Raw genomic sequence first — 72,089 nt, 5'->3', positions numbered from 1 at the left:
GCTCTCTCTCTCTCTCTCTCTCTCTCTCTCATTCTCTCTCTCTCTCTCTCTCTCGCTCACTCACTCCCTCGCTCGCTCCCTCTCAGTTGAAACCGTTGTGGAATCAGTACTGTCTGATTTCAGAGACTTGTGATAAACTGTTCATAGAAAGGAACCCTATGAGAAATGACAAAGGTTAAAGTCATGGTCAAGGACATCAATTAAGAAGCAATAGCTCCAAGCCTGCATAGAACAGGAGGGTGGTCACCATGCAAGAGGTTGAAGCTTGTGTCACTCAAGAAGGTTTTCATGGAAAAATAAATACACTCAAAATATATTCTGCACCTGTATATTGAACATGGGCATTGAAGAGGGTTTGATCAATTTGATTGATGATATTTTTAGGACCTAGGAAGAGACTTGGAGATCATCTACTTCAGTGGACCCCACCTACTGCAGCACATCATGAAGATTTGAGGAGATTTCTAAAAGCATTAACATCTAAGCTGAGAATGATGGCAGGCCCTCGTAATCCCGAGCTGAGGCGGTTTGGGGCTTGTTGGCCAGCCAGCCTAGCCAGCTTGGTGAGTTCTAAGTGAGTGAGAGATCCTGACTCAAGCAAGGTGGACAGTGCCTGAGGAACGACACCAAAATTGTCTTCATACACACACACACACACACACACACACACACTTTGTTCTATCATCTTACCCAGCCCTAATGATGTGCACCTCTTTCTATTTTTCTGGGCTCTCTGTATTTAGCCCCACCTGGAAATCTAACCGACATTTAACAGAGACTTAGGACCTATGCATGAGAGGACTGACGTCATGTGTCCTTCTGAGCCTGGATTACATCATTTAAAATATTTTCCCAGTTCTGCTTACTTTCCTGAAGTTCTCATTTTTCTTCATGGCTGAATAAGATGCCATTGTTTGATTGTTCTTTTTTAAGTTATCTGAAGATTTTGATTCACAGGACAGAGAACTTGGAGTTCAGTCAAGCCTGGCCTCATTTTACAAATGAAGAGATTGAATCAAAAGGCAGAATGACTTATCCCAAGAGGGCGACCTCTCTTCGCCAGTGAAGGCAGATGACCATCTGAGTTGCTGCACGTGAACTTAACCTCTACTCCTTTGTGGGTTATAGGTCAATAAAAAGCTGATTCCCTGGTACGGAGGCACAGGGAGGGTGAGCCCAAAGAGTGTGCCCAGTTTAAGTCATCCTCGGGAAGAAACAGAAATTTTAACAGTCATTTTAACCTCTTTTTGTTTTATTTTATTTTATTTTATTTTATTTTATTTTATTTTATTTTATTGGGGGGACAACAGTGTGTCATACATCTTGAGCTAACTTCAGCCTCTCTCTGTAGCCAATGACAATTTTGAACCTCTGATCCTCTTACCTCCACCTCCCAGTGCTGAGAGTGCAGCTGTGATAAGTGAACCCAGAGCTCTGTGCACCTAGGGCCGTCACTGTGCCAATTGGGCTGCATCCCCACCCTTCTGACAGACTTCAAGAGTCATGAAACACATGGGCCTTGGCAAATAGTAAGCACAGGCTTCCTGTGCTATTGTTACTGACGAGTGTTGGCTTGGAGGGATCGGGGGTCTGACGTGCTGTAGACTTTGTTCCGCTTGCTCTATATTCCAAAGAGACTTCCAGAGGCTGGGGACACAGTAAGGCTTGTCAATGTAACCTCCCACCCTGCTTTCCCATGAACACCCTTTCTGTTCCCACTTAAGCCTTTGGTCAGGCAAGTGAGAGAGCTCACTCACTCTGCGGCACCCAAGGTTTTCGCTGTCAGCGCTCTCCTGCACTGATTAGCCTACATGACTTTCTTCCTTCTCTCCTAGCTTCCTACTCCTCACACTCTGAGACAGCACATGGGATATAGCCCAAGGAAAGACAGGATGGCTCCCTCCCAAAACTGTCTTGGTCTATCCTTTTGCATACCAGCCTTCCAACTGAAATAAAAAATGCAGCCAGGACATTTCTCTGAACTGCACTGAAGTCTAGGGCTGGGGAAGCTGCAATAAGATGGGGGGGGGGCATAGAAGGGGTCCCCTCTGGCTGTTGCAGATTGGAACTCTGAGCTCCCAGCTCCATCAACTTCTCATTCTGCTCCCAGAACCTGCTTTTGGCTCTCAGGCCAGCTTCCAATGTCAGTGTGAGGAGCCAGACTCCCAGGAGCTCTTTGTCCCTTGTGCCACCAAAGTTACTAGGCATAGACAGATAGGATCTCAAGACGGCTCCTTTAAACTTCTTTCTGGAAAGTTTTAAGCATTCATTGCTGGCCAAGCTCAAAGGCTAACGTGTTCTTTCTGTTCCTGCGTCCATAAGAAGACAAACAGAAGACTCAAGGCTTCTGTGGATTTCGATGCTATTCTCCAAACCTTCATTTCCCCTCCAGATGGAACAACAAGGAAGGACCACCGTCTTGCTTGATGGGCAGCCATTTTTGCTACCCCCAGGGTCTTGGCTGAGGAAGAGGAACTCAATGATTAATGGAGGAAGCCATGTGTGGAAGGCTAAGTGAGCCTAGTAATGTAGTAGCCATGGATGCCTGCGCTACAGCATCTGCTTCCACTCCCTCTGAAGACCGTGGAGGATTCATTTTCTGCCTCTCTTGGTCCAAGTAAAAGAGAGCAGGGGCTTCACCTTCCCAAAAGCTAGCTCTACTTCCACATAAAGCAATATAGTCCAGACCTGGACTCTAGTGCCAGGTTCAACTTGCTTGACTCTGACCAGTTACCTTGTAACATTGGGCAAAGCACCTTTCTGAGACGTAATTTAGAAACCAGAAGCACACAAACCAATAAAGTAAAAGCTCCACGTTTAGAACATGGGCTTCACCCTAGGAACATCTATGTAATCCGTGGTTGGGGAGGTGGTTTTGGTTCAGTTTGGTTGATTATTTGGTTGATTGTTGCATTGATCATGAGAAGAGCACATCTGGTATCATTCCAGAAATCCAAACTCCTCCCCACATCCCAGAGCATCCCAAAGCATCCCAAAGCATCCCAAATTCTCCAAGATGTTGAGACACAACGCTTTCTTTATTTGGAAGGATAAGAAGAGTATTGTCAATGGCACAAAAGTCTAAGAAAAGTCTTTGTTACTTCAGCCATTCACCTCTGCTGATATGTTCCACCCCACCCCCCACCTATTTTGTCTGCTGTACCAGTTCCTGTTAGACTGCAACCAGCCTTCATTTCATTTCTTCCCTAAATCCAGCTGTGCTGGTTAGTATTTTTTTGTCAACTTGACACAGGCTCTGATCATCTGGGAAGAGGAGACTTCAACTGAGAGAATGCCTTCATCAGATAGGCAAGTGATGGGGGTGTGAGAAAGCCCAGTACACTGCCTTCCCTAAGCAGGTGGTCCTGGGTTGTATAAGAAAGCAAACTGAATGGGCCATGATTAGCAAGCTAGGGTCCCTCTGTGGTCTCTGCTTCAGTTCCTGCCTCTAGGTTCCTGCCTTGTGCTCCTACCCTGACTTGAGAGATTGCAGTCTGCAAAGTGAACTTCCTCCCCAAGTCTCGTCTGATCATGGTCTTTATCACAGCAGCAGAAAGTAAACTAGAACACAAGCAATAAGGCAGGTGTTGTTATCTCATTTCCAGATGAGAAACCAGATTCAAAGAGAATCAAAGGCCCAAGTCAATAAATTACATGACCAAGATGCCAACATAAACCTATAGGAGTTCATAGTCTAGCCTTTCCTTCCCTGAGAAAGGTCACTTCTCTGGAATGGAATTCTCCTGCAACAGGCATACAAACAACTGGTCCATTCTTTCTCCTGCTCAGGACTGCAGCAGAATAAGGATCATTCAGTCTGACCACCAAATGCTGAAGTGGAAATTTCTGTAGTAAAATGTAGTGTAAATACAAAGAGCCTAATAAATCTGGTAGGATATTATCATGGTCTCTGTGAGGGACCTGTAGAGTCCTGATTTCAAATGAAACCTTTGATTGTGTTTGTGTGTGTGTGTGTGTGTGTGTGTGTGTGTGTGTGTGTGTGTGTGTGTATTATGTGTATAGTCTGTGTGTGTATGTATACATGTGTGTGTGTATTATGTGTATAGTCTGCGTGTATATGTATACGTATGTGTGTTTGTGTGTGTGTGGTATGTATGTATGTATATGTGTGTGTGTGGTGTGTGTGTATATGTGTGCATGTAGTATATGTATAGTCTTGTGTATGTGTGCTCATTATATGTGTGTGGTGTGGTATGTATGTATATGTGGGGTGTGTGTGTGTGTGTTTGTGAGCCAGAGCACAACTTCAGGTACCATTCCTCATGTTTTGTCCTCCTTTGTGCTTATTTGGTTTTTAAGACAAGGTCTCTCATTGGCCTGGAACTAGCTAAGTATCCTAAGCGAGTAAGCCATGTCTCTGCCTCCTTATTATTGAGAATACAAGAATGTTCTATATACCTAGTTTTTGTTATTTGTTTTGTCTGTTTGTTTTTAACACGGTTTCTGAGATTGAACTCAGGTTCTTGTGCTACCAAAGCAAATCTTCGGCAAATGAGTCATCTCGCCAGCCCCTGAACTATCAGCCTGAGAATCCTGAAGAAAAATTGAAAGGGGCATTCCTGGAAAGGGCTTGAAGTTTCCAGGCTATAGTCTATATTCACAGGACATTCATTGTGTTGCTACCACATAGGAAATTCTCTGATGGCCTCTCTATAGGTGGAAAGCTAGTCAGGACTCGTTTCATCTCAAAGGAGGTTCATGCTCATATTCCTGTATGAAATTCTTTCTACCAAGTCAGAAAAGATAAAAAAATGAAATATGGAAAAATTAGAACATAAGCAGAGAACTATCAAGTCTAAGTATTTAATAAGAAGTCATTATCTTGCTTTCCTCTCTAGTGTGCAAACAGATATCTACATAGTTAATTGCACTGTGGCCTAGCCCTTATCTTGTGGAGTAATTTGGAAAGTTGATAAGTATTGGCTTGGAACTGGGTGGTGTCCCACAGGTGCTGTACTTAAGAGTGCCTAAAGATTTGGTTTCAGAGAAACTTTACTGTTCAAAAGAATGGGCTTTTTTCCCTTGTACTGTCAACCTTGAAGAATTTATTTACTGTCTATGCCATTCTCTCCTTTGTGAGAGATGAGGATAAAGAGTAGTATTTACCTCCTGGGTTTGCTGTGAACCTCAAATGAGACAAAAAATATTTGTGGAGTTGGTGATCATCGTCAGTCAAGTTATGAGTGGATAATTTGTTTTAATAATGACAAGTTACACTCCTGTAGAGAAGAAGTATTTAACTGTGAATAAATCCTCTTACCTTTCAGTTATTTCTTCTTTGAAAAAAAAAATCCCAAATGTGTAGGTTCCATCCTCAGCCATGGAGTCCTCTCATGTGTCCGTGCGCACAGGGATCCACTGGGGATCCTGTTCAGGTAGAGATTCTAACTTAGTAGCCCTCGATCCCATGAGCTCCTGATTGGTCCTGATGCTGTCTCTCATTCACGGGGCCCAGAAGAAAGTGGTTTGCTTCTGTAGGCCGAATCTAATCTATCACAGCCCTCATGGGGAAAGTGAAGCAAAAACTGCTGTTCTTCATCTTGGAGCTCCCTGCGGGTTGGATTGCCTCCATCCAGTCTCTGATTCCTGAAAGTATTCTAAAACTTCGGAACTACGGTTTCCTTTTGGAGGTAGCAAAAAAAAAATTAAGTTACTCTCAGGTTTGAATCCCCCAAAAGATAGATGTTTGAGTAAACTAGCCTTTCCTAAGCCTCAGTTTGCTTACATGTAAATGAGCATGACAATGTTACTCCTTTGTCTCCTATGGGCTCCAGAGAATGGTCACTAGGCTCTCAGCCCTATACCTGGCCTGAAGCTACACAGCCAAGGCGAAGCTATGCAACCTTAAGGTTTCCATTTGAAGTTTCCATGGAGAATTTTTTCCTACTCTCTTACAACTCTGCATTATGACCATAATGTATAGTAATGAAAAATCAAGATGTTAGCCTTAGCGTCTCAGTGATGCTGTTAGAGAATTAACTCTCTGCTTGTTTTGTTGTGTGGTTTTGATTTGCTTGATTGGCTTTGTAACAGGGTCTTACTATGAAGTCCAGGCCAGCCTGGACCTCCTGATCCTTCTGTTTTCACCTTCTGGTCCCAGGGTTGCAGGAATGTGCCTCCGTGTCAATCGCCTGTGGCTCTTCAGATGGGCTCAGTCAGCGGCTCGAAGTTCTGTGATGAGTTTAGTTTTTCCAGCTACTACAGACTCTTGTTGTCACTGACAGAATAAAGAAATACCAAGAACGGGAAACCTGAGACCCGTCTATATGGTACCCAAACCACTTCTTCTCTCTGAGAAAAAAAACCTGTGCGGCCAAAACAAGCAGCTGTGGTTGGCATCATGGGGCTGAGGACAGAAACCAGCTGATCCTGAGAAACAAGGCAGCCGCCAGCTCCCTGAACTGCCCAAGCAATAGCCAGCTCAGAGCGGATCTCAGGATGGTTCACGGGCAGGAGAGTGAGCTTGCCTCATCTTTTCAATAGTGCCCAGGAAGATCAAACCTGGCCGGCCGACGAGTGTTTCTGGAAAGTCACCACAGGTGTCAGGCTGATGTGAGCTCAGACATGGTTCCAGAGGCTCAAAGCACTGTTAAGGACACAAGACTGTTATAGATAAGGACCCAAATCAATAGATGAAGAGAAAATGGAAACACTGGAGCATGACAAAGAAAGAAACCAGGAAGCCAGAGGGTAAGGATCATGAATACATCAATGAAAATAACTAAAAAGGGAAAACCCAAGTCGATGCTAATGAACGCATGCCCACTGCCTAGGAAAAAGAAAAAGACTCCAGAGAAACCGGGTGGGCATTAGCAGTGTGTCAGGGGAAATGGCAGAACTGGGTATGCTGTAGCTTAACTGTATCTCTTTCAACATCTAGTTGTTGCCAGTGTGACATAAAGATGGTAAGGGCTTTAAGAAGCGGTGAGGCCATGAAGTGATGGGATTGGGTTCTCTGAAAATAGCCTTGGGAGAAATCCTTCTGCTTGTCCTTTTGTTTTCTGCCATGTCCAGGAACACAAGGTCACAGAGGCACTCTGGGACACAGCAGCCTACCACAGCTTTGGTCTTAAATTTCTCAACCTTGAGAACTGAATACATTTCTATTCTGTACGAATTGCCCAGCTTTGGGTGATCTGTTAGAGAATAAGCACACCAAGATAGAACTTTTGTCTTTTCTTCCATGGATAGACTGGATAAATAGCAGAATCCTACAAGGCAACTGAAGTGAGGAATGCACCAGCTCTTACGCCTGAATTTGAGACCCCACCCCCAAGCTGCCAATCAAAGCATCCCTAGGTCTAAGCCATGCATCCATGTCTTGCCTCTTCCAAGTTTAAAGCTGAGCAAGGTCACAAGCAATTGGATGGGAAAGGTTTGATCTTCCTGGCCTAGTGCACATAACTATGAAGTCCCCAGCCCTCTTTTTTCTTACTCCTTGGGGCAAATAGCAGGCAGTAGCCATCTATTCTTGCTACTAAAGTCAAGCCCAAGAGAAGAAATGCTGCTAGAGCTATATACACCAAAGTGTATAGTGGTTCTGTTATCTGTGAATTTCTCTCTCATTTTCCAATAGAAAATAGTTCCTATTGGACCCACAAGCCTGCCACCTCTCAGTGATCACCCATATTTCAGCATCTCAGAAAACAGCCTGGACTAACCAATACTTCCTGCCACCATCCCCCACCCCACAACTCTGCGTTATAACTAGGGGTGGACTTCAGAACTGGTGGCCAGTCAGCCACTGTTTGAGAATAAAATCTATTCAAAGTGGAAATTATTAAAATTAAAGCCTTATCCTTCTCTAGTGACTCTCAATAGAGTCAGACCCTCCCCTCCTAAAAGGTCTCCATGGAAACACGTGACAGTCCATCTTAAAGCTTTTTTGACAATAGCTGCCTAGAAAATTTTTATATCTTAAAATAGCCTGTCTGCCCAATCTGATCCTTGGCAATCAGCCAGCAGTGCCTCATGCAATCAGCCAACTTCTCATAAAATGTGAAGTTTGGACCTGAGATTGTTCTCAGAGATACACTATGCAAATATCCAGCTGGATATCAGCAGAGCCCACAAATTTGAGTTGTGGAAAACACAGTCACTGATGACCCAAAAGAAAAGTTCAGTGTCTCAAGCTAAATATCTGGTCCAGGCACCTTCCAAAGGACCTGCCAGTGGGACCTGTCTTGATCCTGGGAAGACACTTCATTCTTAGATGAGTGGTCTTGACCAAGTCACTCTTGGTAATGTATACAACACCACCAACCTTTTAAAGATACTACAAATGCCCAGAGAAAGAGAAGGTAAGGAGAGTCAGTCCTTCTAGCCTAGAAGACCAACCTCCTGAGCTGTAACAGAGAATGAAAATCTGAAGGAACTCAGCTCTCCTCATATAAGAAGCATGAGGAGTGAAGTTCATACAGACAACAAACTACTGCAATGGATAGCTGCAGTTTGGCCATCCTGTGAGCCCGTAAACCCAATATGTGAGAAACATGCCCATGATGACTACCACCATGAGACATGGTTCCCAAGCAGGTGACAGATTTGAACCAAATTCTTCCCCTAACAAGGCTGTCCCTCCTAAATTGCCCCAACAGCACCATTAACCAGTCTCCACACACTTTAGTCTATGGGGGCCATTCTTATTCAAACTACTATAAACAGTTAATGCCACTAAGTATAGAAATGCTTGTGGTTGCAGTTCCTACTGTTTATATATATATATATATATATATATATATATATATATATATATATAATCTATCTTGAACCTAGGGTCTTGTACATGCTAAACAATTAATTGCCCTACCACTGAGCTATTTCAAAAGGATATAAGGATTTATATTAAGTTCTCACCAACACAGCTCAGGCTTTTTCTAACAGCTAATATTCAGTATGAAACAAAGAATATTTCTTTTAACCGTTTTCATAAGAAAAATGGCAACCTATAAAAGTAAGTTGACCTGACCAAACTTATGGGCTTAAACAATGTCAGAACAGGATTCAAAACTAATTATTCTTCTACAAAACTAGTACTTGGCCCAGGATGTCCTCAGTCCTCAGTAGCACATCATCACTTTGAACCAGGCAAGGCTCTCAAACATGCAAAATTTCCTGGGTAGACAGCAATGCAAATGCTCATCTTCCCTGATGGAGAACCCCGGGTGGCCACTTCACTATGGAATGTGCCCAGCCTGATAAGAAGGCAAATTCCTGGTGTCCTGATGACTAAGGATGTTGAACATTTCTTTAAGTGTTTCTTGGCCATTAGAGATCCCTGCTGAGAATTCTCTGTTTACCTCTGCACCCCATTTTTAAATTGGGTTATTTGGTTTCTTGGTGCTGAAATACAAATCAAAACAACTTTGAGATTCCACCTTATACCCACCAGAGGGGCTAAGATAAAAACTCAAGCAACAGCACATGCTGGAGCAGAGGTGGAACAAGGGAAACCCTCCCTCATTGCTGGTGGGAGTGACAACTTGTACAACCACTTTGGAAATTAATTTGGTGTTTTCTCAGAAAATTAGTTCTACCTTAATAATAATAATAATAATAATAATAATAATAATAATAATAATAAATAGTTCTACCTCAAAACTTAGATATATCAGTCCTGGGCATATACCACCCCTCAAAAAAGTGTTCTACCTTACCACAAGGACACTTGGTCAACTATGCTCATTACAGCTTTGTTCCTAATAGAATGAAACTGGAAAAACAAAACAAAACAAAACCAAGATAGCCCTCAACCAAAGACTAAAGAAAATGTGGTTTGTTTACACAATGGAATACTACTTAGCTATAAGAAAACAAAGACAGGGGCCTGGTGTGGTGGCGCACGCCTTTAATCCTAGCACTCAGGAGGCAGAGGCAGGCAGATTTCTGAGTTCGAGGCCAGCCTGGTCTACAGAGTGAGTTCCAGGACAGCCAGGGCTACACAGAAAAACCCTGTCTCGAAAATAAAAAGGAAGAAAGAAAGAAAGAAAGACAGACAGACAGACAGACAGACAGACAGACAGAAAGAAAGAAAGAAAGAAAGAAAGACAGAAAGCAAGCAAGCAAGCAAAGGCATTATTAAATTTGCAGGCAAATGGATAGAACTAGAAAATATCATTCTGAGTGAGGTAACCTAAACCCAAAAGAACGTGTACTCACTTATAAGTGGATATTAGCTATAAAGTACAGGATACCCGTGCTACAATCCACAAACCCAAAGAAGCTAGGTAACAAGAAGAGCCAAGAAAGGCTCTTGAGTCATCTGAGGTTGATGGAGGGAGGGAACTGAGTAGGAGAGGGGATGGGGAAGAGGAGTGGGAAAGAGGATCAGATGTGGTGAGAGCTGGGGAAAAGGGCAGGAGAGTGAATGAAAATCGGAGGCTGGCATGAGGGGGGCATCTCTAGGATGTGCCAGAGACCTGGGACAGGGGAGGCTCCAGCAAGCCTATAAGGGTGATCCTAGCTGAGACTCTTAGTTGTGGTGTATACGGCGCTTGAAGTGGCCACCTCCTGTACCAGGCAGGAGTCAAAATAGAGGGATAAGGACACTAATCCACCCAGGAAACCACTAACCCAAACTTTCTCCTGCCTACAAGAAGTGCAGGGACAAAGATAGAGCAGAGCCGGAGGGAATAGCCAACCAATGACTGGCCCAACTTGATACTTATCCATGGGCAAAAACCAGTCCCCGACACTAATTTTTTTTTTGTTTGTTTGGTTTTTTTTTTTGTTTTTTGTTTTTTGTTTTTTTGAGACACGGTTTCTCTGTAGCCCTGGCAGTCCTGGAACTCACTTTGTAGACCAGGCTGGCCTTGAACTCAGAAATCTGCCTGCCTCTGCCTCCCAAGTGCTGGGATTAAAGGCGTGTGCCACCACGCCCAGCCTGACACTATTAATACGACTCTGTTATGCTGCAGACAGGAGCCTAGCATAACTGTCCTCTGAGAGGCTTCACCCAGCAGCTGACCAAACAGATGCAGAGACCCAAAGCCAAACATTAGGGATCTCAGGGTGGGTTGTGAAACAGTTAGGGGAAGGATTGAGGGTCCCAGGGGGGATAGGTACTCTACAGGAAGACCCTTGAGTGCTTCCAGAAACTGAACCACCAACCAAAGAGCATACATAGGTTGGACAGAAGGCCACACACACACACACACACACACATAGCAGATGTGCAGCTTGGTCTTCATGCAGGTTCCCCAACAACTTGAGCATGGACTGTCCCTGGCTCTGTTGCCTGCCTGTGTATCCTACTCCCTAACTGGGCTGCCTTGTCCGGCCTCAGTGGGAGAGGATGTGCCTAGTCCTGCAGTAACTTAATGTGCCCTGGTGGGTTTGTATAGTGGGGAGAGCTCCCCCTTCTCAGAGGACAAGTGGAGGAAGTATGGGGGAGGGGCTGTATGAGGGAGGGACTGGGAAGAGAGGGAGGCTGCAATCAGGATGTAAAGTGAATAAATAAATTAACTAATGGAGGAAAAGGAAACAGCCAACTCATTAGCATATCCCTGTTACCTCTCAAAGCCCACCCTTCTTTCAAGGTTGGCTCAGACCTGCCCTCAGTGGTAGAGTTTCAAATGCAAAGTCTAGCCCATCTCAACCTGTGTGACCTTAAATGACTTGCTTTGGACTTCTGAGCCTTGGCACCCTTCTCTGAATAAAATGGAAAAAGAAAAAAGAAAAATTGTCCAGCTCTTAGGAATGTGAAGAATTGAGGGTCCCGTCCTGAATAAACTGGAAGAAAGTACTCTTTCTTCCCAGAGTTTCAATCTTTCTGATCACCTGCCTCACCCAATTAGCATTTTATTGAAGACTCAGTTTGGTTCTATTTAAACTATTACTTTCCAATCAAAGGTAGTTCTCTTTACTTCTAGAGTTCCTCAGAGCTAAGAACCATGATTGTGCTTTCTCTTAGCTCCATATAACTTCTCCCCTCTGCAGACCCAGCATGTGGACTCTAATGTGACACACACACACACACACACACTCATCATTGGTGGATTGGAACTCCCCAGTATAGCAGCAATACTGTTCACCATTCTGTAGTAGACTCTTAAACGGTAGTGTGCTGCATCATTGTGTTTGACACCCTGCCAAAATGGAACCGATTCTGCTCATGTTCACTCTGCAGGTAATTGAGTCTATGTAGTTAAATAAAGCATTCAAAGGTACAGCATACGAGGGAAGAAAACCAGGCTCTAAATCTACATCTGCCCAACTCAGAAACTCTTGCTTTTAAGTGTTCAATATCTTCATGCCAGTTACGTGGTCAGGGTCCATTTCCCTGGCAGAACAGAGTGTCCCTCCAAACAGAAGAAAGATAAACAGACAAGGAAATACCAAAATAAGCTCTGGGGAGCCAGGGTTGGGGTTGTCTTCCTCTATTGCCTAGGACTGACTCAACTCCCCTCTGAGCCACAGCCTTGTTCATTCCTAATAGACACACATAGGAACTGGTGTGAGATTCAAAAGCAAAACAAACAAAAGTTTCTTCTTAAGTTTTTCTCCTTGACTACTTCCTTCTCCAACTGCCAACAATGACCACCAGATGCAAAAGGTTCCATTTCTATATGAAAAAAAAAAAACCACTTTATTTTGAGCTCTTAGTTGTAAAGGAAGAAGAAAGTGCTCACATTAGAGTATTAATTCCACCTGTCTGTTACACCTCAAATTAAAACCATTTGCATATTTGCTAGAGGGTTTTCTTATTTCTGAAATTCATCTATTATAACTTGAAAGCCAAAAAGGAGGAAGAAAATAACATGGAAGCCAGTCCAGACTTGTTCCTGGGAGATGCAGCCGAAATGTGCAGGACTCCACCTCTGTGATTGTGGGTGCTTTCCCTGCAGACTCTACCTGTGGTCTGGTTCTTGGCTCGGGCTGGCTTCTGCTACCCAGGCTGCTAGAAAGGAGCCTGGCTTGGCTCTGTCAGTGCTGCTGAGCCCTAGCCCCAAGCTCAGGACTGACTGCTGGCTGGCTACTCTGTCTCCTTTCTGAAGCTTGTAGATCCCACCAAGTCTTGAGAGAAGGTGGTCTCAGGACCCATATCACACTCAAGAAGTGACTCCACGAAGCAGAAAACAGAAAGCAGAAAGCAGGAGCACCTGCTATTGCTCACTTAATTGCCTCTCCATGAGTTAGGCACCAGCTCAGATTTCAGTATGGCCACCTCTAGGACAGGAAGCTCACCTCAGAGACCCTGATTTTCCCCAGACATGGGGTAATAATCCTTTCAGTGTTATCAGCTTTTAAAACCAGTTTGAAGAAGCATTTGTCATTGTCTATTAATTTTTTTTTCATTTGGGTGCTCTATCACACAGCAATTCTGCTTCCCTTCAAAAATGTCCATCAAAGTACGCGAGGAATTCTGTCTAAGGATCTTCACTGAAGCATAAAGATCATGGATTACAACTTAAATATTCACCAACCAGAAAAGACCAGAAAAAGGGAACCAGAGCACAATCATGGTGTGAAGTGTGGGGCTGTGGAATAAAGCAATGAAAGAAACTGCTTAGAGGCACGAGAAGAGGGTCAGGAGAGATTGTGATGGGAAACTTATTTCAAGAGAGCTTCCATATCTGTGATTCCGTTTACCGCAGAACAGCAGGAGAGGCTAGTGTTTCCCACGTATTGGTATGTGTGTGGAGAGGGAGAAATTAGATAAGGGCCAAAGATCTCAGTTACTCACAGGGTGGGAGAAAGCAGTAGGAAATAGCGATTGTTCCTCAGGGGCATTGCAGCCTTTTCTGAGTATCATCTTTTAAAAACAATAATGTATTTATGCATTCCCTTTGTGGTTGTAGTGAATATAAAATAAAGACATTGGGGATAGAGAGACATCAGTGGGGATGGAGGGACATCAGTGGAGAAGGAGAGATGTCAGTGGTTAAGAGCATTGGCCGCTTTCCCAGAGGACCCAGGTCAGGTTCCCAGCATCCACATTGGGGCTCACAACTATCTGTCACTTCAGTCCCAGGGCACCTGAAATCCCTTTTCTGATTTCCACGAGCACTGCATATATTGGTGCACAGTCATACACGCAGACAAAAGACTCACATACATAAAAATAATAAATAATTAGAATAATCAAAAATATTCTAAAAGGAAGTCCTTTTAGTTCTTTCCAGTTGGAAACTGTAGCCAAGGAAGCAGTGCAGATGTAGGTCACTCTTGGTTTTCATCCTAACTTGGTCACTGAATGGCTTTTGACCTTAAGTGATTGTTATAAGGCTTGTGCATGTCTCTTGACCTTCACCCATCAAATTAAGTTACTCAAATAATAAAACCCCTGAAAATATGAAATGATAGATAAAGCCCTATATCCTTTACTCAGAACACATAGATCAATAATTATTGGCATCACTGATTCCTTAAGTCCATTGAGGAAGTGTGCTTTGAGATCCAGCATGGCAGAAAGCTGTTGGGGAGGGTGGAGCATCATCACAGATCTGAGAGTTCTAATAGGATAATGAAAGATTATGCTCATACCACCAAAGACAAATGCACAATGTGTCTACACACACACACACACACACACACACACACACACCCATGCTCACACACTCATACCATGAGAGACAACATGGACAGTCAGAGGATGTTTGCCAGGCAATTTGGTTAGGAGATAAGGCTGTACACTTGGTTGTTGAGATCAGAGGACACATGGGTCAGGAAGCCAGGTTTCACAGCAGACTATCTAGTTCTGCCCTAGTTTGGCAGAATGCAGGAATCCTCTTAGCTCTGAAATCAGGAGAGCCACTTCCTGGGAGAGCAGATCCCTAGAAAGAATCATCTGGAGGGAGACAGGAGCAAATTTCTGTGAAGCCTTCACTTGGTTGACTCTGAGCACCAGCAGGGTAGAGTAGGTAGGCAGAACATTGGCAACAATAAGAAGGACCAGGAAGGTCAAGTTGGAAAGTAAGGACTAAACTTTCCAGCCATGCTCCCTCTTATCCAAGCACAGATACAAATTTCCAACATGCTATGAAAGACACAGGGACCCAGAGTACTGTACAGCCCAATATATATCCATCCAAATCCCCATCACTGAGTCTGAGAAAGCAGATATGGAATCTTGCCCTTAAAGCTTATGCCAGGGACTTTCCTTGGCTCCCAACAAGAGCCTGCAAACTCAAGTCCTAAGTGTGGCTTTGAGAGCTGAATCCTATGTATCCTTATTAAGTATTGGCAATAGCTCTCCAAGCATCATCTAGAGTCAATGAAAACCCAGTTCCCCCAAGAACTACATGAGTAAAATTTATCCCCATATCACAACCATCGATGCTGTCACAGGCGAACTTAGCATATACTGCTCTGAGACCTATAAGATCTAAATCCACACTCCTCAACAAAATCAGCTTACATCTGAGGTAAATGGTGAAAAAATAATATCACCTGTGAAACTTAATGCATTACTCAGGTTGTGAACTTGTAGGTTAGGGAGAGGGCTTGGGAAGGCTCTTTGGTGTCTGAATCCCCCAACAATTTCATGCCTTCTGGACCAGAGGTCAAGAAGCCTGCACAAGTGCAAGGACGACCAAGAGTCCCAGACCTCAGAGAAAGAATGAGTCTAAAGTGACATGTCAACACCAAAGAGTGTATGCCTTTCAGGCTCGTCTGTGTCATCGTGGACTCCAGCCTCTTCATGTCTTTTTCCAGGAAACACAATAGGCCCTTAATCAAGATTCCAGTCCATCTTCATTTCCACCAAAGAAACAGGTTTGAAATGTTTTCTTCTCTCTGTGGATGAGGAAGGGATGGCTACTGTCCTAGGTAGCCAGAGAGGGATGATATTGGGCATAAAAAGATTAAATGGGAGGCAAGGGGACTGAAGAGATAAAGGGATGTATGTTAACCAAAATGAAGGGTGTGTGAAAAGTCATATGGAAATCCACTGCCTTATGACCCAGTTAATGTATATAAAAGAGAGATATTGAAGTGGCATAGTCTGCATGACTAAACAATGCTACTCTTAGAAGCAATGGGTCACTAAACAAAACTCACAGTGCCAGGAATACTAGATATGAGATGCCTTCTGTAGGAATTGTGGTCAGGAAGGTCCCTCAAACAATACAGACTAATCAGTCTTCCTGAATATACACCCAAACAAAAGAATATAACTCTATGGCTGAAGACATCACACATCTCTGAGAAAACAATTTGGAACTGGCCTGTAGACTTTTACTCCAATTCTTTAAAGTGCTGGGAGGATCTATGCAGATTTCTAGGGGGTCAAGAAGCATCAGTGGTCTTATCTAGCTGTGAACCTTATGAACTATGAAGCCAATGGGCTAGGCAAGATGTGCACCCCTGAGCAACACTTGTACAGCTGTTATAGGGACAACCAAATGCTCTTTGTTTGTACTAAGAACTGTTCCACAAGGTAGAATCCATGCCTGTACTGTAAACCAGTTAATAATCCCTGTCTGGACAGGTCAAAGGCCCAACATGGAACTTGTTACTTCTGTTTAGCTAAACTGAAAAAGAATTGAATTGCCATCTTAATGTCCTCTTCTACCCATAAGCAGAAGAGACTCCCAGCCTCAGAGAAATCTCTATTTGCAATGAATGGAGAGATACATAGTTGCCCAAGATGCCAAGATGAATGGCAGATGAGGGTTCAGCCCTAAACAAGGCATCTCTACCACACCCTCTGAGATTCAGGGAACATTGCAGAGAAGAGAAGGAGAGGAATATAAAAGCTGGAAGACAAGTAGAGGGGCTGAGATATGTCAGCCTCTGAGAACAGCATAGGCGTTGTAATCATGAGCTCACAGTGCCATGGATACTGGGCCTTCAGAAGACTGTTCCTGTCAATAATCAGTCATGGACCAGTAAAAGAATTGTAGGGTCCAACAATTTACTGATGAAATATTGTTTGAGGAGTCTGGGAGAGGATCCTCCAACAAGACCACATCTCCTAATAGTGCCACTTCCTGGACCTATAGGGCCCATTTTCATCCAAACTACCAAGAGTGATAAGTTTTCATGTACTGATTGAGTTCACCGAGAAGCTGGATTTAGAAGTGAGGTTGGTTCCTTCCCCATTTCAGACCTAAGTATGCTCCTGTCACTGTGTTCCCTAAGATCCCTTGTCTTGGGATGGGCTACCTACTGCTAACTCTGCCAGGGAAGAGAGTAACAAATTACCACAAGAGTAAAGACACTGTGCCCTTGAGAACAGCTAGAAGGTAAACATCACTTCCAACAGAGGGTACCACTATTTATCCCCTGCTATAACAATGTCTGTGGAGGGAAAGAGAGGTCAGAAGTTCAGCCACGGAAAAGTCATCCATTAGGAGAAAAAGCTTAATTAGAAACCCCAGATGACTTCTTCAACTTCCCATGTCAGTTTCTGTTTCATACTGTGAGCACCCAATTTGATGATGTAAGTTCTTTCTGCTGCTATTTCTGCTTAATTTGGAAGCCTCATCCATGAGTACACCTGCTCTGTTAGAGACTCTCGTAGCTGGGAACTCTACCTGGCTATCTTCACAGTGTTTCCCCAGTTAGTTTCTGCTGTGCATTTATAACCCTCCATGTCTTTGGTTAGCTCTCTGCTGTTAGCTATTCTTTTGGTTGGAATTCTCAGGGGAAAACTGCTTTGCCAAGGATCCTTCTCTCTATCAAGAAATCTAGCTGACTGTCTGTCTACGACTTCCTCTGTCAATTTCTGCTGGATATTTAGAGCATCACTTAATCTACGTACCTATTTATCTGTCTACTTACCTATCTCCCTATTATTTATTTTTTTACTTTGGCTTTCATTATACTTAATAAACTCACTCATTCAAAACACCATATGGTTATTGTCTAATGGAGTAATTGCCTAATTATCTAATAGACTGTTAGAAAACACAAGGTCTCTGTAGAGAAGAAAAACAACCAGAGACACAAATACACCCCAGCTAAGCCTTCTGTCTGGACAGTCTCTAAGACTCTTCTCGTAGGACCTCTGGTTCAACAGCATTCCCCTCCACACTTCAATAGCTAACAGATCTAAGGTCATGGAATCACATATACCAAGACCATTGTAGACAGTCTTCTGCTCATTCACTGATCCCACAAGTCCACAGATAATTCACTCAGGGAACATGATTTTGGTTTTGGGGGTTGTTGTTATTGTTGTTGTTGTTGTTCTGTTTTCATCATTGTCATTATAGCCACTAATTGTGAAAGACATTGGTCCCCAGACTCCATGATTTGCATGTATCATCTAATCTATTTTTAAGGTAATCCCTTCAGGATGCATTTTACAGATGGAGAGAGTTCAGCATACAGATTTTATGCATGGTTTTTGGCACCAGATTATGTGAACAGGGCATGTTACAGGATCTACTGAGATGACCACTCCATGGTATGGCTTTTACAGTAGATAAAAGAGACAAAATATCAAGTTCACCAAACAGTATAAAACAAGCTGTGACTTTCTATCTCTATGACCGTGTAGCTCATGGTCATGGCCAGTTTAGGCCAGAGATAGGGTTTTGAGCATGCATCGGGATGAAATAGCTCATATCTGTTGAATGCTTACAGCAGAGCCTCACCCATAGTAACCACTATACAAGTGTTTGTTAAATAATAAGATGCTTTCTGAGATCATGGGAGATGACCTTGTATATTTATGCTGTCAGGAACCTCGAAAGAAGCAATAAAATGAAGTGAGACTGAAGAGTACCTTAGACTTTTATAGGTCACTCAACTCCTGACTGTATCCCTAATACCGTGTGCTAGGAAAAAATAAGAGTCATCTCCAAGATGAGATTCATGGTAGATAGAAGAACTGTAAGGTCTTTGGGGGCCTTTGGGGAAGAAAGAAAAAGGTATTCTCCTAAAAGACACCTGGGACATACCTCAGCTCTTAATACAGCTAGAGTTGATTTCCATTTGGATTTCAGGAACTGTACCTTCCAGGAGGTAGGTCTACAGTATGCAAATTATTTGTTTCCAGATTCTTCAGAAACTACCAAGCCAGGCAAGTTGGAAATTGCTGAACTATTTAACTTTTTCTATACATCTACAAAACAAAAGTTGATATTTCAGTTGATAGAAATTTCCTACAGCCTGAAAGCCAGTGAGAAGAAAGTGACCACTTAGGGGGAATTGAGGGATTCGCTGGTTGTCCCTGCCCTGAAGGGTTTAGAAGCTAATGTCTACCCTATGTTCTGAAGGGGTTGGTGAATTTCATATAGTTCATTCTTAGGGCTCTTGAGAAAGGGAGTGACCTCTTCTAAGGGCCTTAGGAATTCATTTATTTACTCTGATTGGCCAAATACTTGAGGAGTTTTTGGGAAGGTGGCTTTTGATCTGGACATTGGAGATGAATGACCATGGAGCAAGGCCATGTCAAAGATGCAGGGGTGGGAAGTTATTTTGAAGAACACTAAGTAGTTGAAGTAAAGATTAGAAGGTTGAGCTCAGTGACAACCAAAGGCACCATACAGTTTTGTTAGGAAGAAAATAAGGTAACAAAAATAGAAATTTTAATAAAATCACAAGTTCGAGTGTAGGCATCATAAAACTCAGCATCTAAACAAGAAAACAGAAAATAAGCATTCAGTTCCTAGCTAAATCCCCTTTCTGGTGGGCACTGAACATTTAAGAGCAAGACATGAGATTTAGACAAATAAAATTCAATTGCTAATTCATAAAAATCATAAAAATTCATAAAAATCAGCTGCCTTCCTATATGATAAATGACAGACTGGGAAAGACATCAGGGGAACAGCGCCTTTCACAATAGCCTCAAATCAAATAATATAGAATATCTTGAGGTAACTCTAGTCAATCAAATCAAGGACTTGTACAACAAAAACTTTAAGTCTTTGAAGAAAGAAATTAAATAAAATCAGAAGATGTATTGATATGGTGAAAATGGCTATCCTACTGTGATGGCTATTCTTGGTTGTCTACTTGACTATATCTGGAATGAATTACAATCCAAAAATGGAGAGTACACCTGTGATCCAGATCTTAAGGCTAGAAGACACAGACTTTTGACCCAGATCTTGACATGGAGATATTGAGGAATAGTGGCTATGAAAAGCTTAGGCCCAGGCCAGATAGTGCATGCCTTTAATCCCAGGAAACTAAGGCAAGCAGATCTCTGAGTTCAAGGACAGACTGGGACAAAGCAAACTCCAGATCCAGGTGCTGTAGTACACACCTTTAATCTGGGCCACACCTTCTGCTGGAGGCCTACATGACATTGGAAGAAGGAAGGCTCACTCTCCTTCCCTTGCTTGCAATTACTTGTCAGCACATCTGTTGGAACCTACTTCTTCAGGATTCCAGCTTATACAGAAGGCCAGCTGAAACAACTAGTCTCATGGGACTGAGCAACTACAAGATTCTCAGACTTCCCATTCACAGCCGCCCATTATTGGGTTAGTCAGATTCCAGACTGTAAGTCATTACAATAAATCCCCTTAATATAGAGAGACATTTCATTGGTTCTGTGATTCCAGGGAACCCTGACTAATACACCTACCAAAAGCAACCTACAGATTTAATGCAATCCCCAGCAAAATCCCAACATAATTCTTCACAGAAACTGAAAGAACAATTTTCAGCTTAATGTGGAAGCATACAAAAATTGGTACTGGGAGTGGGGTATTGCTGTGATAGGCCTGACCATGTTTTTATTCGAAAGAATGTGGATTTGGGGACTTTGTATTTGGAAAGCAATGGAATGCTTTAAATGGGGCTTAATGGGTCATCCTAGTAGGAATATGGAAGACTTAGTTGCTGGGAGTAATTTGAACTGTGTTGACCTGGCCCAAGAGATTTCAAAGGAGAAGAATTTCAGAATGTGGCATAAAGACTGGTTTTGTGGTATTTTGGTGAAGAGTGTGGCTACTTTTTGCCCTTGTCTGAAAAGTTTGCCTGAGGCTAAGGTGAAGAGACTTGGATTAATTGCATTGACAAAAGAAGTTTCAAAAAAGCCCAGCAGAGACTTTGTTCTCTGGTTAAGTCTCACAAAGAGAAGTTTGAACAAGCATAGCAAGCTTAGAAAGGCAAAATATAAAATAAATTGTTCGAATATTAAAGGAGTACCAGGAAGTGAAATGGAGCAAAATCTTGTTGTTCTAGGAGATAACAGATTAAGGGAGTGGGACCTTGGGGCAAGATTCTACCCAGCTTAATTAGATCCAGGCATGGTGGTACACACCTTTAATCGAATACTGATCTCTGCATTCAAGGTCAATCTACAGAGCAAGAACCAGGATAGCCAAGCTTAGGCCGTGAAAGATTTAGAAAACATAAAGCTAATGGTAATGTAATAGTACAAGGGGATCATGTTCTAGTTCCTGTAAGCAGCAGAACTCGGCAGCTTCAGCCACGTGGCTCTGGCTCTAGAGTTAAGAATGGAAGGAACTACTGGGAAAATTGATGGTGGTTAGCTGGAGCTAAGGAATTAGCAGTGATTAAGAAGAGACCAGCATCACTGAGGTGAAATCTTCTGGAAATTGTTTTCTGGGAGCACAAAGAAGCTGTGTTCCAGAGATACCCGAGGTTGCACCTCATGCTGTGGCTGGACTTGGTAATGTGTAAGAGTCACTCAGGTGGTACTGCTTGTGAAGGAATGAAGGGATCATGGAGAGAAGCTGAGGCTTAGCACTGTGAGAGGCCAGGGAAGGCCATTGGAGAAGGTGAAGCCTCAGCTGTAGTTGATGGCCCAGGACTGAAGGGGTCATGCAAAGAATTTGAGGCTTGGCACCCTGAAGAGAGCCTATGAGAGGCTATTGGTGAAGCCTAGTTGGAGTGGAACACCCCAGTGTATTGGAGATGTCAGTACCATGGGATGATCACCAAGAACAGCAGCCGTAGTGGAGTGGATCATCCTGAGCTTAGAGTGCTACAGAGGGCAGAGCTGGAAAAGTGAGGCCAGCCCTTAGGAGGAGTCCAAAAGATCAAGTGGAATCCTAGACACTGAAACAAGAAGCTGTAACATTGAAATTGCCTTGGAGACTCACAGATGTTAAAGATGCCAGAGCCATGGGATATAAGCTGAGGAAAGCTACTAACAGGGAGTAGAACCAGCCCAGGAGAAAGCAGTTTGTTGCAGTCAACAAAGATGAAAAAGGAGTGGAGATCTGAAGACCGCTTTGACATCAGCCATGGAGATGCAGAGTTTGGAGTTTGCCCAGCTGGTTTCCTGCCTTGCTTTGGGGATTACAGTTAATTAAGTCGAATGAATCTAAGAAGAGACCTTGAACTTTGGACTTTTAACATTGTTGCAACTGTTATAGACGATGAGGACTTTGAAAGTTGGACTAAATGCATTTTGCATTATGCTATGTTTAAGTATGGCCCCCATAGACTCATGTTTTTGAACAAGTCTATGGGGACCAGGGAGTGGAATGTGATGGTTTGTATATCACTGGACCAGGGAGTGGCACCATCTGAAGGTGTGGCCTTGTTGGAATAGGTGTGGCCTGGTTGGAATGGGTATGTCACTGTGGGTGTGGGTATAAAATCCTCACCCTAGTTGCCTGGAAGTCAGTCTTCCATTAACAGCATTTGGATGAAGACATAGAACTCTCAGCTCCTCCTGCACCATGCCTGCCTGGATACTGCCATGCTCCCACCTTGATGATAATAGACTGAACCTCTGAACCTGTAAGCCAGCCCCAATTAAATGTTGCTTTTTATAAGACTTGCCTTGGTCCTGGTGTCTGTTCACAGCAGTAAAACCCTACCTAAGACAGAACCATTTCATTGGTTCTGTGATTCCAGGGAACCCTGACTAATACACCTACCAAAAGCAACCTACAGATTTAATGCAATCCCCAGCAAAATCCCAACATAATTCTTCACAGAAACTGAAAGAACAATTTTCAGCTTAATATGGAAGCATACAAAAATCCAGGATAGCTCGAACAGTTCTAAATAGTAAAAGAAAATTCTGGAGGCACCACCACCCCAATCTCAAACTATATTACACTATTACTATTTAGTAGTAGTAGTAGTAGTAGTAGTAGCAGCAGCAGCAATAGTAATAGTAGTAGTAGTAGCAGTAGTAACAGTAGTACCATAGTAATAGAAGTACCATGATATTGGCCCCAAACCAACATGTTGGTCAATGGAATTGAATTGAAGTCCCAGTCATAAGTCCACACACCTATGTACACCTGATTTTTAATACAGTAGTCAGAAACATAAACTGGAAAAAAAGACAGCATCTTCAGCAAATGGTATTGCCCAAACTAGATGGCTACCAGTAGAGGAATCCAAACAGATCCATACTTACACTGTGCACAGAACTCAGCTCCACTTATATCAAAGGCCTCAACCTAAGACAAGATGCACTGAATCTAATAGAATAGAAAGTAGGACACAGTCTTGAATTCATTCACACTTTCTGAACAGAAGACCAACAACACAGGCACTAAGAACAACAATTAATAAATCAAACCTTATGAAACTGAAAGCAAAGGGAACCATCATTCAGACAAAATAGTAAGCTGTAAAATGGGGAAATATTCTTAGCAATTATAGAGGGCTAATATCTAATATATATATATATATATATAAAGAATTCAAGAACCTTGACATCAAGAGAACAAACAACATAATTAAAGAATGGTATATGGATCTTAATAGAGAATTCTCAAAGAGGAAACACAAATGGCTGAGGAATGCTTAAAGAAATGTTCAACATCCTTAGTCATCAGGGAAATGCAAATCAGAACTACTTTGAGATTTTTATCTGACACTGGCCTAAATAGCCAAGATCAATAAAACAAATGACAGTTCATGCTGCAGAGGATGCAGAGGAAGGAGAGCATTCATCCACTGCTGGTAGGGGTGCCAACTTGCACAGCCTCTATGGAAATCAGTGTAGCAGTTCGGCAGGACACTGGGAAAAGATCTACCTCAAGGTCCAGCTACACCACTCTTGAGCATATACTCAAAAGATGCTTCATCCTACTACAGAGACACTTGTTCAACCATGGTCATTGCTGCTCTATTCTTAAGTAGCCAGAAATTAGAAACAGACTAAATGCCCATCAATGGATGAGTAGATAAAGAATATGTGGTACATGTACACAATAGAGTATTACTCGTCTGTTAAAAAGTGAAATCGCAGAATTCACAGGTAAATGGACAGAGCAAGGAAAACTCATCCTGAGTGAAGTAACTGAGACCCAGAAAGACAAATATGGTGTGTAATGTGTTTCTATGTGGATGCTAAATCTTCAATAAGCAAGCCAAACTGTATCTAATGACAGAGGCTAGGGATAAAGTGAGGGAGGAGTAGGAAGGGATGAATCCGCCTGGGAAGGGTGGAAATAAAAGATTTCATTATGTATGGTTGGGGTGCAGAAATAAGAGGATCAAATGAAGATGTGGAAGAAAGAGGGGTGAGGTGTGTAGCCCCCAAATTACTGATGCTAATTCTCTGTGGTTAATTGTCCGGCTTCTTGGAAGCCTCACCAGAGACTCCAATGCTGTGTGTGTACAACTGGTTTCTGTGCTGAGTCTCCCTGCGGCATAGCTCAGGGCTCCCACCCCATCCCTGGCCGCTCCAAGGGAGCCCACCCTGGCGTTAGAATGACACTGCCCATAAAACCCCACTTAATGAAAACACCCCAAAGAGCCAGATCATAAAAATTAGTTCCTGATAACCCCACAAAAGACACTCTTTAATCCCCCTCCCAGCTTCAGTCCTGTCCCACCAAATGGCATTATATTTGAGTTACAATGCCCCCATTCTTCTCATTTAGATTTTTTAGAGAATTTTAAATGAATACTGGATTTTTATCATTTATCCCTTTCTGTCCTGCCAACTCCTTCTCAGAATTCATGGCCTCATCTTTAATTATTATTACACACACACACACACACACACACACACACCACACCCGCCCTTCTGAGACACCAAGGCCATTTAGTGTTGCTCTTGAGGGCTGATGACTGTGTGTTAGATAAACACCTGCAGAGATGGTCCCTGGAGAAGACTGGTTCTCCCTATTTCTGCAGCCATTAATTGCTGATAGCTCATCTAGGAAAGGGTATGCCAACACATTGGATAACTTAAAAGAAACTGTCAAATGTCTGTGTGCGTGCGTGCATGTGTGTGTGTGTGTGCGTGAATGTGTGTGTGTGTGTGTGTACTGTTTTTACAAGACAGAGTTTCCTTTTTGTAGTCTTGGCTGTCCTGCAACTCACTCTGTAGACCAGGCTGGTCTCAAACTCAGAGATCTGCCTGCCTTTGCCTCCTGAGTGCAGATCAAAGGCATGTGTCACCACAGGCAAGCAGAAAAATCTATTTTTAACTTTCCAGGGAATAAAAAGGGAAGTTGTGGTGTTTTGAATGGGAATTTCCCTACCACCTCCTATGGGCTCATAAATTGGAGTACTTGGTCCTCACCTGCTGGGATTGTTTGGGAATTAGGAGGTGTGGACATGGTGGAGGAGGTTTGGCACTGGGGCTGAGCTTTGAGGTTTCAAAAGACTTATGCCATCCCCAGTTACAAACATGTATACACTGCACACATGTGTACACAGACTGAAAAAATGCTGTTTGGATGTAAAGTCTTCAAGTCTTCAAGACTAGTGGACACTAGCAAAAATAGAAACTTACCTGCCAATTTCAAAATAAAGCATTTGCATGGAACTGAGGGAAAGGATTTTTTAATGTTGTCTTCCTTAATTACCTAGCATAGCCAATAATCCACTGTTTTTATTTGGATATAAATATCATCCTATGGCATCATTTACAGGTATAGCACCCATTCAAAGTACCTCATAACAACACTGTGTATACCATCAATACATATAATGATAAATGCTTAAATTATGATAAATTTTTAAGGGGTTGAATGAAAGAACAAAACTTCTTCCCACAGTACCCAGAGTTGAAGAACTGACAAACAGGTTTAAGGACACGGGCTAATGAATGCGTCTCTCCAAACATGCAGAGAAAACATTTGGAACATGTGGGCAGTATCATGTGTCTGTGTTTCACTGAGAAAGATGCCAGAGCAATCTGTTTACAGGCATCCACATCAGTGTTTAGGAACAGCTGACGGAGAACCTCCCAAATTAACCCCTGCTCAACAGGGATTCACTGAGATCCTCGAAGATTAAGTAAACAATGTTTTGTTTTGTTTTGTTTTGTATTGTTTAAGTTAGCCAGGTTTTCTGGTGTCAAAAATCGCATGTTTGGTAACAGATGTTGAGGAGATGACTCTGTCGGCCAGCACTTCCTGTGCAAGGCTGAGAACCCCAGCACCCTCAGAAAAGCCAAGTTAAGCCTCATGCACCTATAATCCTAGCACTGAAGAGGCAGAGATAAGAGGATGGCTGAAACTTTCTGGCCAGCAACTCTGGCTGAACCTGTGAAGTCCAGCTTCCCTGAGAAACTATCACATAATAATAAAGTGGCAAGAAATTAAGGAAGACACTGAGGAAGACAATTGGAATTGACCTTTGGCCTTCACAGGCACCTGAGCATACATACACATGTAGGGAAGAAAGGAGGAAGGAATGGAGGGAGGGAGAGAGAGAGGGAGAGAGAGAGAGAGAGAGAGAGAGAGAGAGAGAGAGAACTTAACTTCAAAATTCCACTTAAAGGTCAGTGCAGCCTGATACTCAGAAGAATTGGGATGGCTCTGTTGTAACTTTGATTCTTTCTCCATGGTCCACTTTGTCTGACCACACCCTTGTCTGCTCCTGGTTCCTTTTACACTAAGGTACATAGACTTCTCTCTTCCCATCAAATCCCTTCTGTTCTATGCCTTTCCCCCTCTTAAATTGTGTGTAAATGTGTAGAAATAATGATGCTGATTGTTCAAGTGATTCTGGTATGTGGAAATAATTATACAGCAGAATAACGTGGATGATTTACAACAATGACTCCATAAAGATGGACAATGAAGGCAGTAAACTCAGAAAATAATTAAATGAATAAATATAATTGCACTTTTTTTTTCCAAATCACCCCTCAGAAAGAATTACTTGCTGCAAGGATGGAGTCTGGGTGGGGGACATGACCGCCTTCTCAGGTCTCTCTTTGTGTCACATGTCCAGGGTCCTGACTGCCAGCTTCACCAAGGCCTGTGGTAGAAACCCAGACACCAAGCATCAAGAGAAGTCGCTCATGTAGTGTGATGGTTTGTATATCCTTGGACCAGGGAGTGGCACCATCTGAAGGTGTGGCCTTGTTGGAATAGGTGTGACCTGTTTGGAATGGGTGTGTCACTGTGGGTGTGGGTATAAGATCCTCACCCTAGTTGCCTGGAAGTCAGTCTTCAACTAGCAGCCTTTGGATGAAGACATAGAACTCTCAGCTCCTCCTGTGCCATGCCTGTCTGGATACTGCCATGCTCCCACCTAGATGATAATGGACTGAACCTCTGAACCTGTAAGCCAGCCCCAATTAAATGTTGTTTTTTTAAAAGACTTGCCTTGGTCATGGTGTCTGTTCACAGCAGTAAAACCCTAACTAAGACAGAAGTTGGTACCAGGAGTGGGGTATTGCTGTGATAGGCCTGACCATGCTTTTATTTGAAAGAATGTGGATTTTGGGATTTTGGATTTGGAAAGCAGTGGAATGCCTTAAATGGGGCTTAATGGGTCATCCTAGTAGGAATATGGAAGATTTTGTTGCTGGGAGTAATTTGAACTGTGTTGACCTGGCCCAAGAGATTTCAAAGGAGAAGAATTTCAGAATGTGGCATAAAGACTGGTTTTGTGGTATTTTGGTAAAGAATGTGGCTACTTTTTGCCCTTGTCTGAAAGGTTTGTCTGAGGCTAAGGTGAAGAGACTTGGATTAATTGCATTGACAAAAGAAGTTTCAAAAAATCCCAGCAGAGACTTTGTTCTCTGGTTAAGTCTCATGAAGAGAAGTTTGAACAAGCATAGCAAGCTTAGAAAGGAAAAATATAAAATATATGGTTTGAGTATTAAAGGAGTACCAGGAAGTGAAATGGAGCAAAATCTTGTGTTCTAGGAGATAAAGATTAAGGGAGTGGGACCTTGGGGCAAGATCCTACCCAGCTAAATTAGATCCAGGCATGGTGGTACACACCTTTAATCCCATGAGACAAGCATGCTGATCTCTACATTCAAGGTCAATCTACAGAGCAAGAACCAAGATAGCCAAGCTTAGGCAGTGAAGGATTTAGAAAACATAAAGCCAGTGACAAGGGGATCATGTTCTAGTTCCTGTAAGCAGCGGAACTCGGCAGCTTCAGCCATGTGCCTCTGGCTCTAGAGTTAAGAATGGAAGGAACTACTGGGAAAATTGATGCTGGTTAGCTGGAGCTAAGGAATTAGCAGTGATTAAGAAGAGACCAGCATCACTGAGGTGAAATCTTCTGGAAATTGTTTTCTGGGAGCACAAAGAAGTTGTGTTCCAGAGATAACCAAGGTTGCACCTCATGCTGCGGATGGACTTGGTAATATGTAAGAGTCACTCAGGTGATACTGCTTGTGAAGGAATGAAGGGATAATGGAGAGAAGCTGAGGCTTAGCACTGTGAGAGGCCAAGGAACGCCATTGGAGAAGGTGAAGCCTCAGCTGTAGTTGATGGCCCAGGACTGAAGGGGTCATGCAAAGGATTTGAGGCTTGGCACCCTGAAGAGAGCCTATGAGAGGCTATTGGTGAAGCCTAGTTGGAGTGTAATATCCCAGTGTATTGGAGATGTCAGTATCATGGAGTGATCACCAAGAACTGCAGCCGTAGTGGAGTGGATCAACCTGAGCTTAGAGTGCTACAGAGGGCAGAGCTGGAAAAGTGATGCCAGCCCTTAGGAGGAGTCCAAAAGATCAAGTGGAATCCCAGACATTGAAATAAGAAGCTGTAACATTGAAATTTTCTTGGAGACTCAGATGATAAAGATGCCAGAGTCATGAGATACATGCTGAGGAAAGCTGCTAACAGGGAGTGGAACCAGCCCAGGAGAAAGCAGTTTGTTGCAGTCAACAAAGATGAAAAAGGAGTGGAGATCTGAAGACCGCTTTGACATCAGCCATGGAGATGCAGAGTTTGGAGTTTGCCCAGCTGGTTTCCTGCCTTGCTTTGGAGATTACAGTTAATTAAGTTGGATGAATCTCAGAAGAGACCTTGAACTTTGGACTTTTAACATTTTTGTGACTGTTATAGACTATGAAAACTTTGAAAGTTGGACTAAATACATTTTGCATTATGCTATGTTTAAGTGTGGCCCCCATAGACTCATGTTTTTGAACAGGTCTATGGGGACCAGGGAGTGGAATGTGATGGTTTGTATATCCTTGGACCAGGGAGTGGCACCATCTGAAGGTGTGGCCTTGTTGGAATAGGTGTGACCTGTTTGGAATGGGTGTGTCACTGTGGGTGTGGGTATAAGATCCTCACCCTAGTTGCCTGGAAGTCAGTCTTCAACTAGCAGCCTTTGGATGAAGACATAGAACTCTCAGCTCCTCCTGTGCCATGCCTGTCTGGATACTGCCATGCTCCCACCTAGATGATAATGGACTGAACCTCTGAACCTGTAAGCCAGCCCCAATTAAATGTTGTTTTTTTAAAAGACTTGCCTTGGTCATGGTGTCTGTTCACAGCAGTAAAACCCTAACTAAGACATGTAGCATAGATAACAGGAAGAGCAGTAGGCTAGGAAGATTTCCTCCCACCCTCTAAGCCCCCACTGCCCTGAAGAGTAAACCCGCCAACCAATACATATTCCACTGTGAAAAGTGCCCAACAGACACAGTGGGGACAGCTTTCCCCTCCTAGAGCAACAGATCCGTTTGCAAGCTCAGTCCTACTGAAAGTGTCTTCCTCTAAAGATTCTCTACTGAGAGATAAGAGGAATTAATAGATGAGAAATAAAACACTTCGGCACAGGAAAGTCATCTAACAAATCTTTATTGAAAATGTTGCATATGAGGCTCTGGAGGAAATCTGTTTGGATGCCTGCAGCCAAGACTTGAGGTCTCAAGATAAGAAGCGAAAAAGACACCAATTCAATCCCAGCAACTGCTCACACTACTTTCTTTGCTGTTTTGTTTGTTTTCCCAGTGTTAACTCCTCTGTGATTGCCTCAAACTCCCAAGCAGCTGGGAAATGTTAAATAGTGTTTTTAAGTGCAACAAGGTCTTAATTAAATAGGCTGAGGCTTCCCTCTCCCTTTCTTGTTCATGGTAACCACCAACAGAATTGTAAACCTATCATTCAGATCTAGCATTTAATCTAAATATTAAAGAGGAATTACAAATTCAAGCTAAGTATACCAGGACTTCAGGTAGATAATGAGATGTCTGAATCAAAATAACACAAAGCAGAGAAAGAAAGAAAAAAAAAAGACAGGTAGCTCTAAGTTTTCATTGAAAACAGAAAGAAAGGGGGTGGGATATCAAAGAAACTGTCATTTTCTAGAACATCTATTGGTTCTACATGGATTCTACAGACTAAAACTTGTGTGTATGTAATGATGGTATCATTAGTAAACAATGGGCCAATTCCCTTCAGGAGCAAAGCACAAGGAGACAGCAAAACACTCAACAGCAAGTGTTATGCTTCTCCAGCAAAAACTGCAATAAAACTGAAAATGAAGGCTAGCGGGTCTGCTGACCAGGACTTCAGGACCCCAGAGACAGCTGGTGAGTGGGCGCAAGAATCCATAGCAACGCGTCAGGATGGCCCTGGGTGAGTCACAACAGGAATTAAAAGCCCACGTGGAAGGACTAAGTGTGAGCTTCCTCACTGATAGGCTTCACCTGTTTCTTTTCCTGTTGCTATGGCAATATGCTGACAGAAGTATTTTAAGTGCTGGCATCATGTTAGTGGGCCTGCAGAGAGGCAGAAATAAGCAGACTCGTCATTTATCCTCCGTACCATATCCAGCTTTCCTCCTAATCGCTGACAAGAACAGCTAAACCACATTAAAGTGGTATTTTTTTTCAAAGCTGACTGTTAGGTCACTCCTTCCCCTGCCCATCCTCACTTCCTCTCTAACCACAGACACACATGTGTGTCCTGCTGCTCCTCAGCCCGGTCTCCCATCACTCACTCACTGTCCCTACCCACCCTGATGGTCCTGTCCCATCCCCCTGTAACCAGACCAGAAACATTCACTTAGATAGTACATCTGGCCAAGGCTGAGAACAGCACACAAAACAAAACTGGGGTGCATTTCAGAATGGCAGAACGGATCATAGAGTAGATCTATAAAGCTACTGCTACCAGGAAGCAGGGGGCACCTGCAAGAAGGTTGCTTCCCCAATGATGTGCCACCAAAGGAAAACCTTGAGCTGCAGACTTGGTGACATTCCGTATAAAGCGTTGTTCATAATACCACTATCATCTGCCGCTCCAGAGGAAGAAAACTGGAAGGAGAAATAAGAAATAAGCAAGACGGCAGTGGGGAAGGAAGGAAGCGGAGGGAAGGAAGAAGGGAGAAAGGAAGGGATACAATTTAGCTCTAGGAAGAAAGGAAGCCTATGAAATAGCTACTTCAAACAGAAGTCTGGGCTCTATTGAGCGCTTTTAAAATCTGAGTTATGGGTGAAACAGCTGTTAGATGCAAGCCAGCCCTAAAAGCCCTCCACGGAGAGGGTGTGGTTGAGCTCGTACGTGTTGCTTTCCTCTTCCTCCAGAAGAAGCTTGTCAATGGTCAGGGAGCTGATGGCCCTTCTGGGGTCATCCATGTCCTGAAGGACTGGCTCTGGGATAGAGATGGGGAGCTGGACAAACTGGGGCCCAGACAGGGTTGGGGCAGGAGGTTGATACTGCAGGCTGGAGGTGGGCAGTGTGGAAAGGGGCTGAGGCCACGGGAAATAGGTGAGGGGCGCCTGGTGCTCGGGGCCCTCCAGCTGGGGCCCCACCGCGGGTGTAGCAGTGCTTCTTGGCTGTGATGAAAAACATAGGAGCAATGGTTAGCAGAACTGGGGTGCCCACCTGCCTCCTTGCCCCCATCATGATCTATTATACCCCACCTTCCCTTACTGGTGTTACACTTCATGGGGCTCCACCTCCTCCTGCTCAGTCTCCTAGAAGAGAAAGCCTGACACGTTTCAGCTGTGCCCCCCCCCTCTAACTGTATACTTCTGCTACTTCCCAACTTGGAAGCTTGACTTTTTCATGAAAGAGGGTGCAGAAAATAATGATGTCATACCCCTGAAAAACTAAAGGCCTTATAGGTTTCACTGAATATAAAATATATTCTAATTGCAAAAAAACAAAAAATGACAGAAAAAAACCCTTAAACTATGCAAAATATATTCTTGATATATAATGAGCCTGTCTCATAGCGTTGTAGCTGTTTCTGGAAGATGACTACTATCAAGCCCAGACAGAAAGGTGACACAGCCCCTTGTGGTGGTTTGAATAGGTATGGTCCCACAGACTCATGTGTTTGAATGTTTGGCCCATAGGGTATGGCAGTATTAGGAGATATGTCCTTGTTGTAGTATATATGGTTTTATTGGAGGAAGTGTGCAACTATGGGGGTAGACTTTGAAGTCTCCTTATGCTCAAACTATACCCAGTGGGGTACACAGTCCCCTTCTTTTTAGCTCCTTCTCCAGACATCTGCCTACATGCCACCATGCTTCCCACCAAGATGATAATGGACTAAACCTCTGAACCTGTATGCCATCCCCAATTAAATGTTTTCCTTTATAAGAGTTTGCCTCGCTCATGGTGTCTCTTCACAGCAGTGAAATCCTAACTAAGACAGAAGTTGTTACCAGGGACTGAGGTATTGGTCTGCTAGACCTGGCCATGTTTTTGTTTGGAAGGTTGTGGATTCTTGGACTTTAGATTAGAAAAGCAGTTAAATGCTTTAATGGGGACTTAATGGGCCATACTAGTAAGAACATGAAGGACAGTGGTGCTGAGGGTTATTTGAACTGTGGGGGAGGGGGGCTGGCTTAAGAGGTTTCAGAGGAGAAGAATTTTAATATTTTGCCTAGAATTCTTCTTGTGATATTTTGGCGAGGAATGTGGCTGCTTGTTGCCCTTGTCTGAAGAGTCTGCCTGAGGCTAAAGTAAAGATTGTTAGATTAATTGCACTGAAAAAGGAAATCTCAAAACAGTATAGTATAGACTTTGTGTGGTTCACTCTTACGAAGAGTGTTTTGATCGAAAGGAGCAAGCTAAGCGAGAAAAAAATACAAAATGTATGGGTCAAGGAGAAAGGGGGCACCAAGAAGTGGAATGGAACTAAATCCTCTGTTGATAGAAATAAACAGATTCAAGATGTTAAATGGAACTGAGGGAGTGCTGACCTCAGGGCAGGATCCCACATAGCTAAGCTTCCATCTTGTGAAAAGAAATTAAAGAGCAATTTAGGTCCAGGTGTGATGATGGCTCATGCCTGGAACTCAGGAGACAGAGATGTGCACATCTCTGAGTTCTGCAGCACACGTTCCATGACAGTCAAATTTAGGCAGTAAAGGAAATCATTACTGGAAACAGAAAACTGGGGAAGATGTAATTGAGCAAGGGGCTCATGTTCCAACCCCAGCAAGTAGCAGAACTTGGCATCTGTAGTTCTGGCTTTAGAGTTAAGAATAGATAAAAGAGGTTATGGAATCTCTATCCGAGACTAAGAAAAGTTGCTAAGGCCAGGTGCGTGGCAGGGGTGGCCCTGCATGGAAGCCTAGAAAGACCATGTGTGAAGCTATGAAGGTGAAGCCTGTTCTGCCTTGGAGACCCCAAGATATTAGAGACACAAGAGCTGTGGGAAACCTGCTGAGGAAAACTGCTAACAGGAAATGGAACCAGCCCAAGATAAATACGTGTGTTGCACTCAACAAAGCTGAAAGGAATTGGAGATCTGAAGAGTGCTTTGATGTCAGACACGGAGATGCAGACTTTGGAGTTTTCCCAGTTATTTTTTGGTCTTACTTTGGTCCAGTATTTCTTTACTACACTCCCTTTTGCAATAGTAGTATATATTCTGTGACGTTATATGTTGGAAGTATGTGATCTGGTTTTTTTAGTCACCTTTTATTTATAAAAGGGATTATAGTTAAGAGATTGCATGAATCTCAGAAGACATTTTGAACTGAACTTTTAGAAATTGTTGAGACTATGATAGATTATGGGGATTTTTAGTTATATTATGTGCATTTTGTATTATAGCTATAAACCTATGGGGGCTAGAGAGTGGAATATGGAGATTTAAATAGATATGACACCCATAGACTCATATGTTTGAATGCTTGGCACCCAGGGTATGCACTATTAGGAGGTGTGGCCTTGCTGGAGTAAGTATGACCTTGCTGGAGAAACTGTGTCACTGTGGGGGTGGGCTTTGAGGTCTCCTATGCTCAAGTTATACCCAGTATGCTTCACAGTCTCCTTCTGCTTCCTATGAATCAAAAGGTAGAAACTCTTGGCTCCTTCAGTACCATGTCTACCTGCATACTGACATACCTCATACCATGATGATAATGAACAAAACCTCTGAAACTGTAAGCCAGCCCCAATTAAATGTTTTCTTTTATAAGAGTTGCCATGCTCATGGTGTCTATTCATGGCAACAAGACACTAATTAAAACAATTCCCAAGCAGCTTTGACATCCTTAGGTCCCCTGGGTTAATATAGCTCACTCAGCTCTTGCCTTTCTAGTACTGACCAATACAGGAAGCCTAGCATTCCTGTGGCATGGGAGCACTGTTTTATCTGCCATTGTGGCCTCATCCAGCTATTGTCTGGTACCTGACCCTGCTCTCCCCTTTTCTCTGAGCTGCTCCCTGTGGCAGGGGGCTATTCCCCCAGGTACTCTACAAACCGTACATCACATTCAACTATCAGCTACTCGAACAAACCTCAAGCCGGCGAGGCAGGGCCTATGTTCTTATTATCTTTCCACAGCAAGCCAATGGATAAGGAAGTTCTCTGCATGGGCAGAAGAAAGACATTTCCAAACCCCACTTTCCATCCCCATCCTCCCCTGTCATCTTCTCAGCTGCCACTGCATCTTAAGAATAAGCCGCTAGAGTCATTTAGAGAAGAATTTTCATCAGCCTCCTGGAGAGTTTGTCACTATATGAATCCCAATCCCAGAGGTTTGGAGTAGGGCCTGGGATTCTGCAAGTCCAGTCAGACCTCTGAGGATGCTAACATGGCTGATGTGGGGATTACAGTTTGAGAAGCAAGGCTTCCTGAAGTTTCTCTATTTGAACAATGGAGTTGGGGGCTCCCAACATGCAGGCTAGTGTGTATATCCTACTGCATAAATGGTTTCTTCTCTTTCGGGGTGAGCCCCCGCTCCCCAGCCTGGATTCCTGAAAGCAGACATGACCTGGTAGAACCTTACTATCATTATTTTTAAAATCCACATTTGACTTTTGACTCCTCTACCTATACAGGTCAACGGCCAAGGGATAGAATTGCGGGTCTTATCTCTGCTGCTCAGAAGTGCTGAGCCAGAAGCTTTGATGAGTTAATTTACAAAACGACAAAACAGATCATTTCTTAATAAATACAGTTTGTTTGATACCCAGAACCTTTCCGAGGGGAAGGTGCAGATGACAGAAGGGGATAAATAATGAACAGAATCTTCAATAGTGAGAAGGCTGTGAACCACCACATCCTCCACCCCAGGTCCCCCACTATGGAAATGAGTTGCCTAGGGAAGGTGTTCAATTAACTCCTTCCTACTCCCTGGCATCAAGACCCACCCCCAAAATCACCTTGTTGGGTATTCAAGTGGGCATGACAGGGGAGACTTTGCCAGGAAAATGCTTTGAAGTAGAAAACTAGAGTGACGGTAAGCAGAGGGGACGTGGGGATCTCAGGCAAGGGTTCTGAGACCACTAGGGAGGTTCCAGCTGTCCTGCCCAGAGCTCCAGAGTGGCACTGGTCATCACTGCTTCCTAGGCCTCTCCTCACAAGCATCTCAGGGATTCCCATTCTTTTGGAGACATAGCCACCCAGCATATAAAACTATAACTCCTTTCCTTTACTCATCAAGGATGAGAGGCCTCCCAGCCTACCTGACATGTGAAGGTAGTCATTTGTTGACACTGCTGGCAGACTATGGCCATGAGGCTAATAACTAACATTTAAGGAGTGCTGTCTCTGTGCTAAACACAGTCCTATATGTATTAGCTCATCTGATCCCAATAGCAACCATCTTGTTAGTCTCTCCCATCTTATAGATGAGGACTCTGGGTTCAGAGAGGTCAAAGTATTAAGCAGAGGGCTATTAAGAAAAAGAGAAAGAGTGATAAATACAGGTAACTTGATGTTACAGCAAGAAATGAAAAAAAAATGACCCCAAAGTAGTTCCCTTGATGACTAGTATTAACTTTCGCTCAGCCTGGAAGTATTATAGTAGTTCCCATTGCTAAGTGTACACTACTCCCTAGGTTATCTGAACTGACAAGAACCCAGACCCTACACAGATTTCACCTAATACTTCATCTGCCAAAAACTTCACTCACTGAGACCCACTGCTTCCAGAGTAGCTGGGAAGGTTTGGGCTAGAAGCAACAGATCTTCCCAACCCACAGAAGTAAAGGATGTGACAACTCAAGCATACAGTGTCTTTGTAGAGAATAAATAGTTTCAGTCAATAGGAATAGGAACAAGTCACCCTGGAGGATGCAGTGAACTTAATTGACCCAGTAACCATGGAAATCAATAGACAAGAAAACCAAATCTTCTCAGAGAGTGTATCAGCATTGGTGGATAGATCTCTACTTTTGTGTGACATACCGTGACATTAGTGATGAGTGGTGGAGAAGCATAGGTCAACACTGAGGAGGGTCCCACCACTGTGTAGCTGGGGCACACAGGCTGCACGTACATGTCAGTGGAGTAGGGGCAGCTGACAGCTTCATGGGACACATACTCCGTGTAGGGTGTCCATGGAGCCAATGGCTGAAGAGTGGCCGGGGCAGGTTGGGAGAGCCAGCCAGCACATAATGTTCCCTCCTCTGTCACTGTGGAAGCAGAAACCTCCATATCAAGGCAGGAAGGACCTGTGGGAAAAAGGAAATAACAGAAGTGCAGGCTCCCCCAGAAGGGGGGCCCCAAAGACACCAAACTATGTAGGAGAGCTCTTACCCACAGTGCTGTAGGTGGCCAGGGGCTGGTGGGGCAGTACCACCTAGAATGGGGACAAGAAGACCAGAATGGGTGTTTATCTATCTGCTGCAAGCCCTCTCAGGGACTCTCTGGGTCCCAGGATAGGAGAATCATGAGGGAAGAACCTGCCATCCCACACCCCAATCATCGCCACCTGCATTTTTGAGGGATTTGTATTTCAGTTTAGCAAGAAGGCTGTACGTTGGAGAAACGTAATGAACTCCCAACTCACACTAGGATGTGTACAATTGGCTCCCTGAAGCCTCACCAATAGATTTTTCCTTATGGATAAAAGCAAGAAGCTCCTCTATTCCCCTGACCACCCAACAAACCACCAGCTTATTGGATCCAATTCCACCTTCTCCATGTAATCCTCCGCCTTCATGCCCCACAGACAGTGCATGAGTCAGAGAAGGACACTCTTGCCTTATCCCTCTGACCACCCTGCCAAGTCCAACTGCACACACACACACACACACACTGCAGTCACACAGCCCACAGTAGCTCCTCACCGCGGTCGGTGGCCCAGCTGCCCCAACGCTGGTATGGCCACGCTTTCTTCTCAGTAGCTCCTTCACTGGCTCCTTGACTCGAACGCCCTGGTATGGCCGTGGTGGGGCAGGAGCTTGCTCTGGAGCTGTGGCTATGAAGGGGAATGTCACTTGAACTTGTGGCCCTTCTCAGATATCCCCAACCACAAAATGCCCACTTCCTCTACTGTTTAACTAAGTTGTACTTGAGCTTGAATCTCTGTGAGACCTCCTAGAGTATTTCTCCCAAGACTCCTTCTGTCCCCAACCATTCCGTGGCCCTACTAAATTCAAATAATTAAGCCCTCTCTCCTTTGTCTAAAAGTGACAGGGCTTCCCAAAGGTACCAGAAACCCATTTTTCTGAGGCTATATAAACTGGATCTAGCAAGAAGGCCTGGTTACATTCCTCTGCATGCCCTTTGTTTCACCTCTCTACCTTTGTTGCTATTCCTTATAGTCAGAATTCTGATCTGGGGACAACTTCTTTGACCACTGCAAGCCATGGAATTCCTACATCTATCTCTCCAACACACCTAGATCTGACTAGCTTTCACATAAGTGGCAGTAAGGGATGCTAATCAGCCCGAGAACTCTCGAGCCAGGTATAACTGTATTCCAATCCCCTCTCAGTCACAATCTAGCTATGGCATCCTGTGAAGTCCTCAAATTACTCTGAGCCTCACAATCTCTAGTTTCTTATCAGGTGGGTATTGGTGCAATTTGTTTTCTTGTCTCCTTGTTTTGTTGGTGCTATGGATATTGCCCAGAGCGTCAGACATGCTAGACAAGTTTCTACAACTGAGCTACACCCTCTGCCCCACAAATTCAATAAATCTATAGCCTGCTAGGTAATGATCTGTTATCCTTGGTGAGGTGAATTTAAAATGATTTCTAGATTATAAACCTCTCAAGATATGGCGTTGTTTCTGCCCCCTGGAGTGGCAGACCGTGTCTAGTCTTTTTGTAAGCTTAGTCATGGCAATTCATTAACTGATCAAGTGAATAGTGCTTTCAAATGTCCTTTCTTTTGTCTTCTCTCACTTCTCCTGGATCTTTAGGGTTAATGAACTGAGAGGGAAAAAAAAAAAACTTGGCTGCCAGGTCCTTGGTTATCTTCAGTACATGAGACAAACATCCACCTCTGACTCATGCGTCCTAGAACTGGAGTATCCACCTTGTGGAGGCTGGGACAATGTTTCCTTTCCCTTTTCTCAAAAACTCCAAGAAAGCATCAATTAAATCCAAGTCAGGGCATAGGGATTTTCATTGCCTGGGAGATCAGAGACAACCTACCCTCTCAGATGGAAAGGCCCATGGCAGGTAGGCCAAGATCAAGGTCATCCAAGATCAAGAAGCAATGGTCTCTGGGACTCACACAAGGAGCCCATTATCCTCCACTGATAAGAGCCCAAGGACACACGCTTTGTATCAAAGGCCAGGAAGCCATGGTATCTGTTCAACCCGGATCCACAGGCCTGCCTTGACTGAACTTTGTTCAGTAAACACCCAGCTGATACTGATAACAACAGTGCCCCAGTCTGCACAAGACCTCTTGCAGGATCTCTGGGCTCTCAGCACCAGTATGGTCTGGTCTTGAAAGCTGGAAGGCAAAGAAGCCATGCATGGCCAGCAAGTGGAGGGAGAATGAACCCCAGAGGCAGACAGTGAGAGTCAAGACTTAGCACCTCAGTCTAGGATTCTATAGATGCTATGGTCTCTTCCCTGACCATGCAACAGAACCAACTAGAAACTGATGCAAAATACAGATACCCAGGGTCTTGTTCTCATGGAATATAATTTGGAGGATCCACTTAAGCCAAGGAGTCTGTCTGTATAAAAGTACTTGCAGTGTTTCTGAAGATGACTGGGGTTAGAGCTCTGATACTTCATCCCCAACCTAACACTAGAACCACTCTATAGCATTCCAGCAGGAGATGATCCTCATGTTAGTATTCACTGTCATAAAAGGGAATCTCTCTCCCATACTCATTCTTCCAGAATGTTTCTGAACACATGTGGATGTGGTCCCTACTCACATGGATTGTAAGTATTCCAGAGAACATAAACAATAAAATCCCCACCAATGAGATGAATATAACAAATGAGAGGTTTGGACTGGCATAAGAGTGTATATGAGAAAAAGCCAGCATAGTAACTGTGCCCTAAGACCATCTTCATCTTTGCTCAAAGCAGCAATGACAACAGACATAAGAGCCAGAAATACCCACTTTCAAAAATGACCTATCACCTATTAGTAGAAAATTCCCAGCTTTATATACTGACTCTAGACTTCGTTTTCCTTATCTGTGAAACAGGGTCAGGTTTAAATTTCTCAGTGGCATGTTTCTAGCCCCTAATCATCCTTCTGAACGTGTCAGCCCTGCACAAGAGCTGTTTGCATGACTCGTCTATGTGTGCAAGAATGATGTCTATGTGTGCAAGAATGATATCTGGTGCTGCCCACAGACCCAATGTGTATAGACTGGCATGAGAGACAGTAAGATCATCTCTGTCTCCACTTCATTCTAGTACAGCTGCGAAACTCCCACAGCTCTGTATCCATAGCCATCTGACAGGGAGCCTTGTAACTGACTCTACCTGAGCAGGCAAGAGTGAGGATGCTTTTGATCATGTCTCTTCAAAGTGCTGACAAAATATCTGAATCCAAAGCCCCGAGACATCTCCCTCAGAAGCTCAATAGAAAAGAGTATTTGCAAGTTGACAACTTGTTGTTAGGATCTTTCACACTAATCTATGGAAAGCAAGAGTCAGTAAACACCATGACCTCAACTGTGACCTGCACCAACACTATGGAAATTTGGAAGAAGAAAACAAGTTGTCCAAAACCACGATTACCTTGGCTTGGGGCTGCTGAATCCTTGAACTGATCTAAGTTTCCAATGACTGCACTGAAGTATTATGGGACTTTTTAAACAAGATATCAAAATAATTTAAGATAGCAATTTTAAATGGTATATGAAGGAAATAAAATAGAAAGTTGAAATAATACTCTACTGGCAAAAAGGAAAGCCTAACTAGAGAATTTAATAACTCCCTAGTCAAACTGCAGCTCTGGACGGCATCCTGGCAAAGGCTGGAAACTTTCTGACCATTCCTCTTGTTAGTCTGAGGACCCTTGTAGCTTCTGTAGGCTTGAAGAATCCATCACAATGGAAAATCAGTCTACGTGAACATGAACCTCTGGGAATCTTTGGACAGGTGTTTACCTTGCTGCTTTTCTTTACTTTTGGACATCAGTTGCCAGTGGTATTCGAGGACAAAAAGCTTTTAAGAAGCCTAGTTGATAGCAAAACCCATACATGTAGTCACAGAGAGAGCTACCCCTTTTCCAAATGAGCAATGAATGGCCTAGAGTTAAAACAGTCAGCAGAGGGCATTTCAGTTCCCCCACCACACACCCAGATATGCTGTACATCACAGAAAAAAAAAAGAGGCCAGAGGCTGCCACCCACCTGAAGGTACACAGTGCAACAGGATGAAGCCAATAGGTCACACATTCCACAGCCCCTGTATGCACATTGGTATCTATGCTTACTGTCCACCAACCTGAGAGATACAGGATTCTACTGAGTGAAATAAGCATGGTACTCTGGGTTCCTCAATAAAGTACAATAAAATCTCACTAAGGAGTTATGCAGAACCACAATACCTGTTTATTTAGCAAGCCCATGCAAACCACAGCACACGTGCTACTCAGCTACAGAGCCAGTTGCCAGCCCCAAGCATCTGTAACTAGTCTTTCAGTTTAGCTTTAAATGAGCTTATGTCCAATAGGTGTTTTCTGAGAGAAGACCCTTGCCTCAGCCATTGTTCTCTTGAGATTTCCCATAGGTCATCAGGCCAATCAACAGACAGGACAACAATTAAGAGCTCTGCCAAAAAAAAAACAAAAAACAAAAAAACAAAAAAACAAAAAACAAAAACCTACGTAATATATAGTTAAGAATGGATTTGCATCACCAGGGAATAAAAGAACAAGAGAACTCACATCTATAGGAGCCCTTCCATCCCAACTCAACAGATGGCTCAAGTTTCAATTCACAACTAGTAGAGCCTCACAGCTTAGCCACATGGGCTACTTTGAAAAGTAATCACCTAGATGTGAAGGTCACATGACATGCTACCATGTAAGACACCCTCTGAATCACTCCAGATTACGCTGTGGGATATTTCCTTTCACTGCTGGTGTTCAATATTATCAAAAAGAAAATAGAACTCATTAAGGAGGAAGACCACTAATACTCTCTTTACTTGTAGCAAAACCAAAACAAATAGTCAAACAATAGGACGTCCCAAGCCTGGGGCTAACAAACTTGTCCTAGCTCTACTGAAAACAAAATCTGAAAAGTTGCTGACACTTTAATGTGAAGAATCATGTTTGTGTTGCTGGCCTGAGATGGCTGAGATCTTCTGGGAAACATGAGTTCAGGGAGGCCACAGGCTTGTTCACATTCTTTATGAAAACGCTACTGCAGGTGCTCTTCTTAGGGTGAAGTTCTCAGTCAGAGTTTTCACATTTATTCATTTATGGACAATGGCTGATTTTTTTCAAACAGGAAGACTTTTTTCTTTGGCCAGAAGGACTTGATACTACAGAAAGACTTTCCCACTCGATTTCTTCTTCTTCTTCTTCTTCTTCTTCTTCTTCTTCTTCTTCTTCTTCTTCTTCTTCTTCTTCTTCTTCTTCTTCTGCTTCTGCTTCTGCTTCTGCTTCTGCTTCTGCTTCTGCTTCTGCTTCTTCTTCTGCTTCTTCTTCTTCTTCTTCTTCTTCTTCTTCTTCTTCTTCTTCTTCTTCTTCTTCTTCTTCTTCTTCTTCTTCTGCTTCTTCTTCTTCTTCTTCTTCTTCTTCTTCTTCTTCTTCTTCTTCTTCTTCTTCTTCTCCTCATCCCCCTTCTCCTCCTCCTTCCCCTTCTTCTCCTTCTAATGTAAAAAAGATCCTAGGTATATGTGAATGTGTGCTTTCTATCACTAATGCTTGAACCAGGAGACACCCCAGAAGGGAAAAATAAATGTGCCATCTATACATTCTAGCAAGCTAGATAATACTCAAGGCAGAGAAGAAACAGAGATGTGAAAGGGGCAAGGGAAGGGAGCACAGCCTCACAAAAGCTTCTCAGAAGATCTGAGAGAAAATGGACTGCACTTGGATTATAGGATGATACCGTATGTAAGGCTGCTAGAGTGGCAGAGAGAAAACAGCAAGGTCCTGGTGACTGACCTGAGAGGTCTCTATTAAGAGGCCCCAAAATGGTGGATGAAGCTGGCTTAGTCAGACAAGAGGAAACCACTGGCAATTTTCTTTCCTCTCCCCAAGACCTCCAAAAAAGCATGTTCTTCCCTCAACAGTCCTGCAGTGTTCAAAATCAGCCACAGGTGAGCCCACTGGGAAAAGCTCAAGGAGGGCTAGAGTCACAAAGAAAGTCCTCAAACTTGGACGTGGTAAGAGGGCCCCTAGAAACAAGACCGGCAGAGGTGAGTAGCATGAGCCAGTTCTGATGCTGTGTGGGGGTGACTGCAGTTTTAGAATCCCAAACCTCAGATCAAAGTTATTTAAGCATGATGCTGTCTCATGAAAACCATGGAGATCATAGAATCAACAGCCAGGATCATGCCTATGCCTCTCAAAAAGCTCATTTATACATGGCTCATCCTGACTTACCCAACTTCTGCCTATGGTGTTTCTTTGTGGAAGCCTTGAATTATAGCTGTCCTTCACCAGGGCCTCAAGCAAAGTTAGCCACGGGCTGGTGGTGTGGGAGCTTTCTGTGTGGCAATGTTCCTTAACACACAAACCCCACTGCCCAAGATTCCTTTCCCAACTGCACTAGGCATGCCACTTGTCCACTCTCTTTCCAATCTACTGAGGACTAGCAGGGTACTGGAAGCTGCTGCAGATACCTCTTCTGTATGTACACCAATTTAATGTTGAATTATTGAGTGGTAATAGCCCAGGTGTTTTTAAAACATGATTGTAACTCCTGGAAACTCTGAAATCCTCACCTACATTTTCATTAAGTTTCATTTCATTGTGGTTCTCAGAACCTCTAACATAAAGGATATCATGGGGGGCTGCACTATAACCTCTGAAACAGACAAAGAATCTAGTCTACTCTCCATCCCTTCTTTTAGGGATGAAGAAGGTGATGCTTAAGAGATATTTAGTGAACTTTCCAAGGAACAGTAGTGGTGTCACTGACCAAATTTAGGACCTCTGATTCCAACACAGCCCATTTTTGCTTCACCACATACCTTCTTCTTGCCTCTAGATGTCTCATTTTTTTTCCTCTATGTGGCCTTGAAGGTCCCTGGGCCAATCCTAACCATCCTTCCTTCAGTTGGAGTACTGGCTTGGACCATGTGATCCTCTTGATGGCCAATTCTCCAAAAAAGAAAATGGTGTTTTGAGGTCAGAGAGTCTTCCACAAAAAAAATTTGCCAAAAGTCTACTCACATGAGAAGTGACAAGAACCGAGAGACTCGATTCCTGGCAGGGTTTTATTTTGGGTATTTTTCTACTGAAATGAGAGCGGATGAGTCCACCTGAGAAGCCAGCTGCATCTGCTTGCCTTTTATAGAAACTAGGGTCACCAGAGCAGAAAGGGTTCCCACCTCAAATACACATCTCCAATTCAGGGTCAAGACCAAGAAACATCTAGTAGACCATTTATCTAGCAAATACTTGTTGAACAGATCAGACTAGATCCCTGCCATTGGGGACTTTCAGTCCACTCAGGTTTCATATGCAGACTTTAATGAAATCATCACACAAGCAAATGAATTGTAATGAAGCTGTAGCTGCTTCAGAACTGAAGAGTTTTGACTTCCGCCTCTACCTGACTCATTAATGCTTGAATAAGCAGCAAGTTGTCTCTAGAGATATATAAAGAGGAGAGAGGTTAGAAGCAAGGCAGATGGTCTCTCTCCAATGTAGAGAATGACCTGGGGTCAGTGGCTCAGGCCATACCATGAGTATGAAAGTATCAGTCTCTGCCAAGATACTCAAAGTGACAGACCCTCTGTGACTCCTCAGGAAGTTTCACCGACTGCTCTCTGCCCTTGGCTGATCAGCTTATCAGAAGAACAGCCCCAAGTTGTCATTATAAGATGAACATCGTCTAGATTCAGAATCTGTACTCATCTCAAATATTAATGTCTTTTAATTCTTTTCTTGTATGTGCATGTCTGTGAAGGACACAGGGAGTAAGTGTGTGTGTGTGTGTGTGTGTGTGTGTGTGTGTGTACACATGTCAACCTACATGGCGTCTACCTTAGTTGTTTTGTTTTCTTCTTGAGGTAGGGTCTCTCACTGGCCTAGAACGTACTGATTCAGCTAGGCTGAAAAGCCAGAGGATCACCAGGGATGTCTTGTTTCTACCTTCCTAGGACTAGGATTATATGCACATGATACCATGCCAAACTCAGTACTCATCCTAGCATGGCAAGCGTTTTACCGACGGAGCTCTATCCATTCAGTATCTCTTTCTGATACTCAAATTTGCAGTGATGTTTGAGTCAGTGTAGAGTTAGCCTTGATGAACTCATAGCCCACCTCCATCTAGGGTGGACCTATTTCAATTGAAAGTGGAATGAAAATCCAGTGCCCTTCAAGATCCCTTCGCAGGGTTAGGACCAGGCAGACCTAGTTTGGAAAGCTTGCTACATTGCTTAACACCTGTGTTACCCTCAACAAGTAACTTACTTGTGCAAGCCTCAGTTTCTCTACTTGTAAAATGAAAATAAAATTGTCTGTCTCAAGGAGCCATTATAAAGATTGTGTATTAGCTAACACATGTGGCATACAATAGGTACCAAGTAAAAGTCACTATAGCTCAGCACATCTTGTTACAGACTGAGACTAAATATCTGGGCATATCCAGAACTCTGCTACCTACAAAGCCTGTCTCCCTTTGTCTTTATTATGATCCTGAAAGTCACCTTCAAGTCCATGGGCCTAAAGTTCCCAAGGAAAGCCTATTTAGGCTTAGTCAGCAATGACAAGGGATTGGCCAAAGACCTCACTTAAAGACAGCAACCCTGAACAGGAAACCAAAGCCTTGGCTTTTGTAAAACTTGTATGAGCAGAGCATAGTTCTATCTTTAGAAGCCACCAGATAAATGGGAGTTTATGGTATATTTAAGGAATTTTTAAAAGTTGCACCTAAGAGTAAATACCTTGAAAACTTTTGAGTGCTAGCAGTTAAATAGGAGACAGAGTACAACGACTTATCCTTGTCCTGATCTCTGCTGTTAACTAGCCCTTAAGGAATCTGTAGGTGTCTCTAAAAAGACATGGACATAGCCACAACTGAGGCTGGGTTGTAGATATCAATGAGTCGGGATGAAGTAAATATGTGGCTATATACACACTGGAATACAATTCTAGAATGTAGTGTTTGGGGGCTGTAGGTGTTGTATCACCTGTTAGGGCAAGGCAGACTCCTGGCTCACACACTGGAAACCTCAGCTTCACAGAGAGCAGCAGCCTCAAGGTGGGGGTTAAACGGCCTTGAGAACTATGAGCATCAGTCCCACATTACACTTAGCCATCCATTGCAAATCTAACTTCTCCAGGAAAGCAACTCTACAAGGAGGGATGGAGCATAGGAATGGAATACATCTTTCTTTACTAAACAAAGACCTGAATCTAGAACTATTAGCTCTATCTGATATAGGTCAGGAAGAAACTGTTGTTAGGCAGCTTGAAGATGCAGATGGATACTCAGTTTCTTGACTTAAGCAACACATTGTTTAGACTTTCAAGGCTAAAGACAGTCTTACAAAAGAAATATTTTTTCCTGAGATTCTTGGATTTAGGACTACTCTATTCAAGGATTTTTAGAAGCAGCAGGGGTTGTATTTAAGGGTCAGGTCCAACTACCCAAGCCTCAAAGCTTAGGACTAGCATAGGGTTTTGGTCCACATGTAAAGTTAGTCCTGGTGACTGACTCATGAAGAAAAACATAACTTGTAGACAAGATGAGCTTTTGGGACAATTCTCAAGTTTACTAACCAGTGGCTCTCATGATATGGGAGACTACCTCATGAGGAACATTAGAGGAGTGGTTATTAGAATATCAAGTCTGATAAATATGTCACTAAGTCATATTTTAGGAAATTGCCTACTCCCTAATTCACAAGAAACTCACATGACTGAAGACATAACTTTCACAGCTGCAACACTTCATGAAAATCGAGACAGTGCTTCACAGAGACTCATTCTGTAAGCCAAGAACCTGTGACTAGCTACCAGGGCTCTTAGCCAAAGAGGTGAAGGGCTGGTTAGAACCCTAGGACACAATTATGATGCTAGCAAGTGCCTACAGAGGCAAGAAAATTGGGACATTAACAAACAAATCAAGTTCTAAGCATCCTTATCCCAGAGATCCTTCATCTTGACTTGATGTTGGACTCCTGCAAGAGAATTGATTTGAAGAGAGTGGTGGATCTTAACCAGTGGGTTGCAACCCCTTTATAGTCACATATCAGCTATCCTACATATCAGATATTTACATTACAATTCATAACAGTATCAAAATAACAATTCTGAAGTAGAGCAATGAAATAATTTTATGGCTTGGAATCACCACAACATGAGGAATTGTATTAAAGAGTTATAGCATTAGGAAGGTATAGAAGGAATTACAACATTTATGTGCATCGGCCTAGACATCCTTGGATTTCTATTCAAATGCTCAGATGCCAGTATATTTCCCAGAATCTAAGCAATGAACTTAATTATCATCATGTGTCCTTCATATCCTACAAAAGTTTCATGCCATCATCCCTGGTCCTATCTTCCCCTTTGCTGAAGACATTTTATTCCATTGCTTCATTACTCTAGGAGTTCCAACACTAGACTGGATGCCTGTATGAGTACACACAAGCACAGCATAATGAAAAGATGGGTTGTCTATCTTTCTACACTCTTCTCTCCTGAGCTGACAGAGCTTTCATCCAATATTAGAACTTACAATTTTCTACTCTTTTTCTCATTCTTTTCTTTTTCAGCTCCTCAACATTTGTCATTACTTTATTATTTATATTTATTATCATGGCTCTATTATTATTTCCCCTCCCAGCTAAAGCTTGATTCTAATAGATTAAAAGGTAATTGAGCTTTCCTGAAGGGTGGGAGACTCCTTTTGGGCACTAGCACTTAGTCTGAAAATGATTCTGGCTTATAATTCTTTAGCTGCCAGCTTTTCCCAGAAAGTAGTGCTAATGAAACCATTACTAAGAACCTGAGGCAACACATTGGTGTTTCGGTTTTCAGTATCATTAGTGCGATTTCTTGACTATTTTAAGTATTGTTCTCCTCACACCCAATTTATAAATACCTTGGTCCAAATTTGTGAATTAAAAACAAACACAAATTTGCCAGTCACAAGCTTCATACTACCTGATGAGGGTAGTCAGGGAGTCATGAACAAGTGGGTCTCAAACGGATCACCTTAGCCATCAGCATTAACCCTGATCCCAGGTCTTATTCTTAATTACAGGGCCATGTATATGCACCCTACCACTTCACTATGAATGACTCACAAATTGTAATCTATAATTAACCTGCATAGTCTCTGTCCTCAATGAAAGAATACAATAATAGTAACAAGAACTTATTGGGTATTTACTTACTGTCAAGCATGGTCATAAACACCCACCACAACCCATGAAGGAAGAACCACATCCTTGGTATATGCAGAAAGAGCAGGGACTTACCAGCATCACAACCAGTAAAATATAGATAGGACTAGGTCTCAAATTCATATCTGCCTGACCCTGACACTGGCCTTCAAACTCCTCAAAGCAAACTAAGAGCAGCAATATCCCTTTGTGGCTCTAAATAAAAACCCTACTCACTATAGATTTCTCTCCAGTAAGTAAAACACATCACAAATACATACTGAGGGTCTGTTATATTTCATCTCACAGTTGGCCTTTATCTAACATGGAAAGCCTTGCCTTTCACCAAGTACATCTGGCAGGAGACCGGGCAGCTTGGCAAGTTGGTATTTTGGGTCTGCTTTAGATGAATGTTATCTTATAGGTAAGTTACTAATATAATATTTAAGCTTCAGTTTTCTCATCAATGAGGAGGTTCTTATAACAGGACCCAGATCATGGCTAATGTAGAGATTATGAGAATTAGATTAAATAGAACAAAGTATAGCAAAGACTGGCTGTTGTCACATCTTCTCCTTTGTAGCTGGAGTGGCCTTCAGATGTCAGAAGAGGTTGTCTGTTAGGAGAAGGTACAGTTATTAAAGATAGATAGATAAATAGATAGATAGATAGATCTTTTTCCTTGTTCTTATTTCAAGATTTGATGATCATTGATGCAGTGGGTCAAGTTACAGTGACAATCAGGAAGTTTTGAGAACAAACATCATATGACAAAGACATAAGAATGAAAGACAAAATGAACCCAAATATTGTTGGCAGTACAGAGACCATAGGATTCTGAGAAGGCTACTACGGACTTCTTCTATGTAGTAAAACGTACAGTCCACAATCTTACTTAAACTTACGTTATGTCACATCTCTATATTAGCAACCAAATATCGGCCAGAGTGGCCCCCCAAAATGATTTCATGTTCTGAGCGGCACCAAGTGTACATACCCCACAACTGCCATTTAAAACTATCAGAAGAACTGAGCACTTTCTGTTAATACTAGTACAAAGAGTCAATATTCTCATAATTAAGTTCTAGACCCTACCTCCACTCTGTGTAAGTTGCTTGGGGAGTCATTATCCTACTACTAAAGAGTTAAGACTAAAAAAAAAAAAAAAGGAGTCAAGATTCAGCTATCAGCACTAGTAAATCACCCAGGAAGAAGATGAGGAAGAGGTTCGCTCATAGTTCTTTAATTTCTAGAAGTTACCCTATTGGGTGGGAAATACAGAGTAAACAAATATATGCAAGCAAGGCATAATGAGAAGATGATTGAAACCTGCTCCTGTTTTTACCACTCTTGCCTCTCTTTTCTATCTCACCATTTCCCAGGCCTAGAAAGCTTAAACAATCTTTATTCTCATGTCCTTTTCTAATTCAAGTTGCATTGAAAATTGGATATGGTACTAGTCAACTACTGAGCACAGTAGTTAACTAGTACCATAACCCACAAATAAAAACTACATCTCAATGTATTCTTAATTCCTGTTCCTGGGCAACTTAATTAGAAGCTCTGAGGTGGGATCAAGTTATTGATATTCCTTAAATCTCATCTCAGACATCTCAGTATTTAACCAATGTTGAAAAGAACACTCTGGATAGATACAAGACTCCTTTCTATTAACTTACAAATCCTTGTTTATATATATAAACAAGGATATGTATTATGTATATATATATATATGTGTGTGTGTGTGTGTGTGTGTGTGTGTGTGTGTGTGTGTGTATACATAAGAAAACTCAGCAAGTAGAGATTGAGTTCAAGCTATCTAATCTTAGCTAGGAAAAGACTAGTCCCATGGTGGTTTGGTAGTAGCTGAAAAGTCCCAAGCCTGTTTAGCTGTAGACTGAGAGGTATAAACACAAATGCAAGGATAATGTGTCTGTTCACAGCCTCACACAACCAAGGTACTGGGGAGAAGGTCTTCCATCCAAGGCAGTCCCACTCTGATCAAGAGGTTCTTCCTAAAACTGAAAAAACTAGGGGAGTTACTAAGGATGCTGTAGCGGGAAAGTTATTCTAATAACTTTTATACTCAATTACCCACCTTGGTTTGGAGAGCAAGAGAAATTATCCAGCACCTTCACTTCATTGGAAACCAACCTACTGTAGGGAAGTCAGGGCGAGGGGACCTGATACACCTACTTTGTACTGGGAAAGCTAAAGAGCAAACATTTAAGAACTTCTTAATAAATACAACATCCAGACGTTTAGTGAACAAGTGCAGACAACTTTTAATTCTTTATTCTTCATAAAGGAACAGATTTGCAGATCTGAACCGGAGGACCATTTTCAACACTTTTGAGTTGGTATATTGAGAATTACGAATACATATTTGACATCTCTAGTAAATATAGGAAGACAAGGAAAATGTCCACCATGAATACCATTTGCTCTTTTACCAATTAAACTTCATTTTTGTGTTGTGGAACAGTGTTCTCTGAGCAATAACACCGCCAGGCAGTGGTGATGCACGCCTTTAATCCCAGCACTTGGGAGGCAGAGGCAGGCAGATTTCTGAGTTCGAGGCCAGCCTGGTCTACAGAGTGAGTTCCAGGACAGCCAGGGCTCTACAGAAAAACCCTGTCTCAAAAAACAAAAACAAACAAACAAAAAAAAGGTGACCATTCTGGGCAATCACACAGCTGATCCCATTTTAATCAGAGCATCAGTGATTGTCCATGAGACCCCTACAAGACTGAGCCTGTTCACACTCTATCATAGAAGGAGAGGGTAGGAGAGATCATTACATCCCCACCTAACTCCTGACCCCTACCCTCCAGCTGTATGTAATTCTTTCCCAATGAGAATTCATCTCAGGAGCTGCTTGACAGAGCTTATAAGAAGTATAGGATTAACTAAAGGGGCCTCCACTGCTCAGATTTAGGGAGGTCATTACTCTTGCTAGGGTAGAAATTGTTAGTGATACAGATATGGGGGTGACCCATGCTCCTTTAAATGAATCAAATAAACTCATAATATCTCCAACCTTGTGTAGAATTGTGAATCTGGTTCTTTCATTGGCTTGCTAGACATTTGTTCTTGTCTTCCCGGGTAAAGGGACTGCAAGAGCCTGAGAGATACGTATCTTCCCCAGGCTACCCCCATTTCACCTGCATGAGGAACCCGTGACTCTCTACAGCTCTCCTTTGGACTCCACTTACTGTTAGCATTAAAACCCAATGACTCCTCATGAACTCAGTAAGGAAGGTCTTTACTAAGCTAACTGAGCAAAGGCTGTATCATAGAATAGAAAAGTCAGAGGTTTCCACAATAGTTTAAATTACTTCCTGTTATAAATATAACTGAGTTTATACATGAGATTTCAAGGTTTCAAAAGTTATATGTATCACCCTGAGTCTTTTTAGCTACCCTTAAAACTAAATTTCCTAGCTAGTGGAACCTTAGGTTAAATCCTAAAGGTAGACTTCACTATTTGTGAGAATTGTGAGTTCCTAAGTTATCTGTTAAACCTTTGATATGCTCCAGTTGTCTGACAAAGGCACATGGGCATAATGATCTGGTAATAACTAGTTTCTGTTCCTAAAGGGCCCCTAACTTAATACAGTTAAAACATAACGTGGCCAACTCCAGGGGACATGAGATAGTCAATGCAAAGAAAAAGTAGTTAACCTCACCTCTCACTATCACACATCTTTCCCTAATACAAGAAGCCATGGTTAAAATCTCATCTTCATGTTCACAACACTTCCCAACAAGAGATATTGAATTTATTTTACATTATTCCACCATTTCTAAGAAAGATTTTTAATTAGATTCATGTCGTTAACAAAACATTGAATTAACTATCTGCGTGCTTTATCTAACATTGATGCTAACACTATACAAGTCCAAAGAAACCCAGAGAAATGAATGTCTCAAGTATCAACCAGGCATCTAAGTCTAGAAGTGAACAAACTTCTATAAAGGGCAAGATAGGACCATACAAGTAACATTACAGATGCAGAGCTCTGTTGCTATAGCAAAAACAGCCCTGTAAAATATGCAAGACAATAAACATAGCTGTGTTCCAATAAAACCTAAATTGTAAAAATAGACAATAAGCCTGATTTGGGGCATAGGCCATATAAGCACACCTATGTTGTAGACCTTTGAAAATGTTGTTAGATTCTATCACCCAAGAATTTTTGGACTGGAAGTGTTTAAAGTATAGGAAACAATGTGCAGGAAAGACGCTGGTATAGCCTGAGAGGACATTGACTGATCACTCTGACTTGCTTATTGGGGACTTGAGTTTCACTTTAGCTACATTCATTTTTTTTCCTAAGTTCAACCTTTCAAAAAAATTACATCTAGATAAAATAATCTCGATGTTTTTGAAACCTTAATAAGAGTTTAAAATATGACCTTGAACTGAAAAAAATACATTTTTTTCACACAAGTAATATGGGTCAATTCCATTTGAGGATGTGTGATTCAAATTTAGAAGTTAGTGTTTCACATGTAAGCAGGTTAGTGCTTTGCTGGACTCAGACTCTAGAACAAAGACTAAGTGTGTGCTGGGATGGCACAGTGTGATTTTACACCATTTTCTTGTTTGGAGCTTCTTTGTTTTGTTTTGTTTTTGTTTGTTTTTTGTCACTTTAAGCAAATCTACAGCTCTAGAAAGTTGTCAGACAGCTGGCATGTTAACTCATGTGAAATTTAATTGTTGCAATGTTCTCTCTATCTTAAAATTTTAATGGAAACCATGGTAAGAATTGTGTCCACATCAGTTTAGCAAAGGAAGGGGCACGTGGGTGGGGACAGAGGAAGACAAAGCATGGTGACACATATGTAGGAAGATGCCATGATGAAACACATGAGTTTGTATATGAGCCTATCTTTCTAATTAGCAGAGAAAGAGCAAACTTTTTGGAGACTGCTTGCATACAGAATATAGTGCACTATAACCAACGGTTAACATAAAACCCAATCTGGCGTCCCAGTATGTCAGACAATACTGGCCAGAGGCAGTTACATTCCTTACTTGGAATGTCACAAACACTTTGAGAGGCACACGTTCAAATCTTCACATTAAGAGTGAAGAAGAGATGACATTACTCAGCTGCAGAGCCAATTGTCACATGCAACCCTGTGCACACTAGTTCTCATCTACATGAGACAGAGACATCTCTCATGTAAGAGGCCAAATCTTTTAAATTCAGACTCCATTCTAGAGACCTAAAGTTTGAACTCAGGTAAACTAACAGGCCGGTACCTAGCATTCGTTTCCAAGTTGGCCCCCAACAAAACCAGAGCCTAGCTCCAGTCTCCAGGCTAATCCCCAAGAAGACCAGCATCTCCAGGTTATTCCCCCGCAACAAACCTGCACCCCCAGATAACAAGCCTGCCATCTACCTAATGACCACCAATGCAGCGGGAAGCAGAAGTTAAGTTTATGATATGACTCCCAGCACCAGCCAATTATGTTGAAGGTCACAGTAGCTTTCCAATTCGATGCTTACTATAAGGCCTTGCTCCATGATGATGGTGTACAGGGAGATGGGTTGATTGAGCTAGCTCGAATAGAATAAAGACCCTGCTGTGAGTTGCATCAGATGGGCTCCTATCTTGGGGGGGGTAGGGGGTGAAGGGGGATCAAACACTTCCTTGGCACTACAAATGCAGAACCTAAGGAGAAAGTCTGAAGATGGACCAACATCTTTATCTGGCTGACAGTGGAGAGGACCTCATAGCCAGGGCTGGGACCTCCAGGTTTCCACATCTCAATGTCAACAGTTCTGAGCTTTGTCACACTGTTCTCCCATCTTAACCAAAGCCTGTGTTCCCCCATGAGTCCACTAACAGGAGTCAGAGGCCAAGCAGGCAGGAGGCAACAGGGGCAATATGATTGTTTTCTTAACTCTCTCCAACACCCTGGGTACAGTCATTTTAGCTCAAGCCTGAAGGGTGTTTTCTGAAAAAAAGAAAGTGCCTTTTCAGCACTCCCAGTGTCTGATTTCAAACCCTGCCCTCCCCGCCTGCGCTGGCATTGCCTAGACTTCACTCACTTCCCACAAGTCTTAGTCAGCCATATGACCAGGGTAAAGGGATAGGTCTGTTGCACAAGGCCTGTTCTTGTTTTCCTTCAAGCCCCCCAAAGACAGTAAGAGAGTTTATGAGCAAGAAGCAAGACCTCTAACAACTGTCAAAAAGAAAATCTGTTCATCCCTTAAGAGGCACTGGAGGAGAGAAAATGGATTATGTAACAATGGGAGGCTATGGAGGCTTTTTCATACAGGCAAACAGCCCATACCTCAGGGCTAACACCAGGGCAGAGCATCCGGCAGCATTCTGGCCGTCCCTGTCAACTTATTAAGAGCAATTATACATGGTGGGATTATTTTTAACTCCATTCTAAATATGCAAACTCTAAGAGTTTAAAAACTAAAAGCAGCTCACACAAAACTCAAATGATTTCACTTGAAGCAAGAGGGCATATTGGCACTTTGAAGGACATTAAAATCCATGTTCCTACAATCTCATTGTATTTACAATGGTGTTGGCTGCCACTCTGCTTCCAGAAAGATAAGGTTTTGCTCTGGTCACCTTTTTGGATGAGTCCCAAGCTACCCAAACTAGAATCTGTGGTCAGAAATCTCAAATCCAAATCAAAGTTCATTTATTTTTATTTAAACAAAAAAGTCTTGCCCATATCAACAATGGGGATAGTAAACTGAGGCACGTTGGGATTGCTTCTCTGAGTCACAGATGAAAAAAGTCAATTTCAGAGAATTTGGGAATAGGTGGGTGATAAGGGGATTATGTCACACTGTAATCAATGGACCAATATTGTCAGATTACTTTTTACAAATAAAACCATGATTTCTTTTTCTTTTAATCTGGATTATCACATAAGTTTGATTGAGGAATGCTATGCTTAAACCAATAAAAGACATTTTATGGAATTAAACATCTTACAAAGAAAGATAGGGAAATTATAGCTCTTTACTTGAGGAAGTACAGCCCTGAGCCTTAATAAGGTTCCCCTTTTGCAAGACTCTTGAGTTGACTTTGTTTGCCTCGTGAAAGGAATGTTGTAGAGAATGTCTATATAGCCTCCCTTATCGATAACAGAAGATTCTTTTCAATCCACAGAATGGAAAATACAGTTCATGGTTGTTCCATTCAAGTCCAGGGATTAAAAATCAAGGTCAAAGATAAACCCACAGGTTTTTTGCAGTGGAACACAAAACCAACCATTGCCACAGAATAAGGAAGAGAATGAAAAGAGGAGAGAGAGAGAGAGAGAGAGAGAGAGAGAGAGAGAGAGAGAGAGGAGACATGTTTCATAAGACTGAGTTTCCACCCCATCCCTACACATCCACAGGCAGAATTCAGCTAGAAGTGGGCCAAAAAAAACTCAATAACAACCTGAAGAACTGGGGTCCGTGAAAGGAAAGGTCCTCACGTGAAGAACGGCTCCTAACCCGTATCATATGTGGTTTCCGTCTCATGAATCATAATCTGCCCTTCTGTCACCTCAGTGATTCATGCACAGAATCGGAGATGCAATGAGCTGTCCCCACCTTGGGACACTGGTTCATTCCCCCGGGTTGGAAAATGAGCATCATCTCCAACAGGCTCCATCTCACCCACCTCAGCCCTCCATGCCCCCCGAGGCCCTGACGAGACTGGGTGCTCCCATCACCAATAGTAGCTCTCTATTCCTGGACCCTGCCTCTGCTTACTTGGCTCTGACAGCCACAAGCAAAGCACTTACATTTTTGCCAGAGCATGGCTTGTGACAGGATGTTGCCTTTTCTCTTTGAAGCAGACAGTTTGGCTTCTTTAATGTGACTGGGCGTGCTTTCCTCCCGTGGAACCACAGTTTACTCTGAGGCTGTTTCTTCAGCTTTTTAAAGGCCCGAGTTCCCGCTGAGAGGGGCCACGTCATCACATCCTCCTACCTCAGGCAGAGCTGTACTTTTTTTCTTCAGCAATACTACTGCCTGTCAACCCACTGTGTGCACCCCCAAGGCCCCCACTGGCTGGAGAATGCTTGAGACACAGAGCCAGCCAATTGGGACTAACCACCATACAGCACAGGAGGCCACGGCCATTTGCACACAGCCACGGTGTTATGGCACATAGGAAGAGGGTGAGAGTCTGTAGGAACACAAAGGGTGGACCATGAGGTCAAGGATCAGCGCTCCTTGAGCAATGAGGGGTTCAAAGGATAATACAGACAGCACCGAGCTTTCTCTGGCACTCACATACAGTTCCACACTAGCAGGCCATTTACAGGACTGACCTTACCATAGGTCCCAGCTCGACGGGAAATGCGATTCCCAGGGGTCACTATTCTCACCATGGGAGGAAACACCTGCCCTCACTTCAAGCCTCACTAACCAGCCTCCTCGTTCTCGGTGTTGCTTTTCTGTTTATTCCACTTTCAAATGTAACGGCTCCTCCCCTGGCCCCAGTCCCTGGCAAAATGGCGGCATGTAATATTGTTTAAATATAGGGGTCCCTGTTTCAGACGGTTGGTTATGTACACAGAAAGGGGGAACCGACTCACTCAAAGAAGAAACAGAGACACTCAGGCTTCTTAACTGAAGCTGATTTCCCAAAGGTGACTTAATGGATTTCGGAATACCAGCTTATTTCCTAGGACCCCAACACGGCTAATGGAAAGCCTCTCAAAGAAAGAGTAATGGATTCGCCATCTGCAGTACATACAGTATGGGGCTACATTCTGCCACTGTGTATCTGAAACAGACTCATAGGCTCCATCCCAGTGACCCAGTTACTCTCAGGTCAACATCATATGGTTATACCCCCGGGTAGTCCAGAGACCTTGCTGGTTTGCCTTCCATGGTGCCTCAGAGTGATCTAATGCATTCTGGGTCTGATCCTGCATTCTCCAGGGTTAAAAGCCTTGCCCTAAAGGACTATAGCTCAGTAAGGTAGCACTTGACTGGAATGGGTAAGTCTGAGGTTCACACTCCAGTACATCAGAAAAAAGCCTTCTTTCTTCCTTTAGCCACAGAGCTGAGACACTAAAACCTTTCACAGTGAGCCAGTTACAAGCTTTTTTTGGTTGGTTGGTTGTTTTTTTTGTTGTTGTTGTTGTTGTTTGTTTTTGGTTTTTTTTTCGAGACAGGGTTTCTCTGTGTAGCCCTGGCTGTCCTGCTGTCCTGGAACTCACACTGTATAGCAGGCTGGCCTCGAACTCAGAAATCCGCCTGCCTCTGCCTCCCAAGTGCTAGGATTAAAGGCGTATGCCACTATGTCCGGCCTTTTTTTTAACTTACTGGTCTCACCTGCTGGTGCTCTCTCCCTGTCTTCCCCATCTGAAGAAAACAGCCCCCCCACCCCCCCCACACACACTTCTTTCATCAAGGTCCTACCAATAGCGCCATGGCAGGCAAAACAATTTTGTGACTCACCCCTTGAACTTCCTGGCCTAGAAATGATCAGTCCCCTTCTCTCTGTTCCTAGGGCACTATGCCCGTTGTTTACATCATGTGTAACTGCCACATGACGGTATAGACACCTCATGGAGGTTTTATCTTTGTGCCTATGTAAGACAGAGAGTATGCTAAACCCCCAGTAAAACTTCACCTTTTACACCTCTAATGGATGGTCTGCTTGAGGGGAGGTCTTGAGGAGAAACACGGGTCACACAATACAATAATCCAACAGAGAAGCCTCACTCCTAGATAGATTATCAGCCCTCATTCCAAACCATGATGAAGGAAGGGACTTGCTGACCTGCTGCAGGGACGACATACCACAACCTGGACTAGCAGAGCAGGTGGAGGTGTCACAGAGCCTTGGGCTTTACTGGGAAGTGTCCTCCCACCGGGACTGGCTTGCCTGCAGGGGATGTGAGTTCCCACCAGTGCTCTACTGATCACTGGCTGTGTCCCCTCAAATATGCCATGCAACTGTTCTCATCTCGGTTTCTGAGTTTATGAAATGAACTGGTTCTCCAGATGTCACAGAGTCCTCAGGAGCAACAGAAGGCCCTTCCTATAGCATTGCTCACATTTTGGTTGTCCTATTCCAACACCATGAATTAAGATTTTTTTTTTATTTGTCTTGCCACAGACCCAGCATAATGAGCTCCACAAAGCAACCAAAATAGCAACTTGCTGTGGCAGTGTTCTGCCTCACAGTGAAATTATAGATTCAGACAGCAAGGAAATATTTGTAAAATATTAATATGAACCTGCCATGTATTAAGGGAACACAGCCAGTGATCAGCAGAGCATTGGTAGGAACTGACATCTCCTGCACCCTGAACCTGTCTCTTTAAAGCAAGCCCAACTGTCATTCAAATATTGTAGTATAACAAAAATATCACAGTGCCTACAAAGCCCCACATGAGCATTGCTCTTGGAGGAAGTATTTGAACAGAAAGTGCTCCTGGGAGGATGTCACAGGAAACACTAGAGGATGTCTGTCACACACGGGGATCAAGTTTATTACGGGGTTTTTCTTAAACCTGGGAAAAGAAAATTCCTCCAGAACAAACTATCAGCACACTTGCACAAGTTCAAAGAATATAATTTATATTAATCACACTTTGTATGTAATAACGTTTTGTGTGGCCCTAGGGGAACTCAAGAGGGCACTTAAATGCACTGTTGCTACTATTGTACAAAGAGGAACACAGAGGTCCAGGCAATCTTCTCTAAGATGTGTGGGACCAAAAGCACTGTAAATCTCAGATTCTTTTCAGATCTTAGAACACTGGCATATATAACAAACTATCTTGATAATGAAATCCAGGTTCCCTTATGCACGTTCTACATCTTACACAGACCCTGAAGGCAATTTTAGGCAATATTTTTAGTGTATCTGCACTGGTACTAAGTCTTTCACATGAGCTCAGGAATGACACCTCTCACTTGCTGTATCATCAACATTTAAAAATTTTGTGATTTGTGGACATTTCAGATTGGGGATTTTGATATGAAGAATAGTCAACTCAAAAAAGAAGATAGATAGCCGGGCGTGGTGGCGCACGCCTTTAATCCCAGCACTCAGGAGGCAGAGGCAGGTGGATTTCTGAGTTCGAGGCCAGCCTGGTCTACAAAGTGAGTGCCAGGACAGCCAGGGCTACACAGAGAAACCCTGTCTCGAAAAACCCAAAAAAAAAAAAAAAAAATAGATAAATGTAATAACCCGGTGTAGAAAAGAAACCTCAGTTCAACCTTAAAGCAGAACCACCTCCTTCATTCTTAATATGAAAACAGAAATAGATATTTTATCTCTAAGACAGATAAATCTGGACATCTCTATGGAGAATAAGAAAAGAATATTTTTAAAATATAGAAAATAGAAATGGTACATGCTAATAGTACAGAAGCTGTAATGAATGTGAAAATACTAAGTTCACTAATTAGAAAAAAATTCTAGATTAATTTGAATATTTCTAAGATCTAACAATATAATACCATAGTCATGATCAAAGAAGACTGACAGGAAGTTTTCAAATAAAAATTATTATAAACTGGATTCTGAAACTAGATGTTATCAGTTTAAGAAGACTATAGGACATTTAACTTCTAAGCATAGATTTAAAAATCCTAAGTATTATTTTGCACGATTCTATAGTGTATTTAGAAATAATAATAAATCACAATAGAATGAGGGTCATATATCACAATATGTAGGCTTTACCTCAGGGATGCAAGAGCAGTTTCCTCTTAGACAGCTTACCACAGTAACTCACCACACTGATGAATCATAAAAGAAAAATTATAAAATTATCTTAATGCATAAAGTAAAATTCATAAGGTCTAATGTAGTCTTACAATTTTAAAAATAATTCTTAGGAAATTAAACTAGAGGCAAACTTCCTTAACTTAATAAGAGATAGAATAATGTTATATATAATGGAGAAATACAAATTCTTTCCAATAACAATTTGTTCTATTGTATGAGATTCATTCCCAAATTTTTTATCTATAATTTTCTGAAACAAATATTGAGCACAAGAACTATATAAACTATACCACATAGTCACACCTTAGAAATATAACGATAAGCAAAATAGAAATTATCAATATCATATAACCAGGAAATTATTGCTGGATAGACAGAAAATTCAAATGACTTTTTAATACAAGATTTGTCACCAATGTAAATATTAGCAGACTAAAGATTATGTATGTGGCCGGAAATCTGTCAAAATCAGATTTAAAGAAAGAGATTTGTTGACCTTGGAGGTGGGTACAGAGGTAAGTAGACCAGGATAATTTTATTTTATTTTTTTTTTTACCTGCTTTCATAGTATATTTTTTTTATTAGGTATTTTCCTCAATTACATTTCCAATGCTATCCAAAAAGTCCCCAATACACCCCCCCAGTCCCCCACCCACCCACCCCCACCCCTTGGCCCTGGCATTCCCCTGTACTGGGGCATATAAAGTTGGCAAGTCCAATGGGCCTCTCTTTCCAGTGATGGCCGACTAGGCCATCTTTTGATACAAATGCAGCTAGAGTCAAGAGCTCTGGGGTACTGGTTAGTTCATAATAATGTTCCACCTATGGGGTTGCAGTTCCCTTTAGCTCCTTGGGTACTTTCTCTAGCTCCTCCATTGGGGGCCCTGTGATCCATCCAATAGCTGACTGTGAGCATCCACTTCTGTGTCTGCTAGGCCCCAGCATTGTCTCACAAGAGACAGCTATATCTGGGTCCTTTCAGCAAAATCTTGCTAGTGTATGCAATAGAGAGTCCATGAATTTCTTGTAGAAGATGCTAGCTGCTATATATTTTCTTGGGAGATAGAGTTTCTGAGACTCCACAGATAATAACTACTGCTTATTTAAGAGAAATACTATAATATCACATTTTAAAATATGTGACATTACCTAAGTCCCAGCTAGGATAATGGACTCCAAGGCAAAATGGGTAAATCCACAAATAAAATACTAAACTTCACCGCTGTCCCTGAGGAATCCCCTCCATTCCCTTCCACACTGAGAGAGCTAACTAAACCCACTTCTCCTCTGAGTGAGCGCTATTCTATCCTGCCATGTAATTTCCCAATAGGGCAGGCTGCAGAGTATGGTGAAATACTACTGTAGAGGTAGAGAGCCTGGCTTGCCATCTGGCTGCCCCTGAAAAGATTTGAGAGCAGGGTGACTTGTTTAAACTCTCTTAGTTGTGGTTTCTTCTTCCAAATGGAAACAAAATAACCATAACGAATGAGTGCAATAGCCTAGTGTAGAATCTTCCATCCACAAAAAAATTGTGTCATCACATTCCAATCAAGAGACTATTTCAATGGATTTTCTTTTACATTTTTATTCCCCAAATTCATGCAGAGCAGGGAGCCCTTCAAGCTTTGCCAATTTCTACTTTCCCAAGGAGGGTGTGGGGGAAAATAAGTCCTGCTGTGCTTATCAAAACAGAAGCTAGATCCAGACCGTATCTCATCTCTCCAATTTCTCAACCATCATCTACAAATATGGCTGACAGCTGCATGGCGGGTCCTTATCTAAAAATGGATTTAGTGGCTGAGATTTCCTGTATAGTCACACCTCAAATAATTGGACATTACAACCAGGCACTATGTAAAAGAAATCACCTACCCCTAACCAAATGGTGATTGAATCAACAACATGGTCTGGACTGGCTCCAGTGTTCAGAAGCAAGGGCTTTATTGTGCACCAGAGTCTGGCCTCTGTGCCAAGCTGGGGAGTGCCCAACTCTCTTTATGGCTGTTCTTGAATGGCTTCTGCACCAGACAGATGGCCTCTAGCCACAATGACAATTTTCCACTGACACGGACATCTGGTAAGTGTTCATGTTCCAATTTTCAGATGAGAAAATCAAGGGCCATGTGATTTTGATTGTTATCCATGGTATCGGTACGCCATAAATAATGATGGAGACAGTCAACACAGCCTGGAGGCTCTTCTCTTTGGTGCACTTTTTTGTTCCTGGGGTGCCTTTGCCAAATAGAAAGGGTCCAGGCTATTCTGTCCACTATGTGGTCCTTTCAGTCCAAAAAGACACTGTTTTAGCATAGTCTTTTACCACTCACTACTGAATAATGAACTTTATTTACTTAATATTTTTGCCATATTGCCAACAGTACCTTCTTCCAACTCTGCACAATCAATGGCCAACTTTGAGATGCATCTTTCAGGACATTTCTGTAATATCCTTGGTTGGAACAACGCAAGCTGTGTTGAAATTTGTGCTGGAGACTGGGATTGCTAAGATAAGTAAAATACAGTTCCCATGTTCAAATTGGTATGAAAACTGTAGTTTCACTTCTTATGAGCTGGAGGTGTGGCTCAGTGGTTAAGAGAGCCTGCTGCTCTTCCAGAGGACCTTAGTTCAGTTCCCAGCACCTATATAGTGTCTCACGGCCATCGGTAGCCGCAAATCCAAGAGATTTGACATCCTTTTCTGGCCTCTGAGGACCCAAGGCATACACACTGCCCACTCGTAGTACACATCCATACATGTAAAGGAAACATACACATAATATAAATGTAAAAATCTTTTTAAAAAAATGGTTCCCCAGAGCCCTGAGAGATAGGTCATGGATTCTAGGGGACAACTTACTACTACTATCTTGCTAAATGAACATAGCAATAAAACAACTGCTGACGGTATACTGTCATACCTTTAGATCTACACAGCACTCAACACTTACCAAAGAAGTTGCTTCTTGCTATCGATGGTATTTGACACACAGACTGCGTGTAGAGCGTAGGTGACTAATCTGAACTATCAACTTGACCACATTTGGAAGTAACTAAAACCCAAACAGCTGTGTGCACTGAGAGAGATTTTCTTGGCTAGATCATTTAAGGTGGGAGACTCACTCTAAATCTGGATCATTTGAGGTCAGAAGGGCCACCCTAATTCTGGGCCCCTGTCATCTGGTCGAAGCCCATATGAAAGCAAAAGGGATAAGGAAGCTCCTGCTTTCAGTCTGCTTGCCCTCACTTCACTAAGCCATTTGTTCATTGGTGTTAGAAAACTGTCAGCCTTATAGGATTTCCCTACGACTCCAGTACCAGACTGGGATTGTTGAAGCATACTGTCTTGTGGACTAAACAATTCCAGAATCATTGGCCTTCCACCAGGAGACAGACATTGCTGGACCTCTTGCACCATATGTAAACCACTCAAATAAATCCCATATGGTGTGTGTGTGTGTGTGCGTGTGTGTGTGACACACACACCATACTATTAGTTCAGTTCCTTAGCGAATCCTGACTAATACAATGAATGACTTTGGAATACTCATCCCTAAGTGGGATCTCTATCACAAGCCTCCCTCAAGGCTAAGGAACAATCCAGAAGAGGATTATGAGCCACAGGTGGTAAACAATTTCAAATAAACTGAGCTTTCCAGACACAATGGGCTTGGTGCACATATGAACTCACAGACCCTGTGTCAGCACGCACTCGTTCTATACAAGTTCAGACCAGACAAAATCCCAGCACAGAGGAGAAGTAGGCACAAAGTCCCCCCCCCCTAGCCAAAAAGCTATCATCTGAAATTGACAGATGGTGAGAGAGGGACACACCAAATTGTTTTCATGGAGTGACACTGGGTACATCATCCATACTCCAGGCCTGGCCTCATGTTCAGGAATAGCTAGCTAACACAAATCAGATCCAAGCTTTTTAATGGAGATTGCAGTTTGTTGTTGTTGTTATTGTGGTGGTGGTGGTGGTGGTTGCTTCTAGGAGATGAATTTGGGTGAGTAGGGAGATGGGGGAGGACCTGGGAGGGGTTTGGGAAGTAGAAAAATTATATATTATATGAAATTCTAAAACAACAAAGGATAACAGAGGTAAAAACCAAAAAACCGAAGCCTCTTCCGGTCAGAAAAGCACCAGGGTAGCTAGGGCGCAGGGTTGGCTGACACTCGCCAGCTACCCACAACACCCACCACAGGATCTTAAGACTTCTGGTGAGTGGAACACAGCTTCTGCTCCAATCCAATTGCGCGAGGGACCTGAGACTGCATTAGTTAGGGAAGCAGAAACCGGCCTGAGTAGGGCCACAGGCCTCATCCGGCCGGATCAGCGCCAGGGTAGCTAGAGCGCAGGGTTGCCTGACACCCGCCAGCTACCCACGACCCCCGCCACAGGATTTTGAGACTGCTGGTGAGTGGAACACAGCTTCTGCTCCAATCTTTAAACAGTGACAACGACAACAACTAACCCCAGAGATTACCAGATGGCGAAAGGTAAACATAATAATCTTACTAACAGAAACCAAGACCACTCACCATCATCAGAACCCAGCACTCCCACTTCGCCCAGTCCAGGGCACCCCAACACACCGGAAAAGCTAGACACGGATCTAAAAGCATATCTCCTGATGATGGTAGAGGACTTCAAGAAGGACTTTAATAACACACTTAAAGAAATACAAAGGAACACTGGTAAACAGGTAGAAGACATTAAAGAGGAAGCACAAAAATCCCTTAAAGAATTGCAGGAGAACACAGCTAAAGAGTTTCAAATCCTTAAAGAAAAACAGGATAACCTAATCAAACAGGTAGAAGTCCTTAATGAAAAACAGGAAAACACATCCAAACAGATGATGGAAATGAACAAAACCATACTAGACCTAAAAAGGGAAGTAGACACAATAAAGAAAACCCAAAATGAGGCAACACTACAGATAGAAACCCTAGGAAAGAAATCTGGAACCATAGATACCAGCATCAGCAACAGAATACAAGAGATGGAAGAGAGAATCTCAGGTGCAGAAGATTCCATAGAGAACATCGGCACAACAATCAAGGAAAATGTAAAATGCAAAAAGATCCTAACTCAAAACATCCAAGAAATACAGGACGCAATGAGAAGACCAAACCTACGGATAATAGGAGTGGATGAGAATGAAGATTTTCAACTCAAAGGACCAGCAAACATCTTCAACAAAATTATAGAAGAAAACTTCCCAAATCTAAAGAAAGAGATGCCCATGAACATACAAGAAGCCTACAGAACTCCAAATAGACTGGACCAGAAAAGAAATACCTCCCGACACATAATAATCAGAACAACAAATGCTCTAAATAAAGATAGAATACTAAAAGCAGTAAGAGAAAAAGGCCAAGTAACATATAAAGGCAAGCCTATCAGAATTACACCAGATTTCTCACCAGAGACTATGAAAGCCAGAAGATCCTGGACAGATGTTATACAGACACTAAAAGAAGACAAATTCCAGCCCAGGCTACTATACCCAGCCAAACTCTCAATTAACATAGATGGAGAAACCAAAGTATTCCACGACAAAACCAAATTCACACATTATCTCTCCACGAATCCAGCCCTTCAAAGGATAATAACAGAAAAAAACCAATACAAGGACAGGAACCACGCCCTAGAAACAACAAGAAGGTAATCCCTCAACAAACCTAAAAGAAGACAGCCACAAGAACAGAATGCCAACTTTAACAACAAAAATAACAGGAAACAACAATTACTTTTCCTTAATATCTCTTAATATCAATGGACTCAACTCCCCGATAAAAAGACATAGACTAACAAACTGGCTACACAAACAAGACCCAACATTTTGCTGCTTACAGGAAACTCATCTCAGAGAAAAGGATAGACACTACCTCAGAATGAAAGGCTGGAAAACAATTTTTCAAGCAAATGGCATGAAGAAACAAGCTGGAGTAGCCATTCTAATATCTGATAAGATTGACTTCCAACCCAAAGTCATTAAAAAAGACAGGGAGGGACACTTCATACTCATGAAAGGTAAAATCCTCCAAGAGGAACTATCAATCCTGAATATCTATGCTCCAAATACAAAGGCAGCCACATTCATTAAAGAAACTTTAGTAAATCTCAAAGCACACATTGCACCTCATACAATAATAGTGGGAGACTTCAACACACCACTTTCACCAATGGACAGATCATGGAAACAGAAACTAAACAGGGACACAGAGAAACTAAGAGAAATTATGAATCAAATGGATCTGGCAGATATCTACAGAACATTCTATCCTAAAACAAAAGGATATACCTTCTTCTCAGCACCTCATGGTACCTTCTCCAAAATTGACCACATAATTGGTCACAAAAAAGGCCTCAACAGATACAAAAATATTGAAATTGTCCCATGCATCCTATCAGATCACCATGGACTAAGGCTGATCTTCAATAACAAAATAAATAATAGAAAGCCAACCTTCACGTGGAAACTGAACAACACTCTTCTCAATGATACCTTGGTCAAGGAAGGAATAAAGAAAGAAATTAAGGACTTTTTAGAGTTCAATGAAAATGAAGCCACAACATACCCAAACTTATGGGACGCAATGAAAGCATTTCTAAGAGGAAAACTCATAGCTCTGAGTGCCTCCAAAAGGAAACTAGAGAGAGCACACATTAGCAGCTTGACAACATACCTAAAAGCACTAGAACAAAAGGAAGCAAATTCACCCAAGAGGAGTAGACTGCAGGAAATAATCAAACTCAGGGGCGAAATCAACCAAGTGGAAACAAGAAAAACTATTCAAAGAATCAACCAATCAAGGAGCTGGTTCTTTGAGAAAATCAACAAGATAGATAAACCCTTAGCCAGACTCACTAGAGGGCACAGGGAAAGCATCCTAATTAACAAAATCAGAAATGAAAAAGGAGACATAACAACAGATCCTGAAGACATCCAAAACACCATCAGATCCTTCTACCAAAGGCTATACTCAACAAAACTGGAGAACCTGGATGAAATGGAGAAGTTCCTAGACAGATACCAGGTACCAAAGTTGAATCAAGATCAGGTTAATGATCTAAACAGCCCTATATCCCCCAAAGAAATAGAAGCAGTCATTAATAGTCTCCCAACTAAAAAAAAGCCCAGGACCAGATGGGTTTAGTGCAGAGTTCTCTCAGACCTTCAAAGAAGATCTAATCCCAGTTCTTCACAAACTATTCCACAAAATAGAAACAGAAGGTACTCTACCCAACTCATTCTATGAAGCCACAATTACTCTGATACCTAAACCACAAAAAGACCCAACAAAGATAGAAAACTTCAGACCAATATCCCTTATGAATATTGATGCAAAAATCCTCAATAAAGTTCTTGCTAACCGAATCCAAGAACACATCAAAACAATCATCCATCCTGACCAAGTAGGTTTCATCCCAGGGATGCAGGGATGGTTCAATATACGGAAATCCATCAACGTAATCCAGTATATAAACAAACTCAAAGAAAAAAACCACATGGTCATCTCCTTAGATGCGGAAAAAGCATTTGACAAGATCCAACACCCATTCATGATAAAAGTCTTGGAAAGATCAGGAATTCAAGGCCCATACCTAAACATGATAAAAGCAATCTACAGCAAACCAGTAGCCAACATCAAAGTAAATGGTCAGAAGCTTGAAGCAATCCCTCTAAAATCAGGGACTAGACAAGGCTGTCCACTTTCTCCATACCTATTCAACATTGTACTTGAAGTCCTAGCCAGAGCAATTCGACAACAAAAGGAGATCAAAGGGATACAAATTGGAAAAGATGAAGTCAAAATATCACTCTTTGCAGATGATATGATAGTATATATAAGTGACCCTAAAAATTCCACCAGAGAACTCCTAAGCATGATAAACAGCTTCGGTGAGGTAGCTGGATATAAAATTAACTCAAACAAATCAATGGCCTTTCTCTACACAAAGAATAAACAGGCTGAGAAAGAAATTAGGGAAACAACACCCTTCTCAATAGTCACAAATAATATAAAATATCTTGGCGTGACTCTAACTAAGGAAGTGAAAGATCTGTATAATAAAAACTTCAAGTCTCTGAAGAAAGAAATTATAGAAGATCTCAGAAGATGGAAAGATCTCCAATGCTCATGGATTGGCAGGATCAACATTGTAAAAATGGCTATCTTGCCAAAAGCAATCTACAGATTCAATGCAATCCCCATCAAAATTCCAAATCAATTCTTCAACGAATTAGAAAGTACAATCTGCAAATTCATCTGGAATAACAAAAAACCTAGGATAGCAAAAACTCTTCTCAAGGATAAAAGAACCTCTGGTGGAATCACCATGCTGGACCTAAAGCTCTACTACAGAGCAATTGTGATAAAAACTGCATGGTACTGGTATAGTGACAGACAAATAGACCAATGGAATAGAATTGAAGACCCAGAAATGAACCCACACACCTACGGTCACTTGATCTTCGACAAGGGAGCTAAAAACATCCAGTGGAAGAAAGACAGCATTTTCAACAAATGGTGCTGGCACAACTGGTTGTTAACATGTAGAAGAATGCGAATCGATCCATTCCTATCTCCTTGTACTAAGGTCAAGTCTAAGTGGATCAAGGAACTTCACATAAAACCAGAGACACTGAAACTTATAGATGAGAAAGTGGGGAAAAGCCTTGAAGATATGGGCACAGGGGAAAAATTCCTGAATAGAACAGTAATGGCTTGTGCTGTAAGATCGAGAATTGACAAGTGGGACCTCATGAAACTACAAAGCTTCTGCAAGGCTAAAGACACCATCAATAAGACAAAAAAACCACCAACAGATTGGGAAAGGATCTTCACCTATCCTAAATCAGATAAGGGACTAATATCCAATATATATAAAGAACTCAAGAAAGTGGACTCCAGAAGGTCAAATAACCCCATTAAAAAATGGGGCTCAGAACTGAACAAAGAATTCTCACCTGAGGAATACCGAATGGCAGAGAAGCACCTGAAAAAATGTTCAACATCCTTAATCATCAGGGAAATGCAAATCAAAACAACCCTGAGATTCCACCTCACACCAGTCAGAATGGCTAAGCTCAAAAATTCAGGTGACAGCAGATGCTGGCGAGGATGTGGAGAAAGAGGAACACTACTCCATTGTTGGTGGGATTGCAAGCTTGTACAACCACTCTGGAAATCAGTCTGGCGGTTCCTCAGAAAATTGGACATAGTACTACCGGAGGATCCAGCAATACCTCTCCTGGGCATATATCCAGAAGATGTCCCAACCGGTAAAAAGGTCACATGCTCCACTATGTTCATAGCAGCCCTATTTATAATAGCCAGAAGCTGGAAAGAACCCAGATGTCCCTCAACAGAGGAATGGATACAGAAATTATGGTACATTTACACAATGGAGTACTACTCAGCTATTAAAAAGAATGAATTTATGAAATTCCTAGCCAAATGGATGGACCTGGAGGGCATCATCTTGAGTGAAGTAACACAATCACAAAAGAACTCACACAATATGTATTCACTGATAAGTGGATATTAGCCCAAAACTTAGGAAACCCAAGATATAAGATACAATTTGCTAAACGCATGAAACTCAAGAAGAATGAAGACCAAAGTGTGGACACTGTGCACCTTCTTAGAATTGGGAACAAAACACCCAGGGAAGGAGTTACAGAGACAAAGTTCGGAGCTGTGATGAAAGGATGGACCATTTAGAGACTGCCATATCCAGGGATCCATCCCATAATCAGCTTCTAAACGCTGACACCATTGCATACACTAGCAAGATTTTGCTGAAAGGACCCAAATATAGCTGTCTCTTGTGAGACGATGCCGGGGCCTAGCAAACACAGGAGTGGATGTTCACAGTCAGCTATTGGATGTATCACAGGGCTCCCAATGGAGAAGCTAGAGAAAGTACCCAAGGAGCTAAAGGGATCTGCAACCCTATTGTTGGAACAACATGATGTACTAACCAGAACCCCGGAGCTCTTGTCTCTAGCTGCATATGTATCGAAAGATGGCCTAGTCGGCCATCAATGGAAAGAGAGGCCCATTGGACTTGCAAACTTTATATGCCCCAATATAGGGGAATGCCAGGGCCAAAAGAATGGGAAGGGGTGGGTAGGGAAGTGGGGGGCGCTATGGGGGACTTTTGGGATAGCATTGGAAATGTAATTGAGGAAAATATGTAATAAAAATATTAAAAATTAAAAAAAAAACCTTCAGTTTAAGCACAACATGAAATGGTCTTTGGTCTAGCTAAACACATCACTACCATTTCCCATGCATAGGAGAACGCCAGGCCTCATAAATGTTCTCCTCCCAGGAACAATCTCATTCCTACAGTGTCCAAATGAATACTGACCTGGTGACCCACCCACTGCAAGGCTCAGACCTCTCAGCCTCAGTACTTCTCTAGGTAGTATTAAAAGAAGAGAATTTCCCCCAGACCATTGGCCTGTCCAGCCTAGTGCCCTGATGTCCGTGGGATGAAAGCTGTGGAGAAAGAAATGAAGGTAGCTTGTCAGATGATTACAGAAATGCTTGTCAATCATGCATCCATTTAAAGATGTACAGAGGAAGCTCCTCTTCTTCCCGGAATGCCAAGCCCTCCAGTGACTCAGATTTTCACCAGGTATATTTTGTAATTTGTGCCCAAATACTATGAAAATGGGGGTTACAATAAAGGCAAAGTCCATTTCCTTGTGAACAAAGGGACGGTTTACTACCAAAAGGCAAAGGTTCCAACATGCGAGGACAAGTAGATTTGCATATGAGCCAAGCTCCTGAGAGGCTTTCAGTCACAGGTGCAGCTGGAGAGCTCAAAGCTATGTGCTTTGTTTTAATCTAAGAGGATAGCAACCTGAATCAGTGGGTGGATGGATGGATGGATGGATGGATGGGTGGGTGGATGGATGGATGGGTGGGTGGATGGGTAGATGGATGGATGGATGGATGGATGGATGGATGGATGGATGGATGGATGGATGGGTGGATAATGTAAAAACGACAGAAATAGAAAGGTAAGAGGACAGAGATGAAAAGTATGAGATTGAGGAGAAAAGAGAAAAAACTCAAAATTGTAGGTGTTGTTTAATTCCAAAGGGAAAAGAAATGTGCCTCCTAAAACAAGGCAATTAATTCAATTAAGCAGATATGCTACATGGATACTTATTGGCCACGCTGACACCAATATGATATCAGTGAATGAAGTAAGCCAAGCCTGCTCTCTGTAAGCCCAGAAACAAAGCCAGATCTTAATATCATTCACTACCTGGATATAAGATCTTCTGCCTCAGGCAATCCCTTAGCCAATAAAGTAAGCAATACCTACCACACAGAAAAGGCTCTATAAATGAGTCCCATTACTATTGTTACTGTTTTCATTAATAATAAATATGAGAGCTTTTCATTTGAGCCATGTGCCTTCTATTATGAATGAGAAAAGAGTCATTGAAAGTGATAAATATATACACATCAGTTAATTGAATAAGCACTTTTTTTCCTAAAACTAAAGTAAATTGCCCTTGGTACATATCCCACAAACAGACACGGGCATGCTATGAGACAGGGTTAGTAAAGTGGGGGGGATGGGTAGTGGTGCTCAAACAACGCTGAGAATCCCATGTTGTAGCTCCCAAAACCAGCACAGAGAAGGATTCTGGAGCACTTACCCTACAGAAGGAACTCTTGTGCTCTGCACATGCTAGTTCATGTAATTTCCTTAATAATCTTTCAAGCATGAGCCTCATCTCACATCACTAGAAGCAGACATAATGAGGTTAAGAAACTTGGCTAATGTACATTTTTTTATCGAGAGGAGAGCCAAGGATCTAATGTGAGCTGACTGCACAGCTGTCAAACACCATGTCACATGACTTCCCTACAAGAGAAGTACGCCACAGACAGCAGATGGTTTACCCATCCATCCTAGCCATCCATGCGTTCTCTCCTGCATCTATCTATCCATTCACTCACCATCGGTAAGTGTTCAATGCCATCCTGTTGTCACCTGTCTGCATTTGGCATTGAGTATATAGCACCGCATAATAATGCAATTGCAACTCTATAGAATCTACATTCATTCAACAAGAATAGCAGTAGAGGG

General features: G+C 42.5%; 1 protein-coding gene across 1 annotated transcript; it reads right to left on the bottom strand.

Moving 5' to 3' along the window:
* Positions 1–29,890: 29,890 nt before the first annotated feature.
* Positions 29,891–56,092, bottom strand: Pou2af1 (POU class 2 homeobox associating factor 1). The gene is made up of 5 exons (XM_021173071.2): positions 56,004–56,092; positions 37,566–37,696; positions 37,033–37,075; positions 36,682–36,947; positions 29,891–31,858 (listed from the first exon to the last, which is right to left on the bottom strand). The coding sequence occupies exons 1-5, from the start codon at positions 56,017–56,019 to the stop codon at positions 31,544–31,546; spliced, it is 771 nt and encodes a 256-aa protein (XP_021028730.1). The 5' UTR covers positions 56,020–56,092; the 3' UTR covers positions 29,891–31,543.
* Between the last annotated feature and the right edge of the window lie 15,997 nt (positions 56,093–72,089).

Source organism: Mus caroli, unplaced genomic scaffold, assembly GCF_978045245.1.
Source record: "Mus caroli unplaced genomic scaffold, Mus_caroli_1 scaffold_11, whole genome shotgun sequence".
Classification (NCBI taxonomy): domain Eukaryota; kingdom Metazoa; phylum Chordata; class Mammalia; order Rodentia; family Muridae; genus Mus; species Mus caroli.
This window is presented reverse-complemented; position numbering and strand designations above follow the sequence as displayed.

Excerpts from the sequence above, each read along its gene's own strand:
- Pou2af1 (XM_021173071.2), bottom strand. Across the intron at positions 36,948-37,032 it reads GGCCACCTACAGCACTGTGG|GTCCTTCCTGCCTTGATATG; the intron begins GTAAGAGCTCTC and ends TTTTTCCCACAG. Across the intron at positions 31,859-36,681 it reads CACTCATCACTAATGTCACG|CCAAGAAGCACTGCTACACC; the intron begins GTATGTCACACA and ends TTTTCATCACAG.